Source organism: Clytia hemisphaerica, unplaced genomic scaffold (genome assembly GCF_902728285.1).
Source record: "Clytia hemisphaerica strain Z4C2 unplaced genomic scaffold, Clytia hemisphaerica genome assembly, whole genome shotgun sequence".
Taxonomy (NCBI): domain Eukaryota; kingdom Metazoa; phylum Cnidaria; class Hydrozoa; order Leptothecata; family Clytiidae; genus Clytia; species Clytia hemisphaerica.
In genome coordinates, this window is record NW_027103268.1 from 99,181 (window position 1) to 171,269 (window position 72,089).

The following is a 72,089-nucleotide window of genomic DNA, read 5'->3' on the forward strand; positions in this document are numbered from 1 at the left end:
ACCAAACCCCGTCAGCTTCGCGGATGAAATGATCGCCCACCAGTTGGTGTTCGGGCTGAGAAACCAACAACACCAGTCCCGAATACTCTCAGAAACAGCAGCCCTGCCGACGTTAGGAGACAAAATAGAACGTTTACAATGTCTCGAATCAACAGAACAATCAACCGACATCATGAGAGCCAACCCCCCGACGAGCAGCTCCACCAACGCATTCGCCAAATCGACCTACAGACGAGACCAATTCAGACGTCCACAACAACATGATAGCAAGACCAATCGTCCCCATGATAGCAAGACCAACCGCCCCTGCAGAGGCTGCGGACGCACTTCGCACGAAGGTAAAACCATGGCTCGCAAAGACTGTCCAGCATTCAATAAGAACTGTGGTAATTGCGGAATCAAGGGTCATTTCCGCGCCGTATGTATGAAAGGCACAGCGAGTCGTTCCCAAGCAAGCGCCGTCGGAGAAGCATCCCACCCACAACAGCAAGAAGAAGGCCAACTAGAGGACGTGCCATCCTTCGCATTCGCAACACCCGATGAGGATTTTCGTCTTGCCCCGTCCTCGAACAACCGGCCCTAGCGAACGCCACCGTTCCTTCCCACATGGAATGGAGAGGCAACTCGTTCACACCAACTCGCCCCGAAAGCCCACCGAAAATTGACGTGTCCATCAAAATACTCAAACAGACCCACGGGCAGTTTGGTAAGAGGAACGGCCCCATTATAACGGACACACTCACCGAAGCTATAGCAGATAGCGGATGCCAAACATGCACTGCCGGACCCGAACTATTAAATAAACTGAAATGCCCATACGCCTACCTCGTAAAAACCAAACATAAAATTGTAGGCATCACTCACGCCCCTCTCGATATATTGGGCACGCTCTTCCTCCACATCACTTACGGAGGGCGCTCATCGAGTCAAATGGTTTACATTTCGAAAAACTGTAAAGGTTTCTACCTATCTCAAACCGCCATGAAAGATTTGGGAATCGTCAACGAATCCTTCCCGAAAAGCATCTCCGCCTCCACAGAGTCACAATCGGACGAATGCCACTGCCAAGAGAGAACGCCACCTCCGAATCGCCCAGAAGACATCCCCTTCGAGCCAACGCAAGAGAACATTCCAAAGCTTAAATCATGGATCCTGGACGCGTTCGGCTCTTCCGCCTTTAACCAATGCCCTCACCAGGAGCTACCAACAATGACAGGAGAACCCATCCGACTCCATCTTAAAGAAGACGCAGTCCCTTACGCAGCTCACACGCCTATCCCCGTCCCACACCACTGGAAACAAAAGTCAAAGAAGACATCGACCGCGACGTCCGTCTCAAGATCATCGAACAAATCCCCCAAGGAACCACAACCGAGTGGTGTGCGCGTATGATTGTCACCTCAAAGAAAAACGGGGACCCCCGCCGAACTGTCGATCTACAGAAACTTAACGACGCTACACTCCGAGAACCACATCACACACCAAGCCCCTTCAACGTTGCATCTACTGTCCCCATAAAAACGTACAGAACTGTAATCGACGCGTGGAATGGATATCATAGCCTCCCACTTCACGAAACGACCAAGAACAGCATGACTTTCATTACCGAATGGGGTCGGTATCGGTACTGCCGCGCCCCAATGGGGTACCACGTCTCTGGAGATGCGTACACTCGGAGGTTTGATGACATCACCCAAGAGTTCCCGAGATCTGCTAGAATTGTCGACGACACACTACTCTGGGACCACAGCATCGAAGAATCCTTCTGGCACACGATAGACTATCTGATCCTCTGTGCTAAAAACGGTATTATTTTCAACAAGGACAAATTCCAATTCTGCCAACCTGTTGTCGAATTTGCCGGGTTTGAATTATTCGAAGACGGATATCGCCCGCTCAAGAAGATCTTGTCTGCCATCAAAGACTTCCCGACCCCGAAATCCGTGACCGATGTGCGATCCTGGTTCGGACTTGTTAACCAACTCGCTTACGCGTTCGCCCAAGCCCCGGTCATGGAACCGTTCCGCCAACTCCTGTCGTCCAAGACATTTTTCTGGGATGAGACGCTCGATGAACTTTTCCAAGCGTCGAAAAACAAGATTATCGAACTTGTAAAGGACGGTGTCAAAACGTTCGAAACGGATCGCCCAACCTGTCTGACAACGGATTGGTCGAAAACAGGCATTGGGTTCGACCTCACACAGAAACACTGCAACTGTCCCGACCCAGTCAAACCAGATTGCGGAGAAGGTCATTGGAAATTGGTCTTTGCCGGCTCCCGCTTCACCACTGATTCTGAAAGCAGATATGCACCCATCGAAGGGGAAGCCCTGGCAGTTGTTCACGGACTGCAACGCTGTCGAATGTTCGTGATGGGATCCCCAAACCTCACCGTAGCAGTCGATCACAAGCCCCTGATTCGGATATTGAACGATCGAGAACTTAGTTCGATATCTAACCCACGACTCCTGTGCTTCAAAGAAAAGACGTTGATGTATCGTTTCAAGATCGTGCACGTTCCCGGCAAATCGAAGAAGATGAAAATCGCGGACACCACATCCCGTAACCCCGTCCCCGTCGAAGAGACCGACGAGCAGTCCATCGCCTGCGAAGCAGCAGCGCTGTCATTCGCGCACTCACAAGCCGACGGCGTCGCTTCTATTGATTGGGAGATCGTCCAACAACACGCAGTTCATGACCAAGAATGCATTTCCCTCGTCAATGTGATCGCCAACGGATTCCCATCAGCCAAATCAGACCTACCCGTCGAGCTACACCCATACTGGAACATGCGTGAAGAACTATATGCAGTCGATGGAGTGCCGTTCAAAAATCACAAGATGCTCATTCCTAAAGACCTTCGCCGTATTGTCCTCGAAGGCCTCCACGCAGCCCACCAAGGTGTTAGTAGCATGATGGCCAACGCCCGTGAAAGATTCTTTTGGCCGGGACTCGACGCAGCCGTTAAGCTATACCGCGCCCAGTGTCGTCAATGCAACGAACAAGCACCAACACAACACCCAGAATCCCCGATGGAACCCCAAGCACCGGAAACACCGTTCGAAATCGTCGCCACAGACCTATGCAAGCTCTCGGGATTCTCATACCTCATCTACGTGGACGCCTACTCGGGATGGGTCGAAGTGGCAAACCTGTCAACCACGAACTTCCGCTCAATCAAGAAGGTCCTACTTATGTACTTCGCCCTGTTCGGAGTTCCGGAAGAAATCGCAGCCGATGGAGGTCCGCCATTCGATTCACACGACTACAAAGCTTTCCTGAAACAGTGGAGAATCCGCCAGCGACTGTCGTCAGCCTACTACGCTCAAAGTAACGGAAGAGCAGAAGCCGGTGTGAAGACAGCAAAACGCATCCTCCTCGGCAACATCGACCCAAGAACCGGAAAGCTAGACAACGAAAGCGCAGTCAAAGCCCTAATGACCCATCGTAACACCCCATGCCAACTCACTGCAATATCACCAGCAATTGCTCTGTTCGGACGACCCATTAGGGACCACCTACCAACATCAAACATGAAACTACGAACCGAATGGCAGGAAATCGCAAGCAAGAGGGAAGAAGCACTAGCGAAGCGTCACCTCGTCAAGCCACCACAAGAAACGACGAAAGAATTACCACCACTCAACATCGGAGACTCTGTACAGATCCAAAACCAAAATGGCAACCAGCCCACCAAATGGAACAGCACTGGATTCGTCGCCGAAACCCTCCCAAACCGCCAATATCGCGTCGTCGTCGATGGCAGCCGCCACACCACCCGGAGGAACAGAAGGTTCCTCAAACAGATCTTTCCCGTGTGCCGTCAGAACATCGACTACCTGTCAAGTCCGCCTCCGAAAAAGCCACCCCCAAAAACGACCCCTCCACCCCAACAGCCGCAAGACGAGCAAACCCCGAACACCCCTCAAGAACCCGAAATCTGGAATGACCCAGCACCGCCAAGACGAGATGCCAGCCCAACAGCACACGATGTACAACCCCGACGTAGTACTCGACAACGAAGAGCACCACGCCCCCTCTCTCCAAAGATAACTGGTCAATCTCACGATTGACGGAATGTATATAGTATTATATGAACGTTACGCATAGCATTTAGCCTCCAAAAAGGGGGCATGTAGAATGTATATAGTTTATCATAGGCCGTGAGGCCATCCTCTTTTAAGATACTCACTTCTAGTAAGCAGTCACATTGTTAATCTCTTATTACTGATCGTCACTCATTATACACTACGAGGCTTAGGAGCTCTGTTACTCTACCTACTGAACCTTGAACTCTACAGATATTGGACCTCAGAAATTAAAATTATCAACAAAAAAATGAAAAACACCCACAAAATTTCAGTCAAATCAGACTATTTTTATTTGAGTCTACAGGCTGCCCCCAAAGTTTTCAGCTAGGTTTTAGTGCTAAAACTCATCCCCAAGTCCCCAAAATGAAAATTTTGAAAAAATGAAAAAACAACCCCAGGTATTCACCCAAATAACAAGTGTGCAAAATCTCAAGCACCTGAGAGTAATGACTTAAAGCAAACTTACCAACATAATCATTGATAAAGAGTTTCTCAAAACATTCATCTTCCTTTCGATTGAGCAGAAAACGCAACTGTGTATTCTTTCTTGTTCCTGTGAAAACCAAAGAAAGAATAAAACATTTCTTTTTCTCCAATTTTGCTTCAATGTCAAGTTTGCAACCAACAGTACATGAAAAATATTGTTCTATAATTTAAATATGGAATAGAACCCTTTAACTTTGTACTAAAAGATGAAACTATTGTTTGTTTGACCTTTTTATAGAAAAACAGGAGTTAATAAACAGAATAGAAAGTAGTAAAACTTAACATGGTTTCAGCCCCCCTCCCCCGGAATTTAAAAGGCACCTAGGCCAAGTCAGAGGTTGGGGCCTAAAATTCAAAAAATCTATGGGGTTAGTTGCTTTGATAGTGGCTATTTTCTAATTAGTTGTACATTTGGGACACAGAGTGTGATGTTGGAACTTTCAAGCCCATAGTTTCTCAAATTTTGTTTTTCCTTTCCAGCTTGTTTTTTTTTATTCTGCTAACATTTTTAATAGCATAACAACAAAGCTTTTTTTACAAGGTGCTTACGTGGGTGCGCTTCTCGAGATGGGGAGGAAAAGATAAACCTAGGGGTGATTCAAAATCATTGAGATTTCTGAAATGCCACAAGAACAAAATGCATACAAAAAATCTCATTATTTTGGTTAGCAGATTTTTTGCCATTGACAATTTAAACAAAGAGTTTCTATGGTTAATACATTATCCAGAATAAATCTTGAAAGAAACAGCATGAAACTAATCCTTACTTGAGGGTTGTTTTGTTTTCCATGGGTTTAAAGACTGTGGGAGTAACATATGAGAGTGAGTCAGTGTTTGATGTTGAATTCTTTTTTTGCCACAACAATTAAACAGTAATGTTTTGATTGAACCATGAAAATCAGGCACACGTAAAGCATATAGAAAAAAGTTCATCATCGAATTGATATAATGCATGATTTTGGCAATGGATACAAGTCCAGTTGATGATTCGATTTTTGTAACCAGATATGGTGTTCCAAAATAATAACACATATTCAATGCGAAAAATGGTAACCAAAATATCAAAAAAAGTCCAATTATTATCAAAATTTTTTTGGCAATTTGAATATCTCTATTCATCCTATTGCTTGAAAACCTCCTGAATTGTACAGCTGTGTAAACGATAATAGAGTAACTGAAGACAATTACTATTGCTGGAAATATGAATGCGACCAAAAAAACAAAGAGAGTATAATATTTTTTATCCTCCCAAAAGAGTCTCAAACCAGCGGTTACTATACCAATACCCCAAACAATGGAAATGATAATGTAAAAGGGTAAGTTGTTTAGATTGCGATGCATCAAGGCAAACTTGACCGCCAACATTCTTTCAATACTGATTGCTGTTAGTGATAAAATTGAGGTTGTACCAAAGAGGACATCCAAACCAACGAGATATTCATAAATGACATGTTCATGTGTTATGAAATCTATAACCAAAGAAAAACTTTGCTAGTTCACAAAATATGTTTATTTTGAGCAGTGAGAAAAATAAAGTTCAAAATAAGTGAAATGCACATTTAAACCCTAGAACTGAATATATTTCAAGACCAGCTTTATCCAGCTTTTCCCATCAGTATTTTTATGTTGAAGAAATGTTGAATCCAGCTCATCAATCTTTAGGAAAAACTTTCAAATATAATTTATACATATTTTTTAATAATTGAAGGACATACTGAGGAGAGACATAACCCAGACTGGAATCGAAAGTGCTCCAACCAATAAATCAGCAATCGCTAAGTTGATAATGAATAAATTGGTCTTTGTTCTCAGCCTTCTTGAACCCTTGAAATACGCCAAAATTACCAACAGGTTCACAATGATGACGGTGATGCTAATGAAGCATAATGCTGCAATCTCCAGGGCTTTAGAGAGAATTAAATAAAGCAAACTACACAAACCTGTTTTAAAGACCATTACTTTCAAAGCAATCAATTTGACATAATAAAACTCACTCCAAAAACTTATCTAGAGTTTGGAAGTATTAAAATAGTTTTCATTCTGTTTGAATTTTGGTTAGGTTTGAAATTGACTGAAGATTTGCACATTGATTATTGTGCTTCTGCTTATGTAGCTTGAAACTCTCTTTCCCAAAGTTGTAGCCCACTTTTTAGGTATCCCAATGGTTTAAGTACCCTTTGTCCTGGGTAAGGTGTCCCCGTTCACCAATGCTAGATTTTTTTTTTAATTGAGGCTTTTTGTTCTTTTGTCATTTCAGAAATCTTAAAGACCTAATCACACCTACTCTCAGGTCTCTAATAGCCAGACGATCTCAATCGAACGAAATCGACGATCGAACCAATCGAACGAAATCGAACGCAATCGACCGATTGAAATTCGATTGTCGAACGCAATGGAATCTCAATCGAACGTCAAAATTCTGGGTAATATTCGATTGGTTCGATTGTTGTTCGACTGGTTCGATCGTCGATTCCGTTCGATTGAGATCGTCTGGCTTTATTCTTGCAGCTTCCCAACATCCAAACTCTCAAACATCACAAGCCGAATGAAATTACTTTCGATTTCCCGTAGAAATTATGCGATGAACAATCTGGGGGTCAATGAATCGACGATCGAACGCAATCGAACATCAATCGAACGCAATCGAACATCAATCGAATCTGAAAATTGCGGTAATATTCGATTGACATTCGATTGCGTTCGACAATCGAATTTCAATCGGTCGATTGCGTTCGATTTGGTTCGACTGGTTCGATCGTCGATTCCGTTCGATTGAGATCGTCTGGTAATAGACAGGGGTGTGGAATAAGCAAGATGTGTGGAAATTGTTTTGTTATTTCAAGTAACAGGTTCCAAGGGCAAAAAAAATAATTTTTCTTTGTTTAATATTCTAATTTGTATGGAAACAGTAAGAGAGGAAATTTGTCATTTTGATTAACATGTAAACGAGTTTTGTTTGCAATTAGGCGATTACTCTTAGATTCCAAATAAACGGCCCCCATGCTTGTTGATCTTTCAAAATAGCCTATATTTACTTCTTTTTGGGCTCTAAAAATTCTGAACCCCGCCGACAATTAGGTCCCCTCGTTTATTAGAATTTTGAAAATTTTCCAACCCCCGTTTATTTCGAACCCCTTCCCCCCTTTATTTGGAACCTAAGTAAGAGCAAGGAAACTTGCCCAGGTAGTGTCAATCAAACAGTTCGATTATCAAACTAATCAAACCATAATCAAACAATAGGTGTTTGATTAACGAACCCAATCAAACAGCTATTGAACTGGGGAATTTTCGAAAAGACACCCTTTTTATCAGCTGAAATTTATAGAAAAGTTGAAACGGTTTTTCTTTACCTACTTTACCCGGTTCTTCTTTACGGGAGACTTTACCTCAAAATTGAGAAAAATCATAATGATAAGAAAGGTCGAGAAATTTGAGAAAATCCTAAGTGGGGGAACTCTTTGCAGAACTCTATGTTCTCAACAAAGTAGCTCCCTTTCCTAATCCTACTGGTCCCACTTGTATAAAGTAAATAAGGAAATTTTAATTACCTCTTGCATTCATCACTTTAGTAGAATTTGATCTTCTGTTTTACTCTTCTTCTTTTTACTTCTTCTTCTTTTACTTTCCTGTTTTAATTTTTTTCTCTAAACCGTCTTTCACTGTTCACGTTTCCACCTTTCCCTTCACATGCTGTGTTGAGATTCTCCGTCAAGTTGTCAATCATACCGCTCAATACAAACGGTGGTACGGTATAATGCCCCAGCTTGGTTTACTCCCAGTTTTCGCGGTAAAAAACATTTATCTACCGCGGCGAGAAGAAACAGTAAAAGCACGGTCCAAAAAAAAGCTCATATTTGCATAAAACAAACTTAGCTCCAAAGCTTCCTCACTAAAGAAGAAACAGGTTTATGGAAAAGGAAGACTGGGATCGAGTTTACTTTCATCCCTAATATGGTTAAAATAAAAGTCGCCATTCCGTCAGGATTGAAGCCTAAAAAGCACGTCGCCTTACAGCCGTTATTTTTGGTATCAAGGATATGAACACGAAAAAAAAGGAGCAACTTTTTAGGTCCCATAAGTGCATAGCAAACTCAAGATTCGGCTTAGATGCTCTTTAAAGCCATATCTTTCTCTTGATATACTGTGAGTACTCTTTAAGGCGACAGTTCGGTCAAAATATAAGGCAAAAACGTTAAGGTGACACATGAATGTCGCCCTAAGGAAAGTGTCACCTTAAGGTAGATATTTTCGATACGAAATGTCACCTTTAAGCGAATTAATAATATATAATAGATACTGTTATCAATGAGAGACCTGTGTGGAAAAACAAAAAGAAACAAAAAGAGATAAGTCAAGGGGCTAAACAAAGGCGAAAAAGCTAAAAAAACAAACTCAGATTTGAGACTGGGTATTGTGATCGAGATTAGACAAGGATTATTGAGTCTAATATAGCAATGGAATTCTAAATGTTTTATATATTATAAACTATAGGTAAAAATAGAAATATATCGAACCTCGTGGTAACTCATGATTAGTATGTAGGACGCAAGATTAATATGCGAAAGGTTCAAAAAGTGTATCTAAGAAAACTATTATAAAAATTTTACTTATCAAATTCAAATTTATTGACCATATTTTTAGATAAAACTATACTTTTTTGCTCACGAATGTTAGTAGTAAGCCTATTGAATATTGAGGCTCCCTGTTAGTAGGTGGTTTTTCTACCTGCCTCTAATTTTATCCTAGGTAGACGAAGCATTCGTTTGTTTCGAGTTTTTATACCATCATGTGAAATGAATGAGTACTTGTCATTACCAGAATTAATTTCTTTGAAAACATCAAGAGCAATATTCCTTTGTAGGCGCGTACGGAATGTCGTCCATCCCTTTCGGTTGTTGACAATGAATTTTGCTCTAGTGTAAAACGATTCAAATTTATCTATCCAAGTATTGCTCATACAACTGAAAACTGGATAACAGTAGAATACGAGTGGTTGAATCATAGAATTGAATATAGTTTCAGCAACGGTTGGTGAGATTTGATGACGTATCTTCCTGAGCATGTTTAGACGGGAACTGATACGTTTGTACATGGTTTGCAGATGAGTGTTTAGATTGAGATGCGAGTCGAGTTTAACTCCAAGGTATTCATAAAGATCAGGCTGGTTGATAGCAATGTTGTTTATCACTATGTTGGCGGTTTGGTCACGTACTCGTGAAGCAAAAATTATGAACTCCGTTTTTCCCTTCTTAGGATTGAGGATTAAACAGTTTTCGTTCATCCAAAGATTTATTCGATGGGCATCAGCATTTATGCACTTCTCAATCTCAGAGATGGGTTTATGTGAGAAATAAATTACTGTACATACATTAAAACTTGGCAGTTCAACGATTGTAACGGTAGATCATTAATCAGAATAACAAAGAGTAACGAACCCAAGATAGATCCTTGGGGTACACCGTGGGTAACAAATTCTGATTTCGATGTCACTCCATCAATTGAAACAACTTGGCTACGATGAAATAAATAGCTTGCAAACCAATTTACTTCCTTATCAGTAATACCGTAGTATGGGAGTTTAATGAGAAGACAGCTGTGATTAACGGTATCAAAAGCCTTGCGTAAGTCCATGAAAAGGGCTCCAGTGACTTTCGATTTGTCCATGTTTTCCCTGATGTGATCGGTAAACTTAGTCACGGCATGGCGTGTAGATTGTTTACAGCAAAATCCAAATTGATTCTCGTTTAAGAAGTTGTTGGTTTCAAGGTAGTTTGTTAGTTGGGTTAACATTTTCTCAAAACGGGAAAACCATGGTCAAACAGGGAGAAACTAATTTCCCCATTGAATTCTACGTTAAATTTTGCGTAAAACAGTCCTGGCATATCCGATTTTTGATTGGGAAATCGGATGTAAAAGTATGGCGAAAATGATACATAATCTACCGTTGTGTCGAAGCTGATATAGCTGTGAGGTATTTTTCTTAATGCATTGAAATAATGAATTCTAACTGGGATATGACTGACTTTGATGCTATCAAAGAAGAGATAGACAAGAATTTATTTTCATCTAGGGATGAATTCCAATATGAAACTGACTCAGATGCTATTGAAGAAGAGATTGACAAGGCGATCGAACTTGCTTACAAATTTTATTCATCGAGTAAAGAATATGAAGAAGAACTTGAAATTAAACTTTCAGATTCAGAGGAAGACCAAGGACTCGATGACAGATAGATATGATAGATATGAGCCCTCCCACGAAGGAGTAGGAATCACGGCGCTGACAGACAGTGCAACTTGACAGACGCGAGCTGCCAAGCTATGGCGTATACCATGACACTCGAACGACACTGGGAGAGCGATGCTCACGCGAGGCCGAACCTTATGAGCGCCACGGCACGTCACGATGTCTGTCTAATCTACCCACACTCTTGTATCAGAGTAATGGTACCCAATTCTCCTCACATAGTATGGGTTGACCCGGGCGAAGGTAAATTCACTTGCCAAGTGAATCGTAGAGACACGGTGGGTATAGATCTCGGGCCTCCCAGGCGGGAGTCAAGGATGATAACCACTATACCACTACGCCTAAACTCGATGAAACGAGTTCAGTAATAGTTAAAGAAACTTATATCACTGGATACCATACTTATAAAATAAAAGCTCCATCTAGTAAAGAGTTAGAAGTTTTAAAAGACCCAACTAATCAGTATGACATAAATGGTACAGCTTTGAAGGTATTGATAGATGGACAATTGATATTCTCCATGTTGTCTCTGTCATGACTGTGTCAAATATCTGCTAGAGCACTTAAAATCATCTATTCTTCTCGCTCTTCTCCATCATCACTTTCAATAAGACTGGTGGTTTCATCATCATCTTGACACTACAACTTGTCTTACTCAAATGAATAATCATGTACGCAAGCCCTTGTATAATCAGTTTGCAAAAATGTCATCCATTCTTGAATGAATGTTTCATCGGTTGGCTCTCTGTTACTCCAAGCTGATGTTATCGAGTTTGACCAAATCTAAATTTCATCAATTGCAATTTACAGTATTTACCATAATCGACACCTTTGGCAAATGAAGAAATTCTTGGAACAGTTCTTACAATGACACTCTTCTTTCTTTTAACGGTGCTATGGTTACTATAGCAATAGTTTAAATGAGAATCTATAAAATTTAGACTTTTCACATCCAAGTCAGAAAGTTCAATGCGAGAAGAATAAATATCCAAATGAGAGAGATAATTGATAAATTCACCACCTACATTTTCGATTCTTCGAGAGCCATCTAACGAGGCTGTTATTACTTCAAAGCTAGAACTATGCAGTTTGATTTTCAAAAGCTGATGACAGACATCAGGAGACATGGCAGAAAAAAATCACTTTTACAAGGGAGAACTTTTGGAGAAGACCATAATGATGAATCAATCGGGTTGATCGTGGTCAACAAATTATCAATGTATTCACATATCGTCTTCCCAGCTTCTTCACCTTTTTGAATGTCGAAACCAAGCAAATCTGAATCTTTTTCACAGTTAGGATTGTTTATATGACCCTTAGCAATATGCCCCAATATAGCTAATTTGCTCAACTCAACCAAACCTGGATCATTCAAAAATCTAAGGGCTGCAAACTCGTAACGAAACCAGTGCCAACAAGCCCCCAAATATTTATATAACCAGTACTTCACAAACTTTTCAGTTCTTTTGAAGATTCGAAAAGGTCCTTTCTATATTTGTGTGGTTTGTAATAGACTTCTTTACAAAGTATCCGTTGTTTTATTTAACGCGAATAAGTATGGTGCCGTTGAAGAAGCAGTATTTTCTTATCGTGTTCACAGTTTTGATAACAAAGAATATATTTGTAATACATGTCATAAGAAGCTACTAAAAACAAACTCCCATGTCAAGCCGTCGTAAATGACTTGCAAGTTATAAATTTACCAGATAGGTTTTCGGATATCAGAAAGTTAGAGAAGATCATTATCGCTAAACGTCTCTTGTTTAAAAGGATTACTATCATGAGTAAAGGTCAGGCCCCAAAAATTAAAGGAGCTATTTGCAACGTTCCGATAAAAGCGGATGACATATGTAATATTTTACCACGTGGAATGGACAATAATGGTGTAGTTCGAGTTGCCTTGAAAAAGAAAATGAGTTTCAAGTCAAATGTCTACTTTGAACCTGTTAGGCCACATTTTGTAAGTGAAGTATTGACCTATTAAAAAAATAATAATCCCTTATATGCAGATATTGAAATTAATGTTGAAGCCATACCAAGGTTTTGGATAGATTAATGAAATACATTTTGTTAATGAAGAAAATATTGAACAAGTTAAAACTGATGAAAATGAAGAAGAAGAGGAAAACCCTTTAGACAATTTTCGTATTCCTGCGTCTGAAACGGTTTTTGTTCCCGAATTAGCCTATGACATAGTCGACGATTCTAATGTTACAATCGCACCTGGAGAAAACAAAAATCCACTACCTATAATTTGCGATGAGGATTGTGAAATGCTCGCCCATCCTTATTTATTCCCTACAGGTAAATTTGGATATACTTACAAAAGAGACGAAAAATTATCTCCGTGTAGATATTTCAATCAACGGTTATTAAACTACTCTCAAAAGTTTTCTTCGGATAGTGATTACATTTTCTACGCGCAATCGTTAATGCAGCACCTAAACTTAAACAATAGTATCAACACAGCTTTGAAAAAGGTTCAAACAGAAGATTGACTGCCGGTCGTTTGTCACAAAATTTCAAGGAGACAATTTCCAATCTTGATGCCAATGATAGCGCCTTTAGTTTCATGAATAATTTGAAAGGTACCCCTGCATATTGGAAAAAATTTCTTTACGAGGTGCTCGCAATGGTAAAACAATTAGGCTTACCAACATTTTTCATGACGTTATCCTGTGCTGACTTAAGATGGTCTGAATTGGTTGAAATTATTCAAAAAATAAAAGGAGTCGAAATGATCGAAGAGCAAATAAATAACTTGAGTTATGTAGAAAGGACACAAATTCTACAATCTAATCCTGTAATACTCGCAAGACATTTCCAGTACCGTGTTGAATGTTTTTTCAAGCTGATTATCGCCAAAGGAGCATTGGGAGGAAAGTTGCTTCATCATGCTATTAGAATAGAATTTCAGAATCGAGGTAGTGCCCATGCTCACTGTCTTCTATGGATTGAAAATGCTCCTAATTTAACCCCTGAAACAATTGATGAATATCGAGAATATATTGATAAAGTTGTCAAATGTGGTCACATTCCAGACGATAAAACCAGTACATTATATGATTTAGCCAAAACATATCAGACACATCGTCATTCAAAATCTTGCCGAAAATATAAAAACCAGCCGTGTAGATATCACTTTGGTAAGTTTTTCACAGAAAAGACAATTATAGCCTTACCTTTAGATGAAAATTTACCGAACAAGGATGAAATTCTTAAAACGAGGAAAACTAATCAATCGTAAAAGGGGTTACGCACGGAGAACGAGTCTCGTGTTCGCAAAGCGAAAGGGATTCTATAGATGCCTCAAGCCTACTAGTTATGTAAGAAGACTCGTAAGAAGAGGTGGACGCTATCAATCCGCTGCTCAAAAGAATATCGTACTTTTTTTCCGAAAATCTCAAATCACAAAGAAATCCCGAACGAAAATCTAAAATTCCATAAATCTAAAAATTACATCTTAAAACGGATCAAAACTCAAAACACTGCGAATCTTGTGATGATGACGTCATTTTGGCCCTAAATCTTTGAGTACAATACAATAAATATTTTACGAGGCGAGCCTTATTATTAAACGTAAATCTATTTACAAAAAGTTAAAAAAGGAAAAATAACTCGGATAGTTAAAGGAAGCACGATTTCCCGAGTTAGAAAATAAGAAATAACTTGAAAGCTAAAGGAAGGTAGAATTCACGAGTTACAAAATGAAAAATAACTCGGAAAGTTAAAGGAAGCAAAATAAACCGAGTTATGAAATGTAAAATGACGTCACTTTATTCCAAAAATGACGTCATCACTCGGGATAAAACGGGATAAGTTTTTTCGTAACTCGGAAAAAAACTAACTCGGAAATTCCGGGTCTCTATAATTTCGAATGTTTTTGTTCGAAAATCTTGTTAGATTCGAACAAAAAAATTCGACAAATTCCCGCCCCGAAAATAAAGGAAGAATAAAGTAAAGATAAAGAAAAAATTTTTCAATCCAGAAGCTTCAAAATGCAGGAGCTTTTTCAGTGATGTGAAATTATTATACATTATAAACAGAAAAAGAAGATTTTTTGTATTTTTTCGATTGAGAAGAAATTCTTCATCGTTGCGTTTCTCTACCAGATTGATAACACTTTTCAATGTTTTTGTTTCGATGCATGGATGAGAGAAAATGCATACTGGTTTAAATATAGCTATAAATGGTCTGAAACAACATTTTTGCAACAAAAACTATGGGGAACTTTTCGACTTTCAACTATCGCCAAGCTGTAAACGTATCGAATTTTCGAAATAAGAAGTGAAGTATGATTGTTTAAGAATTGATGCTGAAAAGTCAAAGACACAGTTTTGCGGAGGATTTGGAGAGACACGAGAGACCATTTACAAAAATCCCCCGTTACTTGGTTTAATCAAAGACATTGAATTTCCCTTGTTTTGTTATGGAAAATATTCTTGACAAGTATTAAAGAATTTCAAGTTTTTATGCATGCATTGATAAAAAACTGTTGGGTTTTCACGAACGAAAGTGCCGAAAGCTGAATTTATTTGCTTTGGGTCGTGTCACGTGTGTGTCGAGTAGTTTTGTAATAATTTCTTTATACTTCATCAGATTTAATTTCACTGATTTTTTGGAAAGAATAGAATAAGAGCTCATCAAAAAATTTGTTTACGTTTTCCCATTAATTATTCCGAGAGTTCAGTTCTTTTCGGCTGTTTTGTTTTGATTTTCTCACACCGCTTACCCAAATGTTAGCCATTTTTTATTTAAAGTCGTCCTAAAGCCTCATAATACCCCTCTCTCATTGCATTCTTGATAAATTTTCCGATCCAAAGAGGAGTTAACCATTTCCAAACTCTATTCCATGTATCGCACTTTTTTTGTTTTGATGACGTCATCAGCTGAATGAAAATGGCTAAAAATTCAGCCAAGTTTAAAAGTCCTACTCAAGCCTTATAAACCCTTCCATCTCATTCCCCATAAAATTCCCGATAGAATGAGGGGTCAACGACCTCTCAACTCCGTTTCAAACTCGAGATATCGCATATTTTCTGTTTTGATGACGTCATCAACTGAAAATGGCTGAAAATTCAGCCACATTTGAAAGTTCTACTCAAGCCTCGTAAATCCTCCCATCTTATTCTCCATAAAATTCCGGATAGAATGAGGGGTCAACGACCTTCCAACTTTTCAAACTCGAGATATCGCACTTAAGTTTTTTACCAAACCTGTGACGTCATTGGGTCCCTTTACCCCTAATGTTATCAACGGTCAATTCGCGAAATTTTCAAAGTTGAAACATTCCAGAGGCTAAACATGGTGGAATAGCGGCTAGACGAAAAAAAAGGTGAAAAAAAACTGAATTTCCATTTTTAGGGCCCGCATATCATTGAATTTTTGTAAATTTTGCTTACGCGCATGCGTTTGCCAAAAGAGTCACACTCCGCTCGCTAACGCTCGCTCCGTGCGTAATAAATTATACACAGATATCTGACATTTTTTTGCACATTTTTTTATATCCATTTTATATCTGTAGTAACCTCGATTCCTGTCTATGAAAGAATAAATAGTTTTAAACAAATTTCCACGGAAGAATATTTCATGAAATGACGAAAAGATGGAAATGGTAGTTATTAAACTAGTTATTAAGTTATTAACTAGAAAATCGATTTGCCAACTTTTTGATAATTTTTAGTCTTTTCTTATCTCTGACTAAAATTAATTTCTTCTCACAAAAATAAGTTATGCAACTAGGTAGACCACCTCGTTACCATCTGTCCTATTTCAAGATTTACAGGTTTTTCGAGCACTATAAATTAGTCCTTCAATGAAATGTTATCTTATCTAACAATGCTGTAAATTTATATTATCAGGTAAATTGGAAATATCAGACATACTTCAATTTATCACTGGAACACCCTCCATTCCAGCTGGGGGATTACCGTCCAAAATGCTGATAAAGTTCAAGGAGGAGGAGCTCTGTGGAGATAAATGCAAGTGTTTGCCAGTTTCGTCACTTTGCGAAATTCCTATGCACATTCCGTCTTATGAGGACATGGTTAAAAGCTTGATATCAGCTATCAAAGGTTCTAATGGCATTGGAAGAGTTTAGTCAAAAATGTTTAGTTAAAAGCTAATATTTTATCTAACGTTAAAAACCCTTTTTTAATTTATAGTTTTAAGTTTAACAAATTAAGTATGTTCTTTCATTTTTTCAGATTTTAAGCATGTATACTTTGAAAGTTCTTAAAAGACTTTATTTATAAGAACAACAAACTGTATTATATTTATATTTAACTACTGTTAATCATTATAATGGTTTTCAGCATTCTTTTGTGTCTAAAAATCAATAGCCATTTTTCTTTTTCTGTATAGAACGCAAATGAGTACAACGGTGGTATAATGTCTACTTTATTCAGCTTTATTGCAAGATAATTTTCCGGTTTTGTTTTTGAGAAAACGGAATTTAAATTGCGGTATTTTAAATATGTGACCTTCCTAGCGATTTGGAGTACATCCAAATTAAGACCGGTGTTAGTGCGGTCGCATCTCTGCCTCTTTCGGTTAGGCCAATCGACTGGTTGAAAATCCGGTCTAAATACCGGTCGGTGCCGTTATGGTCCGTGCAGTCTAAAGGCCGATTCAAACGGCCAATAGACCCGTTCTAGCCGTTAGTTTACAGAGCTTTCGGCTGCCGTAATAAAATCAGCCTCGATTTCAAACGTTTAAACGAACATTCCAGCGGGTGAGCAGACTCCACTTTCGAAAACAAGCTTGCACGAAATGTTTATTTTTTTATTGGCCTATTTGTCTAGTTTTAGAGTAGAAAGTTTTTATCTTTATAATAGTAGTAGTTTCATATTGTGAATACAGGTTTGATGCTTTTCAAACTGGAAACATAATTTTAAAGGATTTAAATGGAATATCATTCATGTGTTCAAAACAAAAAAAGTTAAGAGAGATCTTAAGTATTTCTGTGTATTTGTATATGACTGGGAATTTCTTTAATCCACTGCTTTTTTCTGGAAGAGTCCATATAAATTTAACAACAAAGCAACTAACTAGCTTAGAGCAGGGAAGACAGCGACAGGAATAAAAATCACAGATTGGCTCAAAGTTTTTACAGTGTAACAGTTAGTTAGGAATCTTAGTGTGGAAAACTTATACAAAATAAAAGTGTTCTAAAACACTGTATACCTATATTTTTTTTACCTAAAATGTAGACAAACAATTTTGAAGATGAAAAATAAAATACAATAATATATGATATAACTAGTAAATATGAATATGTTCATCATATACATGTTTATGATTGTATCATAAATTACCGCAAAAGAAAAAGTCTTTAGTTTTCATTGTATTTCTTCCATAGTATAAAATCACTTTTTCTACTTAGAATTAGTTTCCAGATTATGTCACCAGTCCTCTTCAGACTATTTAATTTGTAAAGCGAACAAAATGAACAGGAACTTTTTGATGTTTCGGTAAGATCATTGGTTGGCCAGGGTTGGTTGAAAAACAAAACAACTCTAAAAAAGATGAACCTAGGCAAAAATTAAAAAATATAGTGTTTCTAGAAACCGACTGGGTAAAAAAAAAATTTTTTGGCCCGGCTGCAGACTTGGGTTATTAGTTGATACATTATTATCCAGGGTCTATGTTTCGTACTGCTTGTACATAAAAGTATATCTAAAAAAATTTGTCAAATCCGCAAATTAAGTTCTGCGAAAACATGAATATTCCCATGATTTAAAAAATCACTCCTAAAAGTGGTCTTTTTAGGGCAAAATAAGCCACATTTTAAACAAAAATTCCTCTTAACTGTAAAATTAAATTCTACGAAACATCCAAACTTTGAGCTTTGAACTGCAAAATTAAATTCCGCGAAAATATCTTTCCGCAAAAAATTCTTCCTTTAAGGTAGTAGTTTAGGGGATCATGACGATCTGTTGAAAAACCATTAATACAACATTATTTTTTATGATAAAGTAATTTTCAAGATAGCAGCTGTTGCCTAAAAGACAAATAGTTTATCTGCTTTGTAATGGCAGAGCACAAGTAAATATAGTAGAAGTCATTTGGTACCGTAAGTTGGTCTAATGTCAACATCCATCTTCTAATTTGACACCGCATTTGCGAAGACGGTAACCGTCAAGGTCGGAATCACTGATCAAAAATAATTTTCTTTACTAAGCAATCAGAGAACAAAAAAACTTTTGTCTGTCAATGAGTGAAGTGTCAAAATTTGAAGACAGATGGGGACATTGGACCAACTTACGGTTTTTCAATAAACTGGCGCTTTAGCCTAAAAGCTCTGATTTGTAAGATAAATTTCAAATATAAATGTTTCACGTTTTAGACGTTTTCAAGGAGCAACCAAGTCTTCTGTTCCATGTTTGCAAAACTGACGTATTTCCTTCCTCAGATAGTCAGCACGTGCTTTTGTGAATCCCCTTGGTTCTACGACATCGGGTAGCACAGATGTGACAGCTGACGACTTATGCTTTTTGAAAACTGATATTTTCACTGGCTCAGAATCTAGAGTTTCAAAACATGATACGATGCCTGGTTCATCTTTGGACATTCTGAAGTGATGATACTTTAACATATCCTTAAATTTCTTGAACCCAAGCTTCTTTTCGAAGTGACTTGCCCAATCATACGTCTTCACGTTGATCTCCTTGTTGTGATTTCCAACGAGAACAGCAAAGTTACATTTGGTACCACAGGAAAAAAAATTCTAATTCCTAGGTAGTGAAGAAATAACTTTACCATCTAGGGATTTTTTGTCTAGGAAAATTTTAAAATGATGAACTGAATTTTTTTTTCCTATCTAGGAATTCTTTAAAATTACCGTCTCATTCTGACAATAAAATATTACCATATAGGAATTGACGAGGTTTCTCCTACGAATTTCTCTTGGTTATTTTTCATGGTAAAAAGAACCATGTCGTAAATTCTTAATTTTTGGATATGAATTTTCCCATCTAGGAAAAGTCTAGAATTCCAATCGGAAATTGTTTTGCCAACTTCAACTAGAAAAAAAATTTGAGGCTCAAGTGCCAAAAAAAGAATAGCCAAGCCTCCTCGACATTTTGCTTTTTCTTTTAAAGAAGGTGTAAAGTCAACAAACGAAATGATTATGAAGAAATTTTCTATTACCGTATATGAGATGATTAGACCTCGACAAATTTGGAAAAGGCTCAGCAGACTTGGGTCTTTTTTATTGTATTTATGCGATTAGAAAAAGTTTTCAAACTCAAAAGAACGAGTGAACCAAAGAAAAAAACACTTATGATATGAAAATTGATATTCACAAGTTTTTATATATTATCTTTCTAGCCAGGGGGTACAAAGACAGGGTACTAACCCATAGCCGGGTGGTGGTGTCTATTTTTGCATTTCAAATAAGTTAGTACCCGGTACTACTTTAGGGGTGGGAGTGTGTATTTTTTTCACTCTTCTAGCAAGTACAGGGTACTATTTGGTTGCTCCTTTTTCACTAAAAAAAGTAGTCTTTTGTAATATTTTGACTTTTTCAAATATTATTTTTTTTATTTGAATTTTTTGTGAAGACAAAACTTCCAAAATGGTCAAGAAGTGTGTTATTAAAATCAAAGGACAAAAGCCTCTGACTTAATCAATGATAGTTTGTTTGAATTATCTGTCCATTTCAGTCAGAAAAACTAACATAGTACCCTCTCTATTGGTCTAATCTGTAAAATATAAGATTTTAGGAGGTGGTGTCTCTATTTTTACAGCAAAAATGAAGTAGTACCCGGTACTAAATATGGGTGGGTGGTACTAAAAAGAAATTGAGTGAAAAATCAAGTTAGTACCCTATGGGTTAGTAGCCTGCCTCTGTACCCCCCTAGCAAACAAGGGTATACTAATTAAAAAAGTCAATAATTTTATGGTGGTACACAAAAATCAAATGTAAAATCAGTCCTTGCAAAATCAATACAAATTACCACATCGTCTGTATCAGAATGTTTATAGGCAAGAGCCTTTCTTGAAATTAGAGATGCAAGTGTTATTAATTCTTGCTGTTCTGACAAAGAGTACAACTTAAAGTCTCTCACACCATCTTCCTCGATCAATTTCAGCACACTTAGTCGAGCAAATTTCAAACAAACGTCATTGTACAAATCTTTTAAAAGCATCAGTTCTTGTATTTTTCCAAAATGTCCATCGTTTAACACGACATACTCTCCAACTTTCACACGATGCCTTGAATTCGCAATGCAGGCACGACGCAACGGGTACGGCAGGTACGGCGGCCGCCGTACCAGATTTTCACAAAAATACCCGAAGTTTTCCTCTTCGTCGGTCAAATCGCTATAAAATCGCTTAAATTTCCTCATTCGCCGTACCAGATATAAAAAGCTTCCGTCGTGCCTGCAATGTAACATGCATTAAAACGTATGTATATTTCTTCTGTGATACTATTTTCTCGTAAAAACTTATTGAAAGTATCATCAGCAATGCGAGTGTTTGATTTTGCACCTCTGCCAATAAACACCACTAAATCGACAGGTTCGTCTTCGAAAAGATCTTTGTAAAAGAGTTGCTTGAACTTAGCGAGCTCCACTGCACCTTGTAAACTGGAAGCAGTCTGAAATAACAAATATGAATTGTTTATAAATTTAAAAGATATATCGTTAATGTTGGAAAATAATAGTGAAATACCATATAAAATATACCGTTGTCTAGAGCATGGCACTATGTAGGGGGAAACTTGCAGTCAACCCCTTATCCGTAAAATCAAGATTGCAAAGGAAGAATCATACTTTTTTTTCAAAAAGTGTAAAAATCAGGGGCATTTGAAAGTTTTCAGTAAAAGAGGTAGCAAAATTTTTTGCCATTCTTCTGCAGTCCATGACTTGGCTTTGGTAATATCTCGTGGACAAGGACAACATTTCTAGAAAGAAACCGTTTAGAAATCATATATATTGAGGAATTTTAGCTTTGTGGAAATTAAAAGAAAAATTGTGATAAGTAAGGAAAAGTAGACTTTTCAGAAGGTTAGTTTGGTTATTTACTCTCAAGTGCCTAATAAACCACCCCTGGCTTGTTAATTTTTCGATTATTTTTCCAAACCCTCTGTTTATTATAACCCCTCCTGTTTATTAGGAAGGTACATTAGATTCTTGAAATTATCCAGGAAGTTCTAAGGAAAGTTAGGAATTATGTCTTACCTGAAGTGAATGGAAAGTCAACAAGTTTTTGATTGAATTCTGATGTATCTGGGATAAAACGCTCATCTCCAAATATTCTACTAAACAGCTTTCGACATAGGTTGAGAAGTACTAAATGCATGCTGTCGTGAACCATGTCAGTGAAGGGATTAAAGCCATACAAGTTTGTCATTCGTGTTAAAAGTGTCATGCCAGAATAACCAGTGGTTGTAACTAATCGTAATTTTGCTTGGGTACTTGGTTGAAATTCAACTCTTTCCATTACTTTGATTTCAGTGGTTATTTCTCGCTTTGGCCATGGGTTTGTATGATGTTCCCGATTGTTTACATAATACTTGGTAGTCCCACCATCAGTAAGAGAAATTCCTAAAATAGAATGAAGTAAAAATAAAATTAAACAGTTCAAAATTTGCAAATTTGGTTAATAATAGCAACGCCTCGTTAAATGAAAATTGAAAAAAATAATAATTAAAAACTATTATTTTAGTAACCTAAAATTACAGAGCTCTCCAGTTCCAATATAGTTTCATAATCTTGACGAGGCATGAAAAAAAAATTATAAAAATCTTTTACCTTTACAATGATCAACTGTGCAACCAGAAATTCCCATCTTGGAGAATTTTCCAACCTGACACTGGGCTGGATAATCTCCAGTCCAACATAACAGCATGCATCTAATGACACACCTTCCTGGTGGCACAACATTATCATATACTTCAAAAGGATACATAATCTCAATACCTAAATAAAAAAGGGTTTCGAATTGTAACCTAACCTGCAATCATTCATTAAAAATACTTATGTTTTAAATTTCTCTAATTTTGAACCTTTTCTTCTGGTTTGTATTATTCAAGAAAAATTAAAGTGTTTACAGTAACAGTAAGTTTATTGTAAAGGACACTGTCAAAAAAAATAATAGTCAGGGTAAAAATTACAGTTTTATGGCGAATATTCAGAATTTTAAACTAACCATTTATGAACAAGTCTTCAAGTTCATCCAATATTGGCTGTAGAAAAGGATCCAGGACAAGTGGCTGTTTCTTGGGTAGTTTGTGCTCAGGCACAAAAGGTGACACATACATGTGTTTTGTTTTACATCTCTCTTCTTTTTCAATGTTTGCGATTGTCAAATCAATAGTTCCTTAAAAAGAAACGAAAAAAGAACGACTTTTTTATTCAATACTAATCAGAGGATTAGGGAGACCAAATCAGAAGAAGTGTTTAACTTAACCCTTTTGTAGAAATTTAATAGGAAGAAAGTATTTGAATTATTAGATTTTTGAAAATTCATCAATATTAATATTCATCATTTAACCCTATTATTATCAGGCTTTTTCGGATTTTGTATTCTCAAGGGGGGGGGGGTGTTTTCCACCAGCATTGCATAACTTTTGATCTAGAAAAGATATGGACTTGAAATTTGGCAGAGATGTTCTCTACCATAAAAGGAGTTCATAGAAAAAAATTTAGGTTGATGACGTCATTATAAAGGTGATGACGTCATTATAAAGGTGATGACGTCATCATAAAGGTGATGACGTCATCACAAAGTTTCACAATTATCGCTGACCAATGAAAAAGAACTATTCAATAAAATAGCAATTAAAGTTGAACGAATGAAGATTTTTTCATTCTGTTTTGAATTTCTAAAAGCCAAAACGAATATCTTTAACATGTTTGCCGGTTTTTAACATACTAATAAAATTGAGGTTTAAAATCTATGCAGAAAATGAGTAAATCTTTTCAAAAAACAATGACGTCATTTGTGATGACGTCAGCAGTTTTTGAAAAAATTTTAAATATTTTTTAAAATATATTATTGATACCTAAAACCTGTCAAAATTTGAAGTCAGTTGGATGCCTAGATCAAAAGTTATGCTAAATTTAAGATTTTGGGATTTTACAGGGTTTTAGCTGGATTTTATGATATGCGTGCACAAAAAAGACATAAAACCTGATCTGGTCGGTGTATAATTGTAAAACTTGGTATACATGGTGCTAATAGAATTATATTAAAAGTTAAAATTTTTCAGAGTGTTAAATTTTTTTTTCAGTGAGCTATTAGCAAAAGAGTGCAAGCCTGGTGGAAAACACCCCCCCCCCTGATAAAAATAGGGTTAAGGAGAGATAAATTCTGGATCAAATGAATTAGACAAATACAACAAAAATCTGCAAATTAAGTGCTTTTTTCTTTATAAACATTGCACCTAAAATCATATCTAGGCTTGGATATGAGAAACATTTAAAAGCATATGCTAAGCATAAGTTAAAATATCAATTCTCACCAGAGCTTTTGGCCCTTCTTCTTCCAACCTTTGGTTGCCAGCCATCCCAGTGTCCAATAAAAACAATGTTACGAGGATCTCCATGACAAAATTCTGGTTGAATGACAGCAAACAATCCACAGTTAGGACACGTTACTTCAACCTCATCCTCATCCACGACATTCTGGAGAATAGTTTTATGCTCACATTTTTTACAAGTGTGAGGCAAAGGCCACTTTGACAGTGGATCAAAAAAACACTGGATCTCTTTGAACCTTGTTCCGTCCCATATCTCTTTTAGGGGAAAAGTTGGCCCTTCCTTTCCAAGCCACCTGTCTCGATTCTTCCAATGACCAAGCATGGCTGTGCACATTTCTTCAGATTGAAACCAGCGCATTAATTTTTCTTTTAATGGGAGATAGTAACGTTTAATAGGTGGAGTTTCATCACAATCTGGACAGGATTCATCTGGATTCATCTGGTACCAATGTATCTGGTGCTCCTTTTCATTGAAACATATAGCGTGTTCAACTGGATCAGAATATAAACTAGAGGATTTCATTGCATGTATAGCTTTATAATATGAGAGTGGCTATTTTGACTGTAAATCTGGGCTGAAATCTCCAAACATTTGGTTAACAAAAGCAAGCAGGTCTTCTGTCTGAGCATTAGAGGCATTCATCTTCATTGCTAAGTCCATGATCAAGATCAAATATTTCAAAATCATTCCATTTCTAAAAAATGAAATCAAAAAAATTCGTTTGGGAGAAAGTGGTGAAGTACAGTCTGTACAAACGAGATAAATTATCTTGTACCTTTGTAAAAGACGGATCAATTATATGACGTTAACATTAATTAAAAAACTTTTGACATATAATTCGAATTAGATAGCAGTTTTGTGCTTGTTGAAAAAATAAACAAGAGTGGAATGGACCATTCCAGAATTTGTCTGTAATAGGGGGGGGGGGCGGACAACACAGGATTTCCGAGGGCAAAAGTTTTCACCAAAATTCGAAATTTCCAAGGCGAGAGAAGAAAATGTATGAATTTCCAAGGCAATCGAATTAAAAAAGGCAAAAAAAGAGTGGTATTTCCGATGCATTTTGCAAAAGTACATGGATTTTTATGGGAATTTCCGACCACCACTGGAAAAGAAAAATTATTTTTGAGGCTATAAAAGAATTAAAAATGCATGTTGTCCGACGCAGGGGGGGGGCAACAAAAATTTTCTGGAATGGCCCAATATCATCATAAAAAAAAAAACTCAAAAAATATTGGAAAATGAAGATGAAGTACCAATGAATAAGAAGAAAATCAACTTCTTCAATGAAATCTTAGAGAACATTATTAAAATGTGCACAAGTATTTTTATTAAAAAACAGAACAATTTTTAAATATATGGCCCACCGCCTCTTTATACATACATGTTATCGTTATCACCATCATTTGCATCTATTTCCGTTTCTGGGTCAAAGTCTTGATTACTGTGGTCATTTTCATCATTATTAGGTCCATTATTATCAACATCACCATCACTAATAATACTACTACTGGAGGTTTTATGATGGGGCTCATCATCGCCTTGCAGCTGGTGGTTTATACTGAAACTCTCGGCTGATGCTGTTGAGACACTGCTGCTAATAACACTGCTGGGAGAGGAGTTGGCAGATGCAGTCTTATTTAATAAATTGTCACTGTCACTATCATCAACATCATTGTCGGTTTCAACAATCTGCGCGTCTTGGTCATGATCATCTTGAAATATTTTCTCATGTTGTTGCCAATGCCTTAATTCCGTTCTTCTACTTACTGCAGTATGTTGGCATCCAATACAAGGACAATGAACATGTTCTTTTGTCAAAGCTGGGCAATTGCACTTTCTTATGTCAGTTCTTCTCCACTTCGCTTTAGGCTCCATTTTCTCAATATTCTCTATTTCTGATTCTGTTTTTTAGATCTCAAATTTGTTTTTGTTTTGAAAAGCGGCGCGATGATAGTCTATTTTCCTGACCCAAATAAGTATTCTTTTTTATTCAGAGATTTTAAATTAAAATTGTTTTGGAATGTTTAAACAATTCAATTTTATAATGTTTTATTATAATTTTCATAAAAATTGACTAGCTTTGTTTTAAAAATGACTTTTAATTATGCAACATCCAGTCTTCAGAATTAACGTGGTTCGTCAAAATGACCAGCGGCTTTATGTCCTACGATCGCACATGTGCGCGCCTTTTTCTGCCTTTTCACTCTGAAAGTTTCTAGGACACGACGCTCAGTGCTATCAATATTAATTACGAAATTAAACTGTTAAAATGGATACGAACACTTCTGACATGCTTTTGCCAGAATTTAATGAATGGATTGACTCGACAGAATTGTTGAAAGAGACTATAGCAAAGTTGAAAGGTATTTATTATTCTTTTAATTTGATCTGATTATTTATCTTGACCGTGTTGATGTTGTTCTCTATTGTCACTCAGCTGACGACGTGATACCGTTACTCTCTTTATCATTCATTATTTTCAGTGACATCATAATTTATTTTGTGTGTGTTTTGTGTTTTTGTAATGTCTGTGTTGCCTGGTTGCAAAAAAATTTAACCGTAGCATAGTATAAATGTGTCTAAATTATCCCTTTCAGCTCAGAAAATGAATGGAAAGTTGTTTCACAAGTTGGTATCTCTTGAAAACATGGATTTGTCCTATCTATTATCTAAAATGAACTTTACTGTTGCTGAAATCCTTAACTTCAAAATATTATTCAAGCCAACCTCCTCAGTGGTGCGAACTTCTGTTCGACAACAAACTGCTGCTTCTTCAAGAAGAAAACGCTCACTTTCGATGACTCCATTTTCCAGAAGCATATTTGAATCGAAAGAAAAAATCAAGTATGAATAATTTGTTCTTACAGTCCATACAGTATTTTGACTCCATCCAAAGTCACTGAGTATAATGCTTATATGTGACTCCCCAAGCGATTTGAAGTACACAAAAGTCCGATCGGCTAAAGCGGGTAAAAGACTGGTCTCATAGCGGGCGAAGTGAAATTTCAAGCGGCCTAACATTTTAGAAGATTGGCCATGAAGCGGCCAATGGAATTTTTCCAAGAACGGCCTCAAGGCCTCTATTAGAGGCTATTTCTTGATCGAGAGACCGGCTAAGCGGCCAGCGGCCTATTTAGCGGCCAGCGTCCTATTTAGCGGCTTTCTTTAGGGATCTTCTCAAAGATATAATCGATTTTCGTTTATGAAGTTTGATTAATGACTCGACTATTTATTCTCCTATATTCAATTATTTTTAATCTCCCATATTCGATTATTTAATCCTTGTTGTATTCGATTAATTAATCCTTTTTCGCTTATATCTTAGGGATCTTCTCAAAAATATAACCGAATTTCGGTAAAATGGTTTCGGTTAAATTCGGCTGTTTAACCGAATCGCTTCGGTAAAAATAATTATTGAATTTGGCTTAAGCTTGTGGAATTCGGTTAAAGTTTTACCGAATTTCGGCTATAAAGAATTTTACACTGTCTAGAATAATAATAGAGAATTCCACTGACTGAGACGGGGATATTAACAAAAGGATCGTTCGTGGTGAGACAGGGTTGTCTTGAAAATTGTTCTTTTAACTTCTTACATATTCTGAATTTGTTTATCTAGTATTTTTGAATAGCGAAATACTTTGCTCTCTTACATTTCTTTTCAAATCATAACAACGAACGAAGCAGAGTGATGACTTTTACTAAATGTTTATTTACATTGAGCTCCCTCTGTGTGCTTTCCTTCCTGTTATCACGTGAACTTTTACCAAAAATAGTGATGAAATACACTCCTTCTGAGTGTGTCTCTTTCTTTTCACGTGATTTTCACTTTTTCTCTCTCGCATTCTAAAAGTTGCATCAAGCATTCGAAACATCACAGATCAGGAGCTTGTGACAAATCAGGAGCTTATAAGAAAGCAAAGCCTGCAAGATGCCCTTTTGGAAGCTTTCCCCCTTCTCTACTGGGGAAGCAATCATTTCATTTTATTTTCCAACATTTGATGGCTTCTTAGGTCCTTCTTTATTTCGAGCGCCCTCCCTTTTATCTTTTTTTTTTTGTTGCCCTTTTTGATTTCTGAAAAAATCTTTCTTTGTTCCAAATGTACTTGAAAATGTAAGTAAATTAAAAAACAAAGCTAAGGGCCGCTCATGGCTGCTAAGGGCCGCTAGTGGCCGCTATGATTGATAAGGGCCGCTGTTAGCGGCTTAAAACTTACTATGTGGCCGCTTTTAATAAGCGGCCTCGCATCGGCCTTCTTCAATATCCAAGCGGCCCAAAAGGTAAAAAGACCGGTCAAGTAGAGGCCAAAGAAGATCGGTCTTTTTACCGATCGGACTTTTATGTACTTCAAATCGCTTGGGGAGTCACATATTTCCCTCAAGCTGGTAGAAAATTACCTTAGGTGGAATAATTTTGACGGGATTAAATTCAGTGTTCAAAGTTTTTCTGTCTCAGACAGATTTCCGTCTCAGCAAGGTGCAAAAAGAGGCTTTTCCGTCTCTAAATTCAACAAAATTCTGCAAAACATGAAGAATCTGGCCAGATTTGTTGTTTAAAGTCAATTTCCGTCCGTGAAAACTTTGCTTTGGCCACTGTTAATTTGGTGAATTAAATCCCCGCCAAAATAATGTTATGTAAAAAAAACCGCCGTTACTGTGTCTCAATTTGCAATTTGCCAAATTTTATGAAATTGTTCCATACCAAATTAAATCCTCCATTAAAGGAAATTTATAATAACCTGATTATTTCTTAACCACATTTTTTTTGCTAGCAAAGCTTTTGCATAGCGTCAGCCCCCCTGCTGGTTGGGGGGGGGGCAACACCCTAAATTTTTCCCAAAAAAGGAGGGGGCTGGAAGTACACTACTTTTTTTGGGGGAGCTAAAATCTCATCACTTAACGTGGGGGCTAAAATAATTCAGCTTAATAGTTGGCTTCAATTACTCAAATTGAAGCTCATGAATCTGAAAAATTTTCGCCTGTGCCCTAATATTTTTATAGAAAGTGTGCAAAATATTTTATCTTAAACTTAGAACTGAACACAATTTACATTGGAAAACCCTTTTTTACTAGATCAATTTTTAGAAATTGTCTAGTGTCAAAAGTCCTGGGGGCTAACAAAAAATTCGTAAATCTTTGGGGGGACCTAATTTTTGCCTGGGACCTAAACACAGCCTGACGCTATGTTTTGTCTCAAAAACAAAGAATAACTTTTTCTCTCTTCCACGTTGTATGTATGAGCACTGAAGTTCTATTGTTTACTCTTTGTTCCTCCTTTTCATTTTATTAAAAATGATTTGTTTTAATCATATATTGATTTTCGTTACATTTTTTACTCTTCATCACCTAGGAAAAAGTGTATCAGGTCAGAATGTAGAAAACGATGGCCAGACGGTGAAGAACTGCCAAAATTTGATCGTGGCAAAAATCAGGTGGCGTTAGAGAATTTGATTACAAATATCTCGAAAAAAGAAGGGATGAGCGAAGTTGACCAAAACGAAATACGTGTCCAAGTTCTTGATCACATGCAATATCGAAGAAAGGTATTTCATTTTCACATAAACATTTTTCAATATTCTTAACTAAAACCCTGAGAAATCTTCTTAATATCAACAAAATTTTTAGTCCTGTGAAATGGTATTCAGATTGCATAGAAATACTTCAACAAGTTTGATTTGTTGCGCAATTTAACACTACTGTCGTACATGTTTACTTTTAATAGAGTAACTTTGTCTATTCTTCAATAGGAAACTGTTAAAGGAAAGAAAGATCAGTCATCAAAGAAAGCCATCAAAGAAATCCCAAAGAAACTTGATTTTCAACTTGAAAAGGTAATCCTTTTTATTTCAATTTGACCCTAGTGCTCTTGTTTGAGGTAAGGATAATTTTGGAGCTTTTTCAAATCTGAAGGATGGACGAAAAAACTAAATTTGGCGAGAATTTAATTTGGCGTTTGCTGAAAAATTTACCCTTAAAATGGCGTAAAAATAGCAAAAAAAATCCAAAACCACCTTAAAAGAGATCATATTTTCAAAAAGTTTAATTTGGTTGATGGTGGAAAAAAGAAATTTTAGCGGGAACTTAATTTGGCTGATTCTGGCCAAATCCGCAAAATTTTCTTCCTTTAAGGTATTCGAACCATTCTAAAGAAATACAAATATTTTAAGTTTCAGACATTGATTGTAGTAGTGTATTCTTGGGAATTAAAAAGACATTGAAAATGATTTTGATCTGTTTGTCAAACTAATTATTATTCTAAAATGCAATTCTCACAATTTTGTTGAGTCCATAACAGCTTTTTTTCACTACTTTTGATGAATTTCGTTTAGTTAGAGCATTGCTGTCAATCTCCATTGTAAAACCTTGAAATGAGTTTGAACGTTTAAAAAAAACGTGCAGGTTTGAACAGCCTTTGAAGATTGCACAGCCAGCATAAATTTAAGACTGGCCCTCGGGGTCTTCCTGAAGGTTGTCATGAGAGAAGTATTTCATTCCTCCTAAATACCTGCCACATGCTCTAACGTTAAATAACCTCCCACTTTGAAGTCCGAGTGAGGATGGCCTCGACTTCATTGTGACTTGTGATTATGACTGCTGACCGTCCATTGCGTCATAATCATTTGTGTTAGGATGTTATTTTGAACAATTGGTCAACACAATTTAGAAGAGAAAAAAATATTTTGTTGCATTTGGGTAAAAGTTACTTATTTACAGTAATGTGGATTGCCAATAAAACGTACAGTAAAAAAGAAAATTTTTTTATACATTTCAAAAAAACTATTGTTATCAAATTTTTGCCAGATTTAGCAGTATATACTATCATCACTTCATGCTTATGAAAAGGTAAGTGCAAACTAACTAAGTAAATCTTATTGTGATAAGACATTGTTTTTTTTTTCATTTCATAACTTATGAGCTATACAAAAAAATACCATATTAAATACAGCTATAAACATTCTTGACTGTTTTAAAACTATTTAAAAGTGAATTTTGATTTGATTTAAGAAAACAGATTTTCAGAAGAAGCTTTTTTTAGGTCAGGTATCTACCTCTCACTTGTTCTTTTTCAAACAGGTAGCAGCTGCAACTTCTGAGACAATCAATATTGATTGTGCTAGTGCTACTGTAAATGTAAATGATGCTGACCCTGATGCCACAGTAAGTTTGGACGAGGAAGAAGAGGAAGATAGGATTGGTGAAGTTCCACAATCCACCCAAGTGGTTGAAGAGGTGAGTAGACAACTAAGCTAAATTTTGGTGTTAATTGTGTTACATGAGGTGACAGCTTTTCAATATGATGACTTTACTCTAAAATCAAAAGCTGATATATATTCATCGCAAATCTGAACCAAATTAGTTTACAAGGTTGTTTAAATAAGATTGATATTATTTGCTTACTCATCAGTTTTAATTCACAAGCTTTTTAAAGGGATGGTTCGGTCATTGGTCAAAACTTTTATTCGATCATAATTGAAATCAGCATACTTTATTTACTAAGAAACAATAAATTGTTTTTTGAAAAAAAAATTCTTTCGCTCACAAAAAGAGGGTCTTTTTAAGTTAATTTATTATGCATGACGTCACACTCGCATAAGAGAGAAAAAAGAAATGAAAAGTTCAGCTGAAATCTTGTAAAGTTTTAGAGAAGATATTTTGTGTTATGAAGTTGTGTTATGTTTTCGAAGTGAAATATTTTCAATCATGACTTGGTGTGTTGTAGTTGACTGCCATAATAATAGTTTTACGAAGGGGAGGAAAGAAGTGAGATTTTTTGATTTCCCAAGGATACTGGTTTGAGAAAGCAATGGATTCACAAGATTAGACGAGAAAACCTTCCAAAAAATCCAACTATTTGTGAAGAACATTTCGAGAAAAGTTGCTTCAAAAGAGTCCAGGTAGGCAAGTTTTAATAAGCTGAAAAATTGCAATTTTAAAACTGAAAGGTTGTTTGTTTTCATAATCACACCCCTGTCTCAGTTCCCAGGTGATACTTTTTGCCTCAGTGGGGATGAAAATTTGTATCGAAATACCAATGGCATAGTTAATATTGTTTCCAATCTGTGACACAGGGGTGTTCATTTTTCATCGCAGTTTACTTAAGTGTTCTGACTTTCTTGAATGTGAGGAATAAGAAAGTAACAAATATGCCTTGTATCATCAAAGATTGGATTATATTTTTTATTCTTTCTTTCTGTTTTAGCACGAGCTCCTGAACAAGAAGCCGAGATTGATTCTAAATGATGACGCAGTGCCAACCATATTTCCTCATAATCAAGGCAAACAAACGCAAAAACGTCGATTAAGTGTTTTACGCGAAGAGGGGAAAGCCAAGCGACAGTTACGAGAAGATGCAGTCTTACACAAGGAAAAGACTAAGGAATTTGAGATCGAATGTAATACGGTATCTACCCAAACAGACATTACAATGGAATTTTTCGATGCCCATTTAAAACATGCAGCTTCAACGACAGAAACAACCGATCAAGGGATACAGATCCAAGAAATACAAGCCAAAGAAAAGATTTCCGAACAACCAGCTGTGTCGAACCTTGACGTAGAGCCTGAGACGGAAAGTGACAGAGAAAGTAACGGAGACGATAAAGCTTACGTTCCATCTAGTGAAGACGAGGAGGACTTGGAACCAAGTACAACAGAAGCAACAGCAAAACCTATGAAAGCAGCTTTCATTGTTTACTGGACATCGTTATTGGTACTTCTAAAGACATGTTTGAAACCTGTCTGCTCCCTTCCAGCTGTCGTCACTAAAACCGTATGCAAAGGATCGCAACTTATTGTATGGTTGAAATGTACCGACGACCACGAGACAGAGTGGAAATCGCAACCAAATTGTCGGCGTTATTCTGTGGGAAATTTGACAAGTGCTTCGTCTGTGCTCTTTAGTGCAAATACTTATCAAAGACTTGCGAGATTTTTTGATTTAGCAGGGATCCAATGGATAACTAAGACATGTTTTTATGCCATCCAAGACCAATATCTTCACGGTGTAGTAAATAAGTTTTATAAAAGCCAATTGCAGATTGTTTTGGAGGAGATAAAAAGGTCGAATGCAAAGGAGTTCGGAGGTGATGGTAGGTGCGACAGTCCTGGTCACAATGCTAAGTATTTAACTTACAGTTTTATGGACAAATTTTCAAACCAAATCGCTTCATCTTCTTTAGTTCAAGTAACTGAGGCAGGGAACTCTAACCGGATGGAAAAGGTTGGATTCAAAAGAGCCTTACAATCATTGAGAGACGAAGGAATCGAACCCAAACAAATTACGACCGATCGACATACAGGAATAAGAAAACATTTACGTGAGGAGGAGTCGGATCTTGACCACCAATTTGACATCTGGCACTTTGTGAAAAGTGTCAAAAAGAAATTGAGGGCTGCAGCTAAAAAGAAAACATGCAAGATCTTGGAAAAATGGATCAAGTCGATTGGAAACCATTTATGGTGGTGCTGTGCAACTTGCGGGGGAGATGTTGAGCTCTTGAAAGAGAAATGGATCAGTATTCTTTTCCACGTTCAAAACAAGCATAGATGGACTGGTCATAAGAAGTTTCGAAAATGCGAACACCCGAGATTGACGAAAAAACAAGTAAAGGCTAAAGAATGGATTTCTGCTAAATCAGAGGCATTTCAAGCATTACAGGATATTGTTCTCGATAAAAACCTTTTAAAGGACTTTAAACATTTGAACCAATTTTCCCACACCGGCACATTAGAAGTGTATCACTCTTTATATAACAAGTGGGCACCGAAGAGGCAGCATTTCTCTTATGCTGGTATGGTGTCAAGAACTTAACTTGCGATAATGGACTTCAATGCAGGAAGTAAACTACAACAAGCCAAGACCAAGAAGGGAGAGGAAAGGTCCAACGTTGCATGGTCAAAAATCATATCCAACTGGGCTTCGAAACCCATTAAAGAACAAAAGAGCACAGACTATTTACACGAAATGGTCCAGGAAACTATTAACTGTGTAGAACGCAAAGAGATTCCCGAAAAGCCAAATTTTCCAGACCTACCAAAGAATATCGCACCTATTCCTAAGCCAGATAAGAAAACAGTGATTGAAAACCAACGTTCGCGTTTTGGAAATAAGGTTGCTTAGTTTTTGTAAACTTTTGTAATATAGCTTTTTACGGTTCATATTTTAGAATGCTGCATCCACTGTACATATAGTCTAAGGATTCTTCTTTGATTTCATTTCATTATATCTAGGTAATATCTTTCATCGATCGCCTGGGGGCGATTTTAACAGTGTAGATATATACAAGTCAAATCTCGTTTTTGAAATCGAAAGTAAATGTTTGACTCGCTTACCTTTATAAACTCATTAGTTTCCTTATATTTTGTCTGAATAGGAGAGATTTTAAATTTTTTTTAGGCTATATCCCATCCTCTTCCTCAAAGTGTAACTTTTTTCTCTAGGGTCTACGCTTTACTTTTGCTTTGATCATGTGTTATGTACTGACTAATAATGGCAAAAGTTGCAGATCAAATAAAATGTATAACAGCCTGAAGTAGTCTATTGTATTCATCCCTTTTGTATTGTTTATGACGTCATTCCCCTATCATTTCAATGCTCGTCTCATTTATCCATGTTCATTATGCCACATTATGCTTAGAGGGCCTTAGAGCTGTTAAATTGATTTACTTCGTTAAGCGAGACAATAATTTCACAGCTGTTTTAAAACGCATGCGTAAACATTTTGTTTTTTACTACAACGATTTTGATAGTAAAATAAGTGTCCTGAATTGAGATTGCATGGCCTATGTAACAAATCAACGATAAAGTAGCTTTTAAATAGGTAAGGTCAGATCCGCAGCGCAGGGTGTAAAGTAATAAACCTTGCCCTTCTACGACTAAACAAAAAAATGGACAAAGTGAAAATTCTTTTCGTAGTGAACACTACAGAAGGTTCTTTCTCCGATGATTTTGTCGGAAATAAGCGATCGCCAACAGTGTGTTTGAAACACGCTGGCCTAGTATATATCATATATATTTGGCTTTTTATGTTTAACTTTTCATATATATCATATAACCATATAACAATCATATATCCTATCATGATAAAGTATCAACAATCTGTATAATTAGTCTTTCTTCCCTTCAGAGTACTTTGTGTAATTCTCGTCTGCCCCTGGAAAAAGTGATCGTATCAACCATAGAGCGCAAGACGGGATGACTCTTCTTTGACCACTCCCCAAATAGTTGAATACCCACCATATGAATTGCTTATAGGCAGCATATCTTAGAGATTTATTTGTAGGTGTTGGTTCCAAATGATCTCCTTTGGTCTCATGAAAAGCCACCAGTACGTTCTTAAGCACCGTTTTATTTGTGCACAACATTTTGAATTCCTCTGAGCCTGTAATGCAATCCAGTGGTTGTTCTGCATCAAATTTGCTATTCAAGGCATCCACTTCATTACAGCAAAGACAGTCTATTTCCCTTGTCTCGACCCGACAATGCTCACATTTACACCAATCAAGATTGCCGACTCTTAATCCTATGTCAGGGGCTGCTGTGGCACCAATCTCCTCTGAGGAAGTTCTCTCCTCGGTGCTCTCTTCAGAAGAGCTTTCGTTCGAAGTATCTGAAACTTCCCTCTCTGGCTCATACATGTATGGGTTAAAAGTCCTCATCAAGTTTACTATTTGCCTCATATCTCGTTCAAAGTTTTCACTTTCAGAATCGGCCTCATTGCCGCTGCTATGGCCCTCATCCGAAGAAGAGTCAAGTGAGCTTGATAAAGAACTTTCCTCGTTATTGGAAGACATGTCGTAATATTTCAGTTATTTTAGAATTATTTCACAGAGGAGAGATCCAAAAAACTTTACACACTTCACGAACTCGCTGAACAAATTTATAATAAACAGATAAAGATTTTCGTTCATAAAGTCTTATGCGAGTGTGACGTAAGCAAAAAGGTACACTATACAAAAGTGATTTTAAAAGGCCAGATTTTTAAACAATACAAAAATTAAATTAGTTAAAAGTATATATCGTTGGAACTCTTTTTTTATGAAGAATCTGATGAAAACCATAAGAAAAAATTGATTTCATGACCGAACTATCCCTTTAATATTGGATTGACACGACGCATGTGGAGTAAGATTGGTCAGAAAGAGGAAAAGAAAAACAATATTTTTCTTATATCAGCATAATAGAACAATAGGTAGACACTGTCCTGAAACGAAATATGTGCCAATCAGATATTTTTCATGTTGACGATAAAACTACATGTCATAATCATAGGTATAAAGGCTAGTGAATAATCAAGTTTTCAATGTTTTTGATTTCAAGGGCACAAGATCTTTCAATGATATATTTGAAAACGGGCAAGATCCTGCCATTGAGAATGAGGATACTGAAGAGAGTGATGATGGTTTTAGTCAAGGTATTAAAATTTGAAACATCTTTCTTATAAAATTAGGAAAAGCAAGCATGAATGAAATTCTGGAGCTAATTTATATGTACCAATTTTCTGAAGCGGTTTATATTGGAATTATTATTTCTTTTTCAATAGAATCTCAGCCAGTTACAGCTCCAATAGATATTTCAGGTAAGTCTTCAATGTCATTATATTCTAGTCTTATAAACACTTTTCTTATTTAATCATTTATAAAATGAGAAGTTGGGGGGATGTCAAATTTCTTTTTTCGATGTACTGTTGTGTACACTGTAAATTTTTCACAGCTTTTAGCAAAAACAACTTTTTGGATGTGGTGAAAAGGTATGTCGACAGAAAAACACCTAAACGAGGGCACGTGATAAAGGGTCTAATAACATCCCGGCTGAAGATGGATGGAAAGATGGGGAGCATGACGGACGACGAAGTGTTCCAGCAGTTTGGAAGAAAGCTGGTCGAATCCAAACGTGTCGTAGTTTTCAACATCCCAATAGAGTCTAAAGAGGACATTTTGATAATGCCGAAACGGGGCATTAGTATATCTGGAACTGAAAGTAAATAGTAAGGTATTAACATTTATTTTTGTCAATTTCTTTTCTTGTATAAGCAAGACATTGCAAAAAATTAATACATCGAGTCGTTCATTTTGAGATTTTGGCTGAGATATAAAAGGCATCTTTCAATCAAACCATTTCCGAGCTATTTTAGATTTTTGAATAATAATAAAAACATGTTATTTTGTTTCATTTGTACATAGTTATGTAGGGCAAGTGTTCATTTTATTTCAGGGGGTCGGTAGTAAAATCTCAGACATATAAGAGCAGTAAAAGGATTTTTACGAATTTTTACATACCACTACCCAGACTCTTGAAAGAGGTATTTTACTACCCTGGTAGTAAATGTTTTTGGGACAATTTGTCATGGAGACCACCTATTTTTTGGTTGCTTTTCGGACTGATTTTACAAAACAATCTGAACAATGATTACTTCTGTGACACATTTTCCACTTAGTGCCAAAACTAATGTTTTGCCCTTAGAATTGAAGTCTTTTTTATATTTCGAGAATTTTTTGTTTGCAGCAAACAACTTTCCAACAGAAAATTTTTTCAAATCACAAAAATTTTCAGATTTTTTAGAAAAAAAAATTAAAAAAATTACAAAAATAGCCCAAACTTGATAATTTTACCAGTTTTAACTACCCAGGTAGTAAAATTAATTTCAATTTTTCGTCGCACCACCACCTTAGTAAACGTCATTATGTCTGAGATTTTACTACCGACCTCCCTGTTTATTTGCCTATACTGATTTTCATCAATTTTCTTAGTTTAATTCATTTTATTGAAGAGTGAGCCGGACAAATTTTAAGTAGAATCCCTGAAACTTAATTTCAATGACATTGCTTCTTTATGAATTGAGCAAATTTTAATGACATTAGATTGAATACAAAAATAATTGAACTTGGAAAATTCTCTTTAACTTTAAATATTGATAAAATTGCTTTGTTCAATGAGAAAAAGTAGACGTTCTTAGTTATTAGACCTTTAAAATCTTGTAGGTTGAAAGAATTTTCATTTATTTATACAAATTTTTTTCGTTTTTTTTTCGACCACTTTAAAGATTTTGTCAATTTGGCCTTGATACTTATTGAAACCTTATCTATATTGTATATATGTAATATTTATTTACCACCATATAGATACAGTATTACTTGTTTGAAAAATATTTTTTTCAATCTTTACTAATCGTGATACTGAAACATTTTATTAACATGATTGCAAAATCATTTCATTTTCCGATTTTCTTCAAGTATTTTTATTGCACATTTAACATGTTCTACAATTATTAATGTTATTTATAAATTGTTAAAGACCCAGTTTTTCAACAATTGTTAAAATTAAAATTACCACGTACGTCGATATGATAAAAATCGAAATTTTCGTCCAAAACACTGATAATCTCAGGTCATCCGAAAAAAATACTCCTGGATTTCTCACCGAAAAGAATTATTCCTATAATAGTAAAAACCCAAATTCCACACCGAAAAAAAAATTATTACTATATGGTAGAAACCCAGATTTCGCATCGCAAAAAATAATTACTATATGGTAAAAGCCCAGATTTTACACCGAGAAATTTATTACTACATGGTAAAAGCCCAGATTTTGCATCCAAAAAAATAATAACTATATGGTAAAAGCCCAGATTTTACACCGAGAAATTTATTACTATATGGTAAAAGCCCAGATTTCTCATTGAAAAAAATAATTACTATATGGTAAAAGCCCAGATTTTACACAGGGAAATTTATTACTACATGGTAAAAATCCGGATTTTGCATCGAAAAAAATAACCATATAGTAAAATGTTAAAATTCTTATCTTGTAATAAATGAAATAAACGAGAACAAACAATCATTCCTACCTAGTAAAAACGCTAAATTCACATGGAGAAATTTATTCCTACCTCCCAAAAAATCTAATTTGACATGGAATTTTCAATTAGGAAATTTGCTTATTTCCCATCTAGAACCTTGTGACACTTTTGCTAGGTCAATTCCTATCTGGTAAAAAAAAGAAATCTCTATATGAAATTTGCCATTTTACCACCTTGGAATCTGAATTTTTTTTCCTGTGAAGTATGGCAGGGAAGTACAATGTATCACTATTCGACGGTACTTTGGAAAGAATAAAAATGCTTTCATCAACATTTTCTGTTGATTTCTTTATGTCTCAATTGAAAATTTTTGCTTTTTCTTCTTTTTAGCTTAAAAGTCGTATATTCTTCAAAGACGTCAAAGTTGCTTTCATTTGATCTCACTTGGAATCTCGTCCAGGTTGTTTTCTTTTTGTTTCTTTTTCTACTTAACCTACAGTACAGCAAATTTCAATTACCTTTATAGGGAATTAATTATGCGGTTTTTCCCGAATTTGCTCAAAAATTGCAAATTGAACTCTATGTAGTGTTTACAAATTTCACAAGTACTTTAGTGTTCCTTCATGATGATGGGCCTTCACGCCCTCTGGGCTTCTTGTTTAATCTTAAGAGGTGGATGTTATATATATATGTTCATAGCCGTAGCTTAAGGTACCATCTTTGGTTTATGTTCCGGACTAGCCTGGATATACTTTTTACATAGCTAGCCTTTGTTCCGTATATGTTATTATCTTAGCAAGAAGCATCTTAGCCAATATGGCTGACTTGTAAGACTCTATCTACAGGGGCGGTGTGCGACACCCCTGCAAAACATGCACTCGCAGGGTTAACCTGAATATCCAGGCTGTAAACTATTTCACAGTCTAGTTTTTTATATTTTATGTTCTGGTTTACAGCCTGGTCTCTCCCTAGAGCGATTTGCATTCTCTTTAAGAGAATGCAGTCCGCTTGCTTGCACTCACTTCGCTAAAACCGTAAGGGCCAATCTACACGGCGTTGAGCAATTCTGAAGCAAAAATAGGATAGTCCTCCAGTTGCTAGTGAAGATAGGGCTTTCTGTTACATGAAAACATGAAAGAGAAGAAAACAGAGGCAAGTTCATTTTCCAAGAAAACATGGTTGGTCAAGATAATGCATGCAAACATTTTTATAGACTTTGGTGTAATCTTTGGATGTTTAAGCTCTATAATTTTAGAACTTTGTATGTTGAGGTAAATTTTGTTTTTTCTAAAATTTTGAGCTTGGATATCCAGGCTATCGCAGGGTATGCTCCAGAGTCTTTTTTGTCGCAGCTTGTTTTTAGCCTACCCGGAGTTGTTTTTCCGGATCATTCGTTAGTGTCATTAGATTTATTTTACTGACTTAAAGTCTGCAGTAAATATAAGAAAACTGTTTATCAAGTCGCGTTACAAGAAGCGTGAATTCGAGTCTGTATTTTAGATTTTGTGTACAAAAGAGTTTTGCAGGCCTGCACCCTGCAAAGTTTTGCAGAAAGACCTGGATGAGGTCAAAATGCAGGGTTTGCCCGGGATTTGATGGCCTGTTAGTGTCAAAACGTTAAAAGTCAAGACTCGTCAAATGGCTTTAGATGCTTGAAGAAGAAAAAACAGAATAGACAGTCCTGATTTTATCTATTTGTCGCAAATTCTGTAGAATTGAAAGCCTGCACATTTTCGATCTTCTCCAATTCGTCTTTGAGGGCTGCCACAGGTCATCTCATGTTTGTTTTTCTTCTTATGGTCATCTTCTGAAATCCATTGCAACAAGGAAGTCAAATCTGTAAGGTATGTGGTATTTTTTTCTATTATTTTTCATGCCTGCATGTTATCAATTATAATCTGATAAACGTGCAGGAAAAACTGCTTCCCTTCCCCCTCTTTCTCTACTTATCTGCCTATGGCCATGACTTGTCATAATTTTGGTATTCAACAAAAACCACTTGTTGTGGTGGGAGTGAGTGGCCATCATGAATATTTATAAAATATTTGATCAATCGGGGTACGTAGCTACTGTTTGTTTGGCCAATCACTCTGGCTAAGAAAAGGTTGACGACAGGAGATGAAATTGTGGCAATTTAAGAGGCAAAGGGACAACCAACCTATTGTGGTTTTATTTTTAAATAAGAGAAAAAAATAACATTGAAAATTTTGTGATTCTGAGGACCTTGACACCCTAATGTTTTTAATATGTTTTGGCGGGTTAAAAAATTTTTCTGGGGAGAGAAAGAGCTGGGTGGTTTTTTCGCACACTATTTTGATGTTACACAAACAGATTGTATTTGACTATGTTTGTTTGCGGGCACCACTGCCAGCAAGTACTGGTCATAAAACTGCACGACACATCTTAAAAATGATTCTCTATTTTGTTTTAGTTCTCTTCCAAATGAAATTGCCTGTACAGTTCTTTTCTCCTTTGGGCAAAAATTCTTTGATGGATACACTTTGATGTCTTGCACGGTGCAGAATTTCCTGAATTGTAAGTATTATTCTCAGAACCAAAAAAACCCATCCAAGAAGTTTAGTAGATAGACTCATGAAAGCATTGCGGTTGGCTGTTACCCACAGTCAGCCGGTTATTATTATATAAGATTAATTTCATTGGTTGTCCAGTTGATGTTTGACTTAACCTTTTCAGCCCGGCAGACGTGTATACACGTCGAGCATACGTTCCGGCAGACGTGTATACACGTCTTTTTGACATAGTGATCTTCTAAGGTATATTTCTCCCATTGGCTTCTTTGCTAGCCGTAGAAGTAAAGAAAAACGGAAAGTAGCGGTTCTAAGCTTCTTTTGATATGGTGATGTAATGTTTGATCACGTGAGAGGCAGCAGATTTCGTAAAAAAGTAGAGAAAAACACTGAATCAGATGGCGACCAAGAAAGGTTTTTCAAACTACTGCTAAAAGCTCTTGGATTTTGACTGTTTAGGCCACTTTCTTCATGGAAACATTGTTTTTATAATGGCAAAACATCCAGTAAGTGTATCCTATATTTTTTGTTTTGTTTTTAGCATAAAAATTCCATTTATTTTCATTTTGACCACTTTTCTCGACAAACCATAGGCGGTCGACCCAAACTTACAGTACTTTTTACTTTTCTTCAGGTTGGAGCATGAAATTACAAATCCAATGCAAAAGTGTTTTCATATATATTTCAAAGGACACCAAAGAATTTGAAAGCCTGGAATTATGTTGAATTGCACTACTTCTTTCACTCCTCTCCAAGCACCCGACGGGGATCGATCCCCGAAATCTTGGCTCATAACGATTCCTGATTACAGCTTATATGGATCAAAATGATAGCGGGACCCACATAACGCCACATGGAATTATTATGATGACATTTAGCATCCCTTATGGTCAAAAGAGACCAGATTTGATAGCATGAGTTTGCCTCAAAAGGCTTACGGTTTTTGGAAATTGCAACTGTCGCGACTATGCATCTATTCCGTAGCCGATACCCGTCAAAGCTTCAGAGTAAGAATACTGACTAAAAGTGTTGCTTGATAGTTGGGAAATACTTTTACACCATTTTTGCTGTTGTAGCACGTCTCGAAAACAGATATCACAAAATATCAAAATTGGTTTGTATTTGGATTTTTTTCAAACTGGAAAATCGTGATTTTGGCAAAGTGACCGATATTTGGGCGGCTGGTGTACACATACGATTTTCTGGCTGACTTTTGGACTTACTTCAAAATGATGTATAGATTATAAATACAAAGAAGATTTTTAATTAACTTCCCCCACTTTTTTTGCTCTTTATATAAGATTATTCATTGGTTGTCCAGTTGATGTTTGACTTAACCTTTTCAGCCCGGCAGACGTGTATACACGTCGAGCATACGTTCCGGCAGACGTGTATACACGTCTTTTTGACATAGTGATCTTCTAAGGTATATTTCTCCCATTGGCTTCTTTGCTAGCCGTAGAAGTAAAGAAAAACGGAAAGTAGAGGTTCTAAGCTTTCTTTTGATATATGGTGATGTAATGTTTTGATCACGTGGTGAGGCAGCAGATTTCGTAGAAAAAGTAGAGAAAAACACTGAATCAAGATGGCGACAAGAAATGGGTTTTTCAAACTTACTGCTAAAGCTCTTGGATTTTTTGACTGGTTTAGGCCACTTTTCTTCATGGAAACATTGTTTTTATAATGCAAAACATCCAGTAAGTATATCCTATATTTTTGTTTGTTTTTAGCATAAAAATTCCATTATTTGTCATTTTGACCACTTTTCTCGACAAACCATAGGCGGGTCGACCCAAACTTACAGTACTTTTTACTTTTCTTCAGGTTGGAGCATGGAAAGTTGACAAATCAATGCAAAAGTGTTTCTGCACCTCATATATTTCAAAGGAGCACCAAAGAATTTGAAAAGCCTGGATTTATGTTGAATTGCACTACTTCTTTCACTCTCTCCAAGCACCAGCGACGGTCGATCGATCCCCGAAATTCTTGGCTCATAACGATGTCCTGATTACAGCTTATATGGATCAAAATGATAGCAGGAACCACATAACAGCCACATGGAATTATTATGATGACATTTAGCATCCCTTATGGTCAAAAGAGACCAGATTTGATAGCAATGAGTTTGCCTCAAAAGGCTTACGGTTTTTGGAAACTTTGCAACTGTCGCCGACTATGCCATCTAGTTTCACGGTAGCCGATACCCTTCAAAAGCTTCAGGAGCTAAGAATACTGACTAAAAGTGTTGCTTAGATAGTTGGGAAATACTTTTACACCATTTTTGATGTTGTAGCTGCTTCTAGAAACAGATTATCATCAAAATACTTCAAAATTGTATGTATTGGATTTTTTCAACTGAAAATCGTGATTTTTGGCAAAAGTGACCGATATTTGGGCGGCTGGTGTGACACATACAGATTTTTCTGGATGCTGACTTTTGGTATATTACTTCAAAATGATGTATAGATTGATAAATAGCCAAAGACAGATTTTTTAATTAACTTCCCCCCACTTTTTTTTGCTCTAGAAGTGAAAAATGCAGAAAAAGTGACATTACCGCAAAACGTGAAAAAAAACTGTGGTTTACGTGATGCTACCATTTTTGTTGGAATATTCTATTTGGATTGGTACCTGATCTAAAAGTTGTAGAATTTAATTAGCTTTTCAGGGATACCTTACTTTTTTTCTAAAGATTCCTAGTTCTTGAGTTATGATAAAATAACTGAACATGTCTATTTTCTGAAAAAATGTTGCGCGCTGACAGCGTGAAAATTTAAAAAGTTGCGCGCTGGAAAGGTTAAATTTTGTTGTTTTGTGTTTGTTAATGTAGGTGTAGCTTGCAAAGATTCTAATTCTCTCTTCATTATATACTTTCAGGTTAGTTGCCATCATACTGTCCAGTAGCCCCTAGATCAATGGATTATTTTGCACCTTCACGTGGTTGGTACGAGATCTTTGTAAACACTGAGAAAGTCTGCTAATAAGATGAGGGGAGCCATTTTTAACTTTAAGGAAACAACAGAATGGAATAATTCAATCAAAATGATGATGTGTACCTAACATTTAGTTTCTTCGAAGTTTTTGGATTCAAAATTTTCCCTGTAAACTGGATATCAATATTTGTCATGTAAATCATCTCTGGAAAGTACATCTTGATTTGATTTTGACATGTAATTGCCAATGCAAACGAATTTGGATGCATAATGTATATACAAAGTATAAAATTTATAACACAACAACTGAATTTTGATACCAAACATAACCATGCTGCATTATATACATAATGAATAAATGAGTTTCTGATGACATATGGTTTGTTTTCAATTCGGATTGGGGGCTTTTTAACCCGGGTACATGATTCCCTGCTTGATTTGGTAAACAGTTCCACACGAGACACCAGAATGGGGCTAGACTACAATTTCAAGATGATCCAACTATACAGATTTCAGCTTCAGTACAAATTCTAGTTTTGGATACTTTGATGCATCACATCAATCAATTTTCTAATGAAATACTCTTTTCTTGAGCAGTCTGAATAAAATAGTTTTGCTCTTTTTCTCTAAATTTTCATTTGAAATGGCAAAAGGCTATTATTATTAATCTGCTTGAAATTACTAAGTCACATTTTGGCAGCAATAAGATTAATAAATTTGACATTTTAAGAATCAAAATTATATTAAAAATGTTTTGACAGTTTGGTAAATATTTTTATTATTATTAATGCTATTATCACGATCAGATAAAGATTTTTGTGTAAAGTTCAAAAAGTTCTTTAAAAAATTCAAGATAGTTATGATTTTTGAATTGCCAATGTTTTGCACCTCCTTTCTCTTTCCTTCATTTTTTCCATATTTTTTGGTTTTTAAAACTCTTTAACCCAAAAAACTTAGTTTTGCCAGCTTCATTTTGTGTTTAAATGAAATGAATTTTAATTTTTTATCTCTGGTTCATGGTACACTGGACATAAAAAGGTGGCTGTTTTAGCCAATCTAGAGGGTCGAAATTCAAAAACCATGGTGGGCCCTCCTTAGACACTATATATAGCTGAATCACTATATATAGCTGAATCTTTTTTGCACGGTATCCTAAAAATCCTAGATACACCCCTGATCTATCCTTTAGTTCTGTATCCTTTGATACTGTCTCAATCTTATCTCTTCTGAATATAACAATAATGACCTCTAAACACTTTCAAATCTCAATTTTCAGTCTTCAAAACTAAAACTAAAACTTTTTCATTTTCCTCAAACTTTGAAAGTTTTTTATTTGGAATTATTGATCCTAGATTGCTCTTTCACGAATATCATATGATTTTACAGTTTAAATTTGTTAAGTTTTTGTCTTTTTTTTTCTATTTTTAAACAGTTCCAACAAATATTTTTCTTGAAGCAATAAAGTAAAAACTTATGGTTCAATCATTATGAGTTTAAAGAGGGATCCTTGATCCTAAGCGCCTCTCAATAAGTCTATAATACTTTGCCATGAAGGTTTGATAGCTTTTAAAGACTAATGAAGTCTGACGTTGCGTGGAATAAGAAGAAACATTCAACTTTATTTTCTCTAACTTCGAACCGGCTTGATTTTGGACACAGGAAAAAGTCATCAAATCACACCGATGTGAAAGTGAAAATCACACGGTGGGAAAGTATGCATTTCACACTGCTATCCCACGCGTGGGAATCGGTTCGTTTTTACGCCGGTCGGAAACGCAAAATCACACCCCTCAAAATCACACGTGTATAATTGAATTTCCGACGTGGTTAGCGCAGGATCACACGCTTTAAATATTGTGTGTTGAATCGAACAATACACGTGTTAGATCAAAAATCCCACGTCGAATTTCGTACTTCAGGCCCTCTCTCCTCGCGTGTTAAATTGAAAATCCCACGTCGGATTTAGCATTTCACACCCATTTTTTCATGTAATAAATCGAAAATCCCACGTCGAATTTCGCATTTCACACCCACTTTTTTCATGTGATAAATCGAAAATCCCACATCGAATATTGCGTTTCACACCCGTTACTCGTAAGTCAAATTTTGTTTGAATCCTTTATTCACGCCCAAATTGTACCGTGTTAAATTAAAATTTCTGGACCAAATTTCTAATTGAAATGTGTTTAATTGAAAGTTTTTCGCATGTTACGAGTGTAAAGGTTTAGTCAATTAATTTAACAACAAATTAGTGATAGAATGTAATGAATGATCTTGGCGAAAATATAAGTTTACTCTATAAAATCTATACTAAATAAAAACTTCATCAATAATAAATAACATCAAGAAAATAAATTTCAACTTTTACAGCATCACTTTAAAAATGATTTCAAAAATTATGTACATGGATAGTCTTTTAAAAATAAATACTGCATGTCCGGAAAAATACTGAGCAAAATCATGTCAATAAATCTATACTAAATAAAAACTTCAATAATAAATAACATCAAGAAAATAAATTTCAACTTTTACAGCATCACTTTAAAAATGGGTTTCAAAGTTTATGTACATGGATAGTCTTTTAAAAATAAATACTGCATGCCCGGAAAAATACTGAGCAAAATCATGTCAAAATTGTTTATTGAGTTTGTGTCATGAAAATTCTAAGAACGTCCCAGAAAAAATTACGTCCTTCTACTCTGAGAAAAGTAAAATCTCGGTTTTAAAATACAACTCTGTAAAGGTCCCCTGTAAATTATGTATTGGTCAATTTTGTTGTTTTTACCGCCGTACTTCTTATAGAAAAACTCGAAATAATAACGTTATTTTATGCAATAGGGGAAAAAGAGAAAAATGTCACTTTTCATGAAAGCAAAATTATATTTTCTTTCGAAGTAGGTATTTTTTGTGGGACACCTTGTAAATACTGTAAATACGAAGATAAGAAAACAAAGGCAACAAATCCCTGAAAACACACAAACAAAATACTGGATGACCCACGAAAAAGTATCACGGATCGATGACAAATTTGAATTTTTACCAAATTTATTTTTCATTGCAAGATAGGCGAAGTAGAAATTGGTACACTTTTTAAATTTGCTTCAGAAGAATCGAAAAACACAAATTGCCTACAGTTCATGAACAATATCCAATAAAACAAAAATTAAGAATGGCGTGTCCGGAAAAAGTATTGAGTCTGAACAGTTTTAAAGTGTGTGAAACCTGGTCGACACAACGTTTGTTTTACATCAGTACGTATAACCTACTCGATTTGTCCAGACAGCTTGAACGGTTCATAAACTATAAATTGTTTTGGTAAAAGTTATACTAAAAACGAAAACTAATTGGAAGATGGAAAATAGAAACAGCGATATATCTAATGATCAAATCTACATTTCTATTTTCAATTATTTCGTTTTTGGCACAATTTTGACCATATCCAGTGCGTTTTCGACTGGTTTATGCAATACCATGACCTTTTTGTTGACAAACAGCCATCTCCCAAACGTTTCTATCCCTTGGTCCATTGTCGCCCTGCCACCAATACCACCCAACATACCAGCCTTGAGAGAATACTTAAGCAAATCATTTCTTGTAGAAAATTCTTGAATGCCGCAATAAGTTTTTGCAATATTCATGAATTCAACTGCATCAAAGTCTGAAAGAAAAAAAGAAACACATTAAAAATCTACTAATTTCTGGTGGTAAGTTTTTTAATCAACATCTACACACTGATATTCATATTATAAGGTGATGTTTGAAACTTACTACATATTAGCTTTTCAAAAAGCAAGTTTTGGCACAGTAAGTTTAACTTCATTTCCGATATCTTTAAATGTACAAATAATTGTTCTACCGTTTGAAAAATGTAAACTAGAATTGGAAGCTCATACTCTACTTCTTCCAAACATGTACGTTCAGATTGATATTTTTTTCTATCTAAAAAACCTTTTCTAAAGTTGGTCTAAAATGCCAAGTGCAAGTGTTTATACCTTCTGATCTAGGAAAGTTAAGTACGAAAAAAATCTGAATGTTATAAGACAATTTCCAACTTCTTACCTGCAACTGAAAACTCCTCAGTGAAATCTTCTGAGTCTTCAATTTCTACAATTACGATCTGAAGTAAGAGGAAAGAAATTTATTTTAAATCAGTTCATTACAAAAAATGCTCCAAAAAGTCAAAGTCTCAAAAAAAAAACACCACAATACAGTATGTTGTATTATTGCACAATCGGTTTAAAATTTTTAATGAAGCAAATAAATTTTCAGCATGACTAATTTTGTCTCAAATATTATATCATGGATGCTTGCTGATGTAGTCAAAATTTCACCTGTATATACCTGTATCTGTTTCTAAGGGACCAATATGTATGCCTGATTCATTTATTTTCTCTTTAGCATCTTCCTTGTTTTTGATCTGAGTATTAAAGTAGAGCATGTTATAACATATGAAGAAAAAGCTTGAAATAAGCACAAGTGTTATTTTACACAAAAGGAATTTCTTTGAATGGTACAGTAGATGAAAGCAAATGATGATTTAAGAATTGACACTGAAATGACCAAAAACAACAGAAAAAAAACCCTTTTAAAACCACAGCACTAAAATTATCTTCAGGGATGTTCCTGGATGTTTTCACTTCATGTCAAAATTCCTCTAAATTCAAAATGGCAACGGGAGGTCAACTATTGATTCTCACCTAATTTCACAGACAATTTTTCTGAAAGAAGCATTTCTTGTGTTATATAATCAAATGAAAAAAATTAAAAGGCTTAAACAAAATGCAAACACATTCTTACCTTAACAGGTGTATCCCAAGGTAGTCTGAACGGCGACTCTTCAGTTTGCTGTGAATTTTCAATTTGCTGCGAACATTGTTGTGAATCTTCAACAGGAGAAAACTATAAACCAAAACAAACGTTTAAATTAGGGATAATAATTGTAATTAGTTTTTTTGTAATGCAAATCAAAGACTGATTAAAAGCAAAGAGCATCAATGCTTGCTACTGTGCTATCCTGTAGCAGCAAAATTCAACAACTTTTCATTGAAACCAAAAATATAAAAGAAGAGGGAAACGAAACTTACCAGCCCTAGTGACCGTGTGAATGGGTTTTCTCTGACCTGTAAGATAAAAGTTCCTGTTATAAAGAAGGATGAAAAGCTTTATTTTTATCAAGATAACAAGGTTAGATAAGTTGTTATAATCAACGCAACAAATGGATAATGTAGTGGGCTGGTTAGTGTCAAACAAAATTTTCTGTTACGCCTGTTGATTTAGTGTACAATTTACTTCAGAAATCAACTGAACAAAAATGGCAGTCACAAGGATAAGAAAAGGACCTAACACTGTGTGAGTGGAGAGAACGAAGATATTTTGAATAATTTGACTGGTCGAAATATCTCAGCCTTAATGGACAAAAAGGAACCTAACCTAAGGAAACCAAACAGAAAATGGAGAACAGAAAATGTAAAATGCAAACACCAATTCTTGAACTTAAACCAACTTAAAATGTAACAAAACCAAAAAGAACCGAAATAAAACGACAGTAAATTAAACTTTAGTAAAACGCACCTCTCACACACAAGACACTCACTCACGTCTCTCAGTGTTGAACTAATTCCTATCTACAAAATTTACAGCTAATAAACATATCCTAATTTCCCTAGAGGAATTACAAATGATATATAAAACGTATAAAACGCAATTTGGGGATACAAAAGACACTTAAAACAAAAGGGACACTAAACAAAAGAGGACTCAAGAGACACATGAAAACTAAAAGAATCTACAGGGAATACTAATTAAAACACAGAAACATTAACAACACGGCCAATCAAATCACTCTCTCTCCATCAACATATGGCTCCCCTCAAGATTTTCCAAATCTTGATCTATAATTTCGTTGGCTCTTCGGTGGGGAATCTTTTACCATACTTGGTTGATCTTTCTCGATTTGATCACAAACTTTCGAACATTGGGTGTTACGTCACTTCGTCAGGGCGGATCAATTTGCCAGGGTGGGACATCAGGGTCTGGATCTGTATTAATATCGGATGGATCGTCAATGCGATGTTGCCAGGTTTGGGACGACCAGCTTCTCTTCTTTGAATAGGACGATACTTCACTTACTTTCGAAACATTAATAAATGGCGTTTCAGATTTCATACAATCTTTTTGAACGTGCGACTGGCGATCAGAATCAGGCGTAATACAAACAGATTCATTTTCAACAAAATCGATCGAACTTTCAGACTCCTTTTCAGAATCACGTTCAACAAAGATTGACTTCTCAACAATTAATGATCTTTTCACACTAAACTCATGAAGTGATGTAGGATGACTCAAATTACATATAACTTTTGAGCTCTTACAATCAACAGACACATGACCTTTCTGAAGACAACCAAAACATAACCTTTCCCTCATGATAAAATTGTACTTTTGCCTAAAGGTTTTGTTCTTATAAAATGAAGATTTTTCCAAGTCAAAAACAGAAGGTCTCGAACCAATGTCAGATTTTCCAGAACTAGGCTTTACAAAAACAGATTTTCTAACATGCTTTGGCTTAGATGCAGATGGTGGCTTAGGAACAAATACTGATTTTTGCGGAGATTTAAAACAAGATGGAAAATTGGTACTATGGTTATAAGCAGAATTAACATAAATATTTTTCAAAGCTTTCAACTCAGATGACACATGACATAACAACCTTTCAAGTGATTTAATCTTGCCAAATATTTCAGCATGAAATTTTCCATGGGCAGACATGACAGATAAAAATTTGTGGAACACGGATGGTATAATGTTCTTATAAACGATGACAAAATTTCAGGCGAAAACCTAACCTAGCTGGATTTTCAACACTTAAGTGATTAACATCCAGAAACCAAAATTGTATTATTGTTATTATATATGATGTTCAATATAAAATCTAGGTGGATTTTCACACTTAAGTGATTAACATCCAAAATTCTTAATAAAAGTTATGTTATGACAACTATATGGCAATCAACACTCAGAACCGTGCGAACTAAAAGATAATTAACATAAAACTCTTCTCAGGATGAGAAAAAGGAGAAATAGCTATAATAAAAACCAATAAGACAAATCTCAGAAGAGACAAAACAATTTCAAAACACTCTCCCTATGGGGAGACTAAACAATGAACAATCAAAATTCTAGTTGGTGACGGACCAAAAAATGCAAAAATGATCAAACTTCAAATTTCTTTTCAAGCGAAGATCAAACCGATCCCAAAATGCAAAATGAATAAAAATTAAAAAATCAAAAAAAAAAAAAAAAAAACGAAACAAAAATCTCGAACAAACCAAAGTCGCTTTACTGAGTTACAACGCCTGTTCACACAGGAACAAAGCAATTCTCGCTCTCTGAGGAATAATTTGGCCACAAAATGCTTGTGCTAAAGACAAGACTTCACAATAGTTTCCAACCAATGGAAACCCCACGGCAACACGTCTATTGCACGGAACAAACGACACTACGTCTAGTGTGCGGACAACGATACCACGTTAGTATACGGACTCAAAACTCAGCTCAAAAAAGTGACAGGAAGTTCAAAGAAATAAAAATCAAAAAATCTCGACAAAAAATGTAAAATATCTCAAAAACGGCAAGCGAAAAATCTGGAAACAAAATTCAAAAAAATCTAAAGTCAAAAGAAAGTCTCAAACATATGAGAAAAACAAAAAATCAAAATCAGTAAATCAAAAAAAAATTCAAAACACTCTAGCACACGCACTACTCAAACATATGAATAGGAGACAGAAATGCAGATGGAAACAGAAATACAGATACTAGTTTAATTTACTTGTGAGTGGAGAGAACGAAGATATTTTGAATAATTTGACTGGTCGAAATATCTCAGCCTTAATGGACAAAAAGGAACCTAACCTAAGGAAACCAAACAGAAAATGGAGAACAGAAAATGTAAAATGCAAACACCAATTCTTGAACTTAAACCAACTTAAAATGTAACAAAACCAAAAAGAACCGAAATAAAACGACAGTAAATTAAACTTTAGTAAAACGCACCTCTCACACACAAGACACTCACTCACGTCTCTCAGTGTTGAACTAATTCCTATCTACAAAATTTACAGCTAATAAACATATCCTAATTTCCCTAGAGGAATTACAAATGATATATAAAACGTATAAAACGCAATTTGGGGATACAAAAGACACTTAAAACAAAGGGGACACTAAACAAAAGAGGACTCAAGAGACACATGAAAACTAAAAGAATCTACAGGGAATACTAATTAAAACACAGAAACATTAACAACACGGCCAATCAAATGTTCATAACGATGGAGCACTCTCTCTCCATCAACACACTGTATAATCTTACCGATTCTTCAGAAGGTGTGTCTATTCTAGTAGACGTCTTTGGAGACATTTTCTTTTTTGAATCTTGCGTCTTGACTTTGTCAGATGAGGACTAAAGGTATTTTAAGACAAAAATTGAGAGCCTAATAATCAAAATCATCCATTGTGTGAGCACTGCTCAACTATAACATAGTGAGGTGAACAGAGGTCAATTCCCTCTTTTCTCAGACTTTTTCTAAATAACTCAAGCGGTGCGACAAACTTGAACAGATACTCTTATGCAGAAACCATTATCTGCTCTGAGGTCAAGCAATCCCTAACATAAAAACAATAAGAGCTTAGAAACTTACAGTTCTCAACTTTTTTGAAGACGTCCCAATGAGTGTTGTCTGATTTTTCCTTTTTCCAACTTCTTTTGAAATCTAAGGGATAAAATCATTTTCAAAACTATATATAGCACCCTAACATATTTTTTGTAAAAAAGAACAACTACTGGAAGTGTGAAACTATTAGAGGGCCTTTGATGAAAACAAGTTTGATAAAAATACCAAACTGGCACAGAGTTATATTTGGTACACCTGGACCAAAATGGCTAATTTTTTCTACACAAAATTTGATTATTTCAATTTACATACAGTCATGTCCACGCCATCAGTGGAAGTCTTGCCGGATGAATTCACTACATCAACCTGAAAATTGATTGAGTACTTTTGATGAGAGACAAATTTTCATGCTAGAAGTGTTATTCATGCTAGTAGAGTAGTAGTAATAGTAAGTAGCAGTAAGTATTATTTGACATACTTTTTAGCAGCGCAGGATTGTTTTCTTAAATATTAAATATGAAAGGCCTAAAATATTAAAAAGGCTTTTCCAAATTTCCAATAGGACGTAATTTTGCATCCATAACACTAACAGATTGGGGGTTTCAGATAGAATGGGGACCTCATGTTTTTAGTGGGACCTTGACCCCCTTGACTATTTATTACCTTTTCAGTACCCAGATCTAGTTTCTTCTTTGCCGTTTTCTTAGCTGTTTTCTGTGGAGGGTTCTGTAATACCAAAAGTTAAATGTTTTTTGAATTATTTTTGTTGGATGAAAAACTGAAAAACTCTTCATTTCATTCATTAATTGCACACTCATTGCATTACTTATACTTATGTCCTCTTTGTTACCCCGTAACAAACACACTTATTAAATGGGCCCAAGGAAAATGCCTAGAAAAATCATAATTCATCTGCAAAACCAAGGCAATAGAAATGTTTGTTTGATCCATGAACTTGTCCTTGAGAGATTTGAAATTTAAAGGAGGCCTGCTTTCTAGTAATAAGCCTAATACGTGAAGTGTAAAGAGCACTATGGTTATTACGAAAACGAGTAAGCCTAATTTACCTTATAATCCATTCCTTTCCTCACATTCCTTCGCCTTTCTTTCATTATTTGAATTACTTTTGACTTCACTTTATCAGCCTCAACAACAGACTTAAGCAATGGGTTCTCTGATAGTTTTGTAACCAGTTCTTCAAGTTCCTTTTTGTTGTCAGTATCATCCTTATTGAATGTTGGCAAATTGTTTCCAGGCCACTTTTTCACAACTTGGTTTCTTATGTAGCGTTGCCTATTATAAAAAAAGCATTTTCTTAACCTGAAATTTGCAAGGTTTTTGTTAATGACATATTTTTATAAAGATTTAGGAAAATAAAATCTTGCTAATCATGTTTAAGCCTTGACCTAATTTTGCTGTATGCATATAAAAAAGACTTTTATAACATTTTGAAAGAAAAAAAATTAAAATCAATGATTTTTATCATTAATTGATTATGGTTTCCTGTTTTCCCCACATTTCCAAGAATATTCTGCAATCCATTGTGGGAAAGGTGGGAGTGTGCTGCCCATATCCCTAGATTTCAAATTGGCCTGATTTTTGAAGATTTAGAGCTTGAAAAAGCTTTACAGTACAGAAAAAAATGAAATGAGATTGACTTACTGTACATTTTCGAGATGATTTTCCAATACAGTGGATTGGGGAGTATTCGGAATACCTGAGCTTCTTGTTCCCCTATTTTGTTGAGGATAAATTGACTTAAAAGTCAAAATTTCACGTACTGTAAGACCCATCTTATTCAATATGAAAAATTGATCACTCGATGTGAGCAAAGTCACGAATAGGTTTCCATCCAATCCATGCTCTGTAAAATTAGAAAGAAAAAGGTCAGCATGTTCGAATAAAGGGTGGGGGGTTGTAAAATTTTGGAGATTTTAATAAACAGGGGGGGGCTTATTTCCCGGGGGGGGTGTTGAAGATTGTATATTTGAAAATCCAAAAGTAAGGTAAATATAGGCTAAAATCAGGCTATTAGGAGCAAAGTAAATAACCTTCTCTTTGACAGCTGAAAATATTCGTAAAAATTTAATAAATAGTAGGACCCCCCTGTTTATTAAATTTTTAGTCCAGCCATAAAAGCAATGATAGAGCCATGCATAATTACTGTATCATACATATTGTAATAATTATGCATGGTTTTATCATTGTTTTTCTGCTGGACTACATAATTATTCAACAGGGTGGCCTCTTTGAAAAAAGGTCTATGAGGGGTATGTGCGGACGGGACCTCCGAAAACCGACCCTTAGAGAGACCAAATTTTAGTGAAAAACTGACCCTTGGAGAGACTTTTTCGAAAAATTTCCTACCCTTAGTGATACTTTTTTGTAACTTTTTCTCTCAAAATCAATTTTTTTTCTAAAAATCGTGATTTTTCCCACCCTTAGAGACTACTTTGAAATTTCTGATTTTTGTAACCCTTAGAGAGACTTTGAAAGGTGAAAAACCTGACCCTTACCGTCCGCACATACCCAGCACCTATTTCTGCCTAAGTACCCCACCGGGACAATTCCTTATTTTTTGAACCATTTTCAGCCTCGAGTTCCTTATAAACGTGTTCCTTATAAAAAAAAAAATGTGTAATTACCTAATTTTTGAAAAATTATAAGGGGGCCTGTTTATTTGGAACCTAACAGTAGCTTTATAATAAACAAACATCCTGTAATGGTTATACCCCTCTTACCTGTTGAAAAAGGGCTATGGTTATTAAAATTCTGTTTTTAAACCATACAGGGATATCAATTAACTTTTCCAGGACCAGGCCAGGGCCAGGGGTCTGAGCCTTGATTTCCAAGGGGTTCTTGTTTACGGGTCGTTGTAAAACATGGAGTAGCTCCATGGAGTACTCCAATGGAGTACCTATTGGAGTACTCTAAAAATGTTGCAGACCAGATTTTAGATCGCCGCGAGAGGAAAATAAAGACCTGTATAATTTTGTATTTGTTCTAAAACCACTCTGTAGCAAGAATGTGGTTGTCATGTTGGTCTCTTTTTATATCCTTTCATGTCATCTGCATCACATTGAGTATGAAATTCTCATATGAAAGAAATAAGTTGGCGGACTCCATTTATTGTGATTGTCTTATTATTTTGTTAATTGAAGTGTATTTTGTCAATAAAATGACAATGAATAATTTAATAATCTAAAACCCCTCTGTAACCTCTCTCGCAGACTGTCCCCAACTGCCATTTCATATCCAGTCATACTACCTGCATCATATTGAGTATGAAAAAAATTCCTTTTAGAAATGGGTTGATAAGCTATGTATTCTATGATTGTCACAATATTTTCTTTATAAAAGTGAATCTGTTGACAAAAGGACAAAAGAAAAATATTGCTTTAAGAAAGCTCTAGTGCCCTACTGGTGTTGCATAAATAATATAACACATAATACTATGATTACACTGATATTATATGTATTATTATAAAGTGTTTGATATATCAGAGCTATTCTGCAAGCTAAATCTGGTCTGTTAATTGTAGAATCAACAAAGATTTTTAAGCAGAGAGCGTGCGCTATATGAGCTTTACTGCCAGAAATGATGGTGGCCATTTTTTCACAAACAAATACTTGAGAAATTCTTTTGATTGCTATAAATTGGAAGTTTACAGCTGGTGGAAAAGGTTGATTATCAAATTTGTGATATTCATCGCTTTGACTGGTATTTTAGGGGGTACTCCATTAGGTACTCCATTGGAGTACTCCATGGAGCTAATCCATGTTTTACAACGACCCCTTGTTTACTTTTTTTAGATTTTCAAAGGGAGTTATTAAAGTTTCCAGAGCTTTCCTTCCTCCTCAAACTGACATCAATTCAATAGTTGTTTCACAAAATTTCATTTTGCAGGGCCAGAGCCAGAGGGGTGTTTACCTTGTTGTTTATTCATAATTTATCTATCTCTACTTACCATCAAATTTTTCGGCAAAGGAGGGGAAAACATCTATCAGCATTTCGGAAATTTCTTTCTTTGAAAACTCAGTAAATTGAGAATAGCTGTGGTTGTCCATCATGTTCTTTGGCATTTTTCTTCTTTTTGTCGGTTCTACTTTCTTTCTGTCGGTCTCGTGTCGCGTGTTAAAAATTAAAAATTAAAAAAAAAATACCACGAGATTTTTTTTGAATACATTAATTTTGCAGCTTAAAAAAATTAAGAAACTAATTCATATACGATTATATCCCATAATAAAAATCCATTATTTCTAAAACTAATTCTTCAACGTATTGTTAGAATTTAAATTTAATTCATAAATGCTTTGAATAGCTCAAAATGAAGATTTTATTATTAGAAAAATGAGTCTTTAAATTCTATCTATTTGAATTTGTTTCTAGTTACCAATAAAGACGGAATCCATGGTCCCTTAAGCTATAATAAAAATGATTGTAGCGAAAGGACCTTTAGTCTAGGAAGTGAAACCGCGTTGATGCTTTTTACGCGCGCTTCTGTTCAGAACCCAGAAATATCGAAATCAAAATAAAACCATGATATCAACAAATGTAGAAGTAGAGACACTAGAGTTTAGAGTTATTCTGTTAGTTGGTGGTTTTGGTAATTTTTCTTGGTTTGCAACACTCTGCATTCTGTTACGTTCATCAGTCAATGGTTGGAATTTTGAAGTATTTTATACGTTGAATAATTACAATTAACTGTTTTTATAACCGATACCACAACATCCCCTATCTTTTATTATCTGTCAGACTGTCCAGATCAGACTACTATTGTACCCTCCCTTATGGATTTAACAATATGCCAAAGCGAAAATTAACCTGGCAGAGACATGAAGTTGATTTATGTTATTGTTATCTTTCATCTGTACAACCTCATAAACACTGCCCCTGTTTAAATTGTGAAGGCGCACCTGTACACGAAAAGACAGAGCGAAAACATCGCAAACAATTTTTTGAACGTTTTGGGGAAGAATTATCTGAAGATGAGGTTGGTAGTGGCGAAAATAGTAGTAGTGATACCTCTAATTATGATTCAAATGAAGACAACCGACAAAGCATGCAGCAGACAGACACTGAGGAAGAACAGAATTTTGACAGTGATGACAACAGTCAAAATAGTGGCGGTCAAAGTGATGATAACAATCTTGATCTTAGTGATAACAATATCGGAGATGGTGTGGGAGAAAGAGATGTAGATGAAGCCAATGAATTAAACCAATTGAATGTAGACATTGTCGTAAACAACAACCGGTAAGTTTCTTCATTTCATATTTCTATATTTTTGTGCATTATTGCTCTGGTATATATCAGTCTCAGTAGGTTAGACTGGTAGACAAGAGGGCCGCAAAATTTGTGTAGAAGATTTTTTATGATACAGTACCATAAGCTAGTTAGTCTAATAATATCGACATCCCTCTTCTCTAATTTCGACACCCTTCATTAGATAGAAATAATATGAAGGTCAGAATCGCTGATGGAAATTTTTTTCTTTACTTAATGATTCGGAGAGGAAAAAATCTTTTGTCTATCAGTACTGATAGTCCGAATTACTGCAGTAATTCGGACGTTCCTATTATTCGCATCTCTGATAAGGGTTTCGAAATTGGAGGAAGGATGTCGACATTAGACCAACTTAAGTCTAATCTCGACACCCGTCTTCTAATTTCAACACCCTTCTTTATAGATATGAATAATATGAAAGTTGGAATCGAAAATTTTTTCCTCTCTTACCACTAAGCAAAGAAAAATAGTTTTGGCCTTTCTATTATTTTCAGCTCGTCGAATTTAGACAAGGGATGTCGACATTAGACCAAGTTACGGTAGTTGTTTGGGAGATCGCGACGGCCTATTGTATAACAAATTACTCCACATATTTCATTACTCTTAGACATAGTGTGCACCCCCCCCCCACTCTGCAGGGGGGGTTTTGGATTTTTGGGTCCAAAACAGCCAGGTGGGAGTCTGAAATTTTGGACTTTCAGGTGGGGGAAATAGGTTGAGGTGGGACTAGAAATCTTTAGGTGGGACTTTTATGGAAATCTTGAAAGAAAAATTATTTTAAATTTTAGATTTTTAAATATTTGTCTTTGAATCCTGTAATCTGTTTTTCATTGAAAATTCCCCTAACTTTTTATTGGAATTTTCATTCCAAACTGCCCGAAGTGCCAACTGTTTGCCAATCAAATATGCAAAAAAGTTGGCCTTCATAAGGCAAAAATTAATGCTTTTAAACGAGTCATTCGAAAGTTCGAAAGAGTCTGCAAAGCCAATTAAAATCATTCTATTCTTCATGTACGTTAGTTCCCTATTTTAGGTGGGACTTGGAAAGTCAACTATCAGGTGGGAGTTTCTCAAGTGCTGGGACCTGAAATTTTAGGTGGTACCTTGACCCCCCCTGCACACTATGCTCTTAGGTGCCAAATAAACGGGGGGTTCAAATAAAAAGGGGGTTCAAAAATCTTTGAGATTTTAATATACGGGGAGGACCTAATTGCTGGGGGGTTGGAAATTGCACTTCTGAAAGCCCAAAAATAAGGTAAATATAGGCTAAAATCAGGCTATTTAGAGCAAAATAAGGGGCCTTCTCTTTGACGGCTGAGAATATTTTTAAAAATTAATAAACAGGGGGGTCCTAATAAGGTCCGGGGGTTGGAAAATTTTCAAAAAATTAACAAGCGGGGGGGGGCTTTATTTGGCACCTAAGAGTAGTACTTTCCCTCAGCGATTAGCTTAAGTTTCTGTAAATCATAAATAGCACCGTGAAGTCGGGGAACTTGCATCAGTGGAGGCAAACATACATAGCCATCAAATGACTGACCAATGAAAGCAGCAAAATTTCAAAACAAATTAACTACGCAGCTCCGCTCGCAGCTCTACTCTACCATTTTTGTTTTGATTTAAGTTTGTATTTTAATGACCAGACAGGTCATTAATTTGAGGGCTATGTATGTTTGCCTCCACTTATGCAAGTTAGCCGACTTCACGGTGGTCAGTCTGTCAGAGGATGTACTGTATTGTTCTTATATTTTGTGAAAGATATTGCTTACTGTAGACTTTTTTATTTGAATCAGCAATTTCAAATATCTTGTGTGAACTAAATTTTTCAAAAATGGTTTAAATTACACAAAAATTGCATAAATCCTTAAATTAGATAGAAATACAATAATATCTATAATTTCACCTTTAGTGGTCAAGTGTTGGTGGAAAACCTACTTCAAACATTGACCCTAGCTTCTGATATGAACGCTTCAATCTCAATGACGGAGAAACTTTTGGTGTATGTTGGCAGTTTGGTTAACAAGTTTTCAGATGTTGGAGATGATTGGCCAAAAACTTTTGCAAAGGCAACATCCATCCTCAAAACAACAGGGCTGTACAGTCAACCAGATCACCATAAGATATGTTTTAACAACAGAGATCACCCAGCTCATTATAATGTTCTTAATGTTGATGAACCCTGTCCAGATTGTGACATTGAACCTGATATCAATAGATATTATTTACCCCTAAAGGACAAAATTATTCGTTGGTTTATCAATGAAGATCTTACTCTTAAAATGCTTGGTCATTGGAACAACAGGGAGAAATGGTTGGGCAAGGTTGGAGTAACGTATCCCCTTGAAGAGATATGGGATGGGTACAGGTTCAAGGAACTCCAATGGTTTTGGGACCCTGACAGTAGCTGGCCCCTCCCACATAAATGTGACACTTGTAATATGTACATCAGTTTGATGGACTTAAATATCACAAGTGATGAAATCCATGAAATACAATGCTACCATTGTAATGCAATACATGTTATAAAACCCAAAATTGTTTGTGGTGACCCGCGTAACATTGGTCTAATTGGACATTGGGATGGATGGTCACCCAATTTTGGCAGAGGAGTATCACATTCCACTGGTTAGACATTATTTATTTTCAAGAGGGAACTAATTCTTTTTTAATAAGCAAATCAAATTAAAATGATTGTTTTATAGGCCAAAACGGACCGCTGCTGTACTGTAAATTTATTACATTGTGTGAAATAGCTTAATATGTTCCACAGCAGTGATAATTATTTGATTATGAATTCTCAGAATTTTTATATTATTACAATTATCATTTTTATTACCAAGTATTAATTTTAAAATCATTCTTTCTAGGCTCAGTCGAGCTGAACATAGCCAATATGGAGAAGAAAGACCGTTGCAAAAATGATCATGTTTATACGTCCACCTTCATCCCAGAACGCAACCTCCCAAATAGAACACCTACTTCTTTGGATCCGTTCTTGGTTCCTCTTGTTGCCGAGCTTGAAGAACTGTTCATTGATGGTAAATTATTCTTAAAGTTAATTTTTTATTGTTTAATTGGTAGTCTTTTTATAATATCTAAGCACTCTTAATCGAATTGTCTAGCTCTACTAGTTTTTAGTTGCCACAGGCAGTCTAGGATTTTTACTAGATCTTTAGGCAAAGTGCTGGGAAAAAAAGCTGATATGCGGGTGGATAAATCAATTTTTACCAAATTTCAGCCTTGTTTCCATTCAGACTTTCGTCGTCGTGTGCAACTGTCTTAAGTCCCAATATGCAGAATTGTCGCCTGCACCCGACTGTCTATTGGAAGCATTATGTAACAGATTTTTTCCAAATCTCTTTTTAAATTAAGGGTGGATACTTAACAAATTGAAATGAATGAGCTGTTCTTTTGCCAAAAAAGAGTATTTCACTATTAGCTTAATAAATCATATTATTCGGTAGGTTTGTAAAATTGTGATAGTCTCATCTAAATGAAAACTCTGTCAGAAAAAAGTTGTAGAATCTTTCCAAATATAATTGACAGTGAAAACAAAAAAAAATAGACTTGTAATGATATTCATGAGTGGAATAGCTATCACATGAACATTTTCTGAAAAAAAAAATGAAAAGGAATAATAAACTTCCTGTATTGTTTTTCAAATTCAGGAATGGAAGTTGATTACCCAATAGATGTTGGGCCAATTAAGGGTGGAAGGTTTACCATTCGCTGTATGCAGGTATGTTGGACAGGGGATTATCCTGCGCAATGCCAAGTTGGCAAGTTTTCAAATAAAGGAACATATGGCTGTCGAGTTGATGATTGCCGAGGTAATTTATTTGAAAATTTCTCTACAATTTTAAATTATTAAAGAAATTTAACTTTTTTTTCAACAACTACAAATCTTACAAAAAAGTCAAAATAATTGATAAAGAAAGATTTTAAGTCCTCATTTGATTGAGAATTTTTCTATTATTCTACAGCTGGCTAGAAATTTTTTTATTTTTACTATGTTAACCCATTGAATTTGAATTATCGTATAGAAAGGAGGGCATTCTGAAATGTAATCAAATTGCACGAGCAATAGTGAGGGAAATTTGTTTACACTTCCAATGAGGGAAATTAATTCTAAACTTGCCTGACTCAACCTTTTAGGGAAAATCACCCCAAAATTACTTGACAATGACCCCTCCCCCTTTTATGTATTATCTTTCAGAGCATCAACCCCTTGCGTTTAGTGCATCCCAACCTGTCACAATAGAGCCATTATTTAGGTACCAAAAACTGAGCCTGTGTATACTTTTAAAGTGTCATGCTTTAGAGAAACATATGTAGTCTATATTTGCAGCAAATACAATACCTTAAAGGAAGGAATTTTGGTGAAAAGAAAATTAAGTTCCCACCCCATCTGCCAACTTAAATTCTCGCTAATTTAAAATTCCTGCCAAAATTGAATTGTGCATTCATTCCACAAATGCCATTTCAGGCCTGTAAAAGAGCTTTTTCTGTTATTTGATAGCGTTTTTTGCCCAAACTTTTATCCGCCAAATTAAATTCTTGTCAAATTTAATTTTTCAAGAGAACTGTCAAATTAAATTCCTGCCAATTGAAAAATCACTTTCTAAAGAATAAATGGGCAAAAATGTCTCAAAAGTTGGGGGGGAGGGGCAGAAGAATTTTTTCCATTTTCTGGTGGAAGAAACTCATAGGGGGTACCTTATCCGGGGGTGGGGTACTAGGGCAAAAAATTAGAGAAAATTTTGGAATTTCAGTCCCATTCAGAGTCACACAAGGGTAGTACCCCCCCCCCGGGACCTTATCGAAGGGGCAACCCTGGAGGAAACTATGATTTGTGAGCTTCTTATTGTTGTCATTCTTTCTAATGAAAGTATTTTCTTTTCAGGAATGTCAGTGAACGAAAGCAAAGTGAAATATTATACCAATAACCGGCATCATTATACCAACAGGTGGAACAAGAGAAACTTCGATGCTGAATATGAAGATATGAAAAGCATAGAAGAGCTGCCCAACCCAGCTGCTAAGAGTAGGCGTGCTAAGGAAACTGGCTACACTGGACTCAGCGTTTTGGCCAATCTCAACTTTCTGTATGGTTTTGATGTGTTTAAAGATATGGTTCATGATGTCATGCACTTGGTCTGCTTAAATCTTACACGAAAGTTGTTTGTGAGAATCTTCACTGACGAACATTTTGATATCGATGCAGTTGGAAATGAACTTAAAGACTTTCCCTTTACTTCTGGTAACTATGCTTTCCCAATATTTTATTAGCTTGCCCGGGTTTAATGAACACGTTTGACCTTTTATGCATCACAGAAGGAAGTTTTCTACTTGTTTTACTTTCTCGGGTAGTATATGGATCAACCAAAAGTCTCCCTATTTTCTCAAGTTAACATACCCTAGTACTCGTTTTGCTCATTTTTTATGTAAAAAAAAAGTCCCCTTTCACAGAATAAAATAAGTATGGCTTGAGTGAGTGAGACAATATATAATAATACAATAATTCGGGACCTTAATTGAATTTTATGTTTTGTTTTTTTACAGAAATGGTTGACGGTCATTGCCCCAAGAACCTATCCAAATTCAATTCGTGGACCGCAGAGGAGTGGCAAATCTTTGCTTTCCCAGTTGCTGAATTGTTGCTCCACGAAAAGCTGTCTGAACGGGACTACCACCTGGTTTATTTAAATGCCCGCATTGTTGAGCTCTTGTTTCATCACAGAGAGGGACTTCAAGAAGATGAGATTGCGATTTTGAGGGATTCGTGTTGGAGACGCCTCATCATTCTAGAAGAAACTGTCGGTCAGAAACAATGTGTGATAACCACCCACAATTCCCTCCATATTGCTGAAGACATTGAAAGACTTAGCCATTGTGATAATCACTGGTGTTTTAGCAATGAGAGAGTGGTCAAACGGTAAGTTATTTCTCCTATTTTTCTCTATAAAATAAAACTACCTTTTGTTACTGCCGTTAATTTTAAAGCACTATCTACACAAAGATGTCGAAAGGTACCTTATTCTTAATGAGAAAAGTGATGTAGATATACAGTGAAAATATGTAATATTCTTTAATTGTGACGAAATTCAGAACATTGGAACTTGTGGTACCAGCAATATATTTTGAATACTTTTGCAAACAATTAAATTTGCTTGTATCAAGCTCGGGAGTCAAATTCACCAACCAAGCAATAAACGAAGTTTTTTCATCTTTCTAGATACAAGGATTTGCCGACGAATTGTAAAAATATCGAGGCAACTTACGCTAAATTGGAGGTGAAGCGAGAGATACTTGCTGTTGCAGAAGCAAACGAAAAACGAACAACGTATAAAATTGACAGAGTCAATGGAGTAAGTATTTTGATGTGTCTTTGTCCTTACTTTCGCTTATTGTTATTTTAAAGTGAACTTTGTTAACACATTTTAGTCTGGCGATATTAGCTCTATAAAGGCGCTAACCTTGAAAAAATACTCTCTGGCTGAATAGGTGTCTTGGAACCACCAGAAAAAAGCGCAGGAAAAGCTTGGGCATTTTCTTGGTCAAATTTTGATATCGTCACTTTTCAGTACAAAAATATTTCATATTCTTTATTGTAGATTGTGTCAAGCGTGGAAGGTGCTAAAAACTTCCCATACACCGACGACATACCCCTTGTCTTTGTTGGGTCAAGCTCCCTGGCCAATGTTGGCATAGCTGATGACGCGATTCGCGAGGCAATGACGTTATTGGGTCGTGGAGAGATTGAAATCTATCAAAAATATAGATCCTGTTTTGTCAACAAACGAAACACACTCCTTAAGATTGGGTCGTACGTTCTATTACAGTGGTGTAATGTGGGTAAAATAGTGGAATTCATATATTTGAAAAACAACAATGGACCATTTAAGTTCGTTCGTGTTGAGTTGTTCTTTTTGCAACAATACGTCAACCCACAGGAAATCCCGACGCTACAAGCTACTGAGAATTGGGCCGTCGTGGCCATTGAAACAGTCAAACGAAAGGTTTTGGTTTACATGAGCAACGAGAAATTTCTCTGCATGGATTTCAATAGACCTAGTTTTTACTTTAGTTTTGATGCTCTCCCCGATGTTATCCCTTGATTTGAATTATACTCAGGCGAGACCAATTTGATTAATTGTTTTACGGGCTCGACTGACCCTGAAATTCAAAACATCGAAATAAAAATAAAATTGATTTTGGTACTACTTTTTTTTTTCTCATTGCTTTACAGACTGTCAAATTTTCAAAATTGTGGTAGTTTTTCCAAGGTTTTCAGAATTTTATTTCCAAATTTTCATTTAATCCATGAATTCGAGCATTTTGTGTCTTTTAATTTTCTATTTCGCATTTTTGTCAAGATGTAGTAGTTTTTGCTGCCTTTTTAGGAAATTCTATACGAAAAATTCTACTTTTATCTTTATTTTTTCGCCGACCGACCGACCGACCTTTTTTTTGGGGTAGCTTAGCCCGTAAAACAACAAATTAAATTGGCCTTGCCTTATACCGGGTGCGCCACAAAAAAGTTTCTCTCTTTAAAACTTATTTTCTCGAAATCTGAAAATTTTAAAAGAACCATTCCTATTCCATTGGGAAGAAGAAAGATAAACTTAAATTTTGATGGGTCATTTATTAAATTCGGTTCATTAGATCGAAAGTTATGCTCAATTGAATAAAAAAGTTACTTTCAGAAAGTGCACGAAAACGTTAAAAATCGACCTATCAAATTAAACAGAAGCATAATTACATGATGCATCAGTATTTTCGTTTCAGTCATTAAAAATGATAATTAGCTGTCTAAATGACCTTTTGTTATTATAAAGGAAGATTGAATTTCAATGAAAAGAAGAAAATTCGTCGAAAAAGGCCAAAAAATCTGGTAAAATTCATAAAAATACATCAAAAATGGGTTTCGAGGTAGATCCAGTCTTACATAGACTTTATCCAGTGTGGCACCAAAAACCTGAGGAAAATTTTGGTAAAAGTAAATTAAATTGATTTTGATGAAGATTTTAAACCCTTTCGACCCTTCGGTTTCAACATTTATGTGTTTAGTTGCTGAAAAATACTCTTAATCATGTAAAGGCTATTGTAATTGCCAAATTTAAAATAAAAATTTGATAGGTCGATTTTTAACGTTTTCGAGCACTTTCTGAAAGTAACTTTTTTATTCAATTGAGCATAACTTTTGATCTAATGAATCGAAATTAATAAATGACCCATCAAAATTTAAGTTTATCTTGGTTCTTTTCAACGAAATAGGAATGGTTCTTTTAAAATTGTTAGATTTCGAGAAAATTAGTTTCAAAGAGGGAAACTTTTTTGTGGCGCACCCGGTATTACATTTTTATGTGTGGGATGCATCTTGGTTGCTTTAGTTTACCAACTCGTTGGACATACATAATTTATTGGTAAAGATTCGTTAGGGTACACAGCGCAAAAAAAGTAAACCATGTCGTCAAGTTGTGAGCAAAACTAGTTTTATCTACCTTAAAGGAAGAAATTTTGGCGGAAAGAAAATTTGGCGGATTTGGCGGATTTGACTGAAATCCGCCAAATTAAGTTCCCGCCAAAATTTCTTTTTCCCGCAATCCGCCAAATTAAATTCCCGCCAAATTAAACATTTTGAAAATATGATCTCTTTTAAGGTGTTTTTGATATTTTTTCGCTGTTTTGACGCCATCTTAAGGTTAAATTTTTAAACGACCGCCAAATTAAATTCCCGCCAAATTTAGTTTTTTCGTCCATCCGCCAAATTAAATTCCCTCTGAAAAAACTTTTTTGGCCATCCGCCAAATTAAATTCCCGCCAAAATTTCATCCTTTAAGGTACAATTAAATCATTCTTTCTTTTAATATTTTTGGTCAGCATGACAGTTACTTTCTCTCGTTACATTATCTTGGCTAGTAATGATAAGAGTTTCTCTTCTTGCGTTGAAACACTGAACGGTTAGGATGCGACTAACGCATTTTCAAGTAATTAACCCAATTAAAATACTTAAATGGGATAAACTTTCGCGGGATTAAATTTTGCAGATTTGGGTGTCATCCGCGAAAATACGCGAAATTAAGTCCCGATGGAAAACTTGAAAGGGCCTCGTCTGCGAAATATTTCTAAACAAAACTCAAAAAATGTCAAACAAATACTATTTGAATGTTTAATGACATCAAAGAAGCGCTAATAATGTGTATTTTAACAGCCAAAATCATGATTTGACAGTAAAAGTCACAAAGTCGTGAAAATAGTGCCACCCGCGAAATTTAATCCCCGCAAAAGTTTATTCCATTAAAGTAAACCAGGATTTGATAAATCCGCTTTACTAACTTGGTGGCTCATTCATATTAAAATTTATGATTCAAATATATCATTGCTCTTGTTTTGAAAGCACATGATCATGCTATTTTGCCAATCATTTCGTCTCGAAAGAGCAGAGTCGTATGCGCATGTCAATCCTTTCGTTCAAGAGTGATTTAACAAAAAGTGTAATACAGGAAAAATTTTTGCTAAGTGATCAATTTGTAGATCAAAATCAATTGTCAGCAACTTAGCCGAATTTTAGTTAAATTAGGATCATGAAAGTCAGGCGGTACTTTAAAATGAGTTACGTCTGAGCGTGTCGAAAAGCAAGACACGTTGAGGTTGGGGCTCTATTCCTTCACAACAAGTCGTCGCGTAAGAAAGTTTATTACTTTCACTTGTCCTCGGTCGGAATTCCACGACGGTTGATCTTGATTGAGCATTTGAGCTCTTTGTCTATTGATGCATTTTTCTATTTGCCGATGGAATACCTCTCGCATGATCCTAATGTTGTGTTGCATTAATTGTAATTATTAATTGTAATTGTGTTTCCGTAAAGCACCTCCACGGCTCTAAAACTGAATCAAAATTTTGTATAATTCAAAGTCTGACAAATGTTTCGCCGTCCAGCATGAAGCGGTCTTGTCAAATCAACGCCTATTGAACTAAAACGGGGTTTATTTTTTAACCTTTTTCAAGACGTACCCCTTACCAATTTTTTCTCTTGGGTTGTATACTTAAACTATAACTCAAGTATACTTATTTTGTACTTTTACCACATGAACTATTGTATGAGTATATTTTTTTCATACTTATTAAGTAGAAATGGGTATTTTTTAGTTTTTATACTTATATTGTACTCAGATCTGTGGAGTATAAAAAAAGTACAACTTTTCGATCAATTTAAAACTTTCATTTAAAGACTTCTTGTACTTATATTGTACATCAAATCCGCAAGTACCACAAGTACAAAGAAAGTATACATAATGTTTTCAAAGTTGCGAATTTTCAAAATCGCATACTGGGACACTCATACTCATATTGTACTTATCAGCAATCTCGCAGTATTATAGCTAATGGGGCGATAATTCCCAACTTGTACTTGTATTGTACTACAAATCATTATGAGAAAAATGAAGGAAAGCGCGATTTCCTAACACATGTCTTTGTACTTATATTGTACTTAGGCAGGGTTCCCTGCAGTTTCCCAACGTTAAAAAAGAACCCTTTTTTTAATAAAGTGTGCTGATTTTAGTGGTTATAATAAAATTTTTGGAGGACTCACCATGGTTGGGTCTGACAAGGAAAATTTTAAAAAATGGAGAAAACCATCAAATTCAAGGGATTCTGCAAAAAAGCAAAAAAGTTCCAAAAATTCCGGTTTATCCCTGACCGCTGGGAACCCTGTCAGGACATAAAATCCGAAATAATATATGCCAAAACTTAATACTTCCATCTATTAATGTATATCAAACTCATGGGATTAAAATATGCAAATAATTATGCGCAAAATTATGTCTTAAATCTTGATGTCAGCAAAAATCAGAAATTTATATGTTTTCGACCTTAAACCACCAATCTTAAGACATTTAAAAAACTTGTAAAAGAGTAGGTAAACCACTTAACAAGCACGACAGAAACATTTCAAATATGGTACGGTAATATTGGGGCCTAGGCCACTTAAACCCTAAGCCCAGTCATCTGAGGCATAGCAATGAAACTAAGAAACTCTAAGAAACAGACGAGTAATCAGAAAAAATCTGGTACGGCAGCTGCCTACCCGGTGCGACATGCCTGCTTAATGACCTCAAATCAAGTCCCCAGGATTCATATTTTGATCGCTAATTTTTAGTTATGGCCTAATCTTTGATAATGCTTGTATGAACATGCATAACACTGTGAAATAACACAAATCTTAAATTGATATTTGGCTAAGAGTCCATATTGCGCAAATAGGTCTGTCTCGTCCCCCCTCCTCCCTTTTCCACAGTCTACAATGACATGGAGCTTTTAATTATAAAGATCTTTGAAGCAGTATTTTGACTTGTCTAAAATTGCATTATGTGCTTTTGTGTAAAAAAAACCTCACCTGTTTGTGATGAGCCTCCAAGCACAAAGATAAAGGTATTAATTGAGAAATTGAAATTGCTAAACCACTTATAGCCACTTGATAAAACTAGGCTCCAGAAAAATAGTCTTACCAGAAGACACTCAGTGAATCATATCCAGAACCATAACATAACAGAACATTTATAGGGCCATCCAATTATCAGCTTAACCAGCAATGGCAATCCCATCAATTGATAATATTTTGTTTCAATAGTTTTTATTATCTATAAGAAGTAAATAACAGGTTGAATATTTTTCCAGGTTATATTGGTTAGTATAAATTTCAAGTGTCTGAAATAAATTAATTTAAGACCTTATTTCTAATCGAAGTGCCATCTTTGTTGTTTTTAGCATTTGAAAAATTATGGGGAAACTTGTTATTACAGTTGGGACAAAATCTACAAAAACGAAAAATTTTGTTCCACAAAAATAGTTCCCTTATTAAGACGGATTAAGAATTTCCCAGATAATCAATACCTTGCACAATGAGTCTGTCTAGGGAGAAATTATGCTACAGACTGCAAACAGTTGAAATTGTATGAGAATTCAAAGTTATAATGAAAGAACTTTAAATATTAAAGGGCAAAAAATATTACAGAATTTCAATAAATATTAACTAATCAGGGGGGGGTCAAGTAGTCACTCCAGAGCACTATATGTACTAACCAGTACTAACTGATTTTTGAAAATTTTGAAAATGACCCACCAGCCTCTTTTACTTGGTACGCTGTGTATTAACAGTACACTATGTGTTCTAACTACATTTGAATAAAAGACCCACCACTATACTCAGTGTTATGGGTGTCATGTATCAACTGCTTGACCCCCTCGAAAAATCTTAAAAAATTATTGAATTCTTCTTCGAGCCATGATGTAGAATATTTTCAATCTTTTTCAATTTTGTTTGGAAATTTAGCAATAAAATTCTGAGATTTGAAGCTAACAAAGCAACATAACTCATTAATGTCAGTCACCTTACATACATCAATTGTGGTGGAGTCTTCACCAATTTTAAGTAAATGCTTTAGATCGAAAAGATTTTCTTCAATTTTTGGTAGATCAATAACTGCTAAATACTCAAATTTATCACCATCAAACACTTGGAGATAATACTTAACAAACCCATAAGATGTACCAAATTTTCCATTGTAGCAAATGGTGTATGAGTTTCTCTTTATTACTCTACTATAACTTTTAGATTGTAATATCAAACCATTAAAGCACACTCTTTTGAATTGTTTGATATCCTTGATCTTTGGAAATCTATGATAGATAACAGCTTTGTCTTTTGATTCGATATTTGCATTTGTTAAAACTCCAACAGTAAACATACTATTTGCAATCTCATGACCTGTAATTTTAACAGCCTTGTGATAGTTGACAGTCATATTATGGTGGACTGGGGAATCCTCGACCTGCCTCGACAAAAAACTTTCAAATTTTTTATCGGCATTGGGCCGATAAGGGGGTGGGGGTGTCCAACTAAATACCAATAAAAAAACAAGTATTGGGATGAAAATCTTTTCAGCCAATTTCCTTCTGATTTTGTCCAGAAACTCCACTGAAAGCACACAATTTCACTTGCTTTCACCTTCGCGCACAAATTTGCGACTTTAAAAGTACAGTTTTGAATTATAGCTTTGATAAAAAAACTCTTTTTTTTCATTGGCCAGCGTGCTGCCGTTTCCTTTGAAATGTTGCGACTTCTCATCGCGTCTTTTTAACTTTCGTTTTGATTAACAATATCAATGCGGGTATGAACAAGCTCAATGTTGGTGCAAATAATAGACAAAAATTCAACGATGACGGGTGGGAATGAAGGTGCGATCAACACAATGGCGGACATGATTGGAAAAAATTGTGTTTTTCGAAGATGTAAAAGTTGGTTTCGAAAAATTTTGGCCGATAAGAGCAAGGGGGAAAGGGCTTATCGGCCCAATGCCGATAAAAGATTCGAAAGTTTTTTGTCGAAGACCCCTTACCAGACTGGGCTTATGGGTTCTTATATAGTAGGGTTATAAGTTCTGCCACCCAAATCTACTGATAGAAGATACTCTCCGGTCCCTAAAAACGTACATGTACGTTTTTTTTTCAAGTCGAAATTGTGCGCACCTTATTAGGTCCTGTACGTTTATTTATT

At 35.6% G+C, this 72,089-nt stretch overlaps 4 protein-coding genes and 1 pseudogene across 4 annotated transcripts in view; 2 read left to right on the top strand and 3 right to left on the bottom strand.

Moving 5' to 3' along the window:
* LOC136801408 (adenosine receptor A3-like) overlaps positions 1–6,533 on the bottom strand; it is a 9,673-nt gene extending 3,140 nt beyond the window's left edge. The window contains exons 1-3 of the mRNA XM_067058047.1: positions 6,293–6,533; positions 5,345–6,046; positions 4,558–4,644 (exon numbers count right to left, since the gene is read on the bottom strand). Of these exons, the coding sequence (XP_066914148.1) occupies positions 4,558–4,644; positions 5,345–6,046; positions 6,293–6,533 (1,030 nt within the window). The remainder of the gene's footprint in view (positions 1–4,557; positions 4,645–5,344; positions 6,047–6,292) is intronic.
* A 14,638-nt stretch (positions 6,534–21,171) lies between these two features.
* Positions 21,172–26,669, bottom strand: LOC136801418 (uncharacterized; annotated as a pseudogene).
* A 237-nt stretch (positions 26,670–26,906) lies between these two features.
* On the top strand, positions 26,907–37,361 carry LOC136801138 (uncharacterized). Its single transcript, XM_067057762.1, has 7 exons — positions 26,907–27,160; positions 29,664–29,856; positions 30,061–30,144; positions 31,388–31,543; positions 36,633–36,726; positions 36,856–36,891; positions 37,026–37,361. Exons 1-7 carry the CDS (start codon positions 26,922–26,924, stop codon positions 37,298–37,300), a joined length of 1,077 nt encoding a protein of 358 aa, XP_066913863.1. The 5' UTR covers positions 26,907–26,921; the 3' UTR covers positions 37,301–37,361.
* An 11,538-nt stretch (positions 37,362–48,899) lies between these two features.
* LOC136801428 (uncharacterized) lies at positions 48,900–55,181 on the bottom strand. The gene is made up of 9 exons (XM_067058068.1): positions 54,907–55,181; positions 54,312–54,537; positions 53,908–53,970; positions 53,557–53,610; positions 53,272–53,343; positions 52,944–53,033; positions 49,657–49,692; positions 49,370–49,471; positions 48,900–48,989 (listed from the first exon to the last, which is right to left on the bottom strand). The coding sequence occupies exons 1-9, from the start codon at positions 55,035–55,037 to the stop codon at positions 48,900–48,902; spliced, it is 864 nt and encodes a 287-aa protein (XP_066914169.1). The 5' UTR covers positions 55,038–55,181.
* A 2,451-nt stretch (positions 55,182–57,632) lies between these two features.
* On the top strand, positions 57,633–65,697 carry LOC136801437 (uncharacterized). The gene is made up of 8 exons (XM_067058078.1): positions 57,633–58,501; positions 60,438–61,153; positions 61,396–61,566; positions 62,197–62,358; positions 63,432–63,788; positions 64,091–64,463; positions 64,764–64,896; positions 65,143–65,697. The coding sequence occupies exons 1-8, from the start codon at positions 58,050–58,052 to the stop codon at positions 65,644–65,646; spliced, it is 2,868 nt and encodes a 955-aa protein (XP_066914179.1). The 5' UTR covers positions 57,633–58,049; the 3' UTR covers positions 65,647–65,697.
* Positions 65,698–72,089: the final 6,392 nt, after the last annotated feature.

Bases quoted from the DNA above. Each gene is read 5' to 3' on its own strand.
- LOC136801428 (XM_067058068.1), bottom strand. From the start codon at position 55,037: ATGGGTCTTACAGTACGTGAAATTTTGACTTTTAAGTCAATTTATCCT. The intron at 53,611-53,907 runs GTAATAAATAGT...ATCAATTTTCAG, and splicing joins TAGATCTGGGTACTGAAAAG to GTTGATGTAGTGAATTCATC. The intron at 53,034-53,271 runs GTAAGTTTCTAA...AAATACCTTTAG, and splicing joins CTTCAAAAAAGTTGAGAACT to TCCTCATCTGACAAAGTCAA.
- LOC136801437 (XM_067058078.1), top strand. From the start codon at position 58,050: ATGCCAAAGCGAAAATTAACCTGGCAGAGACATGAAGTTGATTTATGT. The intron at 58,502-60,437 runs GTAAGTTTCTTC...TTTCACCTTTAG, and splicing joins ATTGTCGTAAACAACAACCG to TGGTCAAGTGTTGGTGGAAA. The intron at 64,464-64,763 runs GTAAGTTATTTC...TCATCTTTCTAG, and splicing joins AATGAGAGAGTGGTCAAACG to ATACAAGGATTTGCCGACGA.
- LOC136801138 (XM_067057762.1), top strand. From the start codon at position 26,922: ATGAATGGAAAGTTGTTTCACAAGTTGGTATCTCTTGAAAACATGGAT. The intron at 29,857-30,060 runs GTATTTCATTTT...ATTCTTCAATAG, and splicing joins ACATGCAATATCGAAGAAAG to GAAACTGTTAAAGGAAAGAA. The intron at 36,892-37,025 runs GTAAGTCTTCAA...AATTTTTCACAG, and splicing joins AGCTCCAATAGATATTTCAG to CTTTTAGCAAAAACAACTTT.